This window comes from Glycine max, chromosome 12 (genome assembly GCF_000004515.6).
Source record: "Glycine max cultivar Williams 82 chromosome 12, Glycine_max_v4.0, whole genome shotgun sequence".
Classification (NCBI taxonomy): Eukaryota; Viridiplantae; Streptophyta; class Magnoliopsida; order Fabales; family Fabaceae; genus Glycine; species Glycine max.
In genome coordinates, this window is record NC_038248.2 from 21,423,696 (window position 1) to 21,495,784 (window position 72,089).

General features: G+C 33.4%; 1 protein-coding gene, 2 long non-coding RNA genes and 1 pseudogene across 3 annotated transcripts; 2 read left to right on the forward strand and 2 right to left on the reverse strand.

Moving 5' to 3' along the window:
- Positions 1-1,545: 1,545 nt before the first annotated feature.
- LOC106795374 (uncharacterized) lies at positions 1,546-2,414 on the forward strand. Its single transcript, XR_001383805.2, has 3 exons — positions 1,546-1,577; positions 1,780-1,893; positions 2,090-2,414. It is a non-coding gene; the product is annotated as an uncharacterized lncRNA (long non-coding RNA).
- Positions 2,415-23,794: 21,380 nt separating this feature from the next.
- LOC100817543 (uncharacterized) lies at positions 23,795-25,620 on the reverse strand. The gene is made up of 2 exons (XR_417169.4): positions 25,313-25,620; positions 23,795-24,044 (listed from the first exon to the last, which is right to left on the reverse strand). It is a non-coding gene; the product is annotated as an uncharacterized lncRNA (long non-coding RNA).
- Positions 25,621-37,181: 11,561 nt separating this feature from the next.
- LOC100818070 (AP2/ERF and B3 domain-containing transcription factor ARF14-like) lies at positions 37,182-37,607 on the forward strand. Its single transcript, XM_014764726.1, has one exon. It carries the CDS (start codon positions 37,182-37,184, stop codon positions 37,605-37,607), a length of 426 nt encoding a protein of 141 aa, XP_014620212.1.
- An 8,358-nt stretch (positions 37,608-45,965) lies between these two features.
- Positions 45,966-46,759, reverse strand: LOC100813269 (dirigent protein 16-like; annotated as a pseudogene).
- Between the last annotated feature and the right edge of the window lie 25,330 nt (positions 46,760-72,089).

Sequence of the window (72,089 nt, forward strand, 5' to 3'; positions counted from 1 at the left end):
CACTTCATATTAATTATAAATTGGAAAACATGTTCACCAAATAACCAACTATATGGAAGATATCTACACCATGAATTATACACTTGATTTGTATACAACTCTAATTTGAGAACATTTTTCATTTTGTAGTTTCTTATACTAATGTCTATATGCACCAACTGTGCTATTTTAGCATGGCTATATGATGAGGAGGGAAAATGGAAAATAGAGCCTGGACTTGCATCAATTTTAATCATGGAGCATGTCCTCTTGTTGACTAAGTTCGGTTTCTCTCGCTTCTTTCCTGAGGTGATTGTTTTGCTTCCCAAAAATAAGTGTATGTTTGAAAATACTTTTAAAACTCTATTGGTTGTAAGGCTGTTTCCATATTCATATTCATTTTTATATAATGTAGTTACCAAACATTCTCCATAAGCGAGTCTAGTGCGTAGTTTGTAGTTTGTTAAATGAAAGTGCCTGACTTGTTCTAAAATTTTTTACATTCAATTTTTTTTAATAAAATAACTATTATTTAATCACAAATCATAACTTATATAAATTTTTTATGATAATTAGAACTATTTTGTATTAATATTCAACCACAATTCATCAGTTATATTTTTTTCTAAAATTATACTATAGGTTATGCAATTTATACCTAGTAATTAATTGAAATCATAGACAATATGAATATTTTTGTTTATTTGACAATAATATGGATAAAATTTTATACATGTAATATAACAATTTTCAGCACAAAATATTGAATCGTGTAATATAAAATTTTAATCATGTAATATAACATATATCACAGTATAAGAATCATTGTTTATTCATGTGTGTTCCCATTATAATACTATTATTTAAGAAACTAGATCAACAACTCACCGTTGATTTGCATGGTTAGGAGTGGACAAACTAGATCAACAGCTCACCAACTAGATTTATTCAGCCTCTATTAGCTTATTTATTTATTTGTTATATAACTAAAACTTATGATATTTATATAACTTAATAATTATAAATTAATATAACATAACAGTTTTATACATACTATAATAAATTTACTATTAGCTTATTTATTTGTAATGTGTGAATTTTTTTGTTTTGTTAATTAATATAAATTAATTTTCAGATGTACCATATAACTACTATTGAGCAAATTGAGACAATGTTACACTTTTGCTTAATTTTAATAAAAAAATGTTAAGTAAATAAAATAAATATATTTTAATATTTAATATTAGGACCATGGTTGTAGCATTTATATAATTATGATGGTTTTATGATATTTTTAGAGATCTAAAGCCAATTTTTTTATTAGTGTTTGGGCCACAAGAGCAAAATCTGCGTTCTCAAGGTGGAAGCGGCAATATGGTAATTGTTGTCCTTTGCAGACATGGAATTTTGTTTGAGCATATCATAATTGTCCTTACCTAAGTGATGAGAGGCTTGCAAATTTGGGAAGAAAAAAATACTATAAAATTTATCTAGTTTGAAGCGAAAGTTTCCCTGCCCCTCTAATACCTAAATTAATTTCCTGTAATTTCATATCTTGCAGATTTTCAAGAGTGGACCATTTTTCATATCTTCCAAAGGTGTGTTTTTTCCCAGTAGTTTACATATTTTCTTCCAAGAAACAAAACATTTATGTAATTTGTAGCAGCCGGTAAGAGCAGATCTGATGTGTCTTTTCTTCTGTGTTATACATGATAGTCCTAACTCTTACCTAAATGTTTAAAGCTAAAGGTAGAGGAGAAATGAATGTTGTAGACTGATAGTTTTCTTTCCCTTTTATAGAATAAATCACTCTCTTTTGCATCTTTGCAAACCTCTCCTCCATTATGAAAACCTATAGAAATCATATAGAATTTATAAAATACACTAACTCCACAATGCAATTCCTCTTTACAGGTACCTTTCTTCTTGAACTTAACTCCTCATACCTTCAAAGTTTCATGTTTTTGTTCATTTTTTTTTTTACTCTTTTCCTTGAGATGAATTAGTTGGTATTATGAGAACTATATCATTTTTTCTAGTTTGTGAATTTTAATTAATTAAAGTGTATAATCACAAATTAGGCTAACAAAAATTTAATTGTGTGTAGCAGGTTGTTGTAACTTTTCAAAGGCCATGTTGCAGCAGATCTCTAACTTTGTGCAGCATAATAATAAGTTCATGTATATTTAATTAAAAATTATAATCAACAAAGAGTGTAATTAAGAACTAGTTTTATTATTATTATATAACATTTACCTATAGAAGACCGTAGGTACAAGTAAACTGACTTTTACCTACAGTTAGAGATTATAGGTATAAATTAATATTTTTTACCTACACATTTGAAATAGTAGGTGTTACCTATAGTGATAGTTAAATTTGACTGTAGGTAAAAATATATTCGTAGGTAAAGCCTATAGTGACAGAGTATTAGTTGTCACTGTATACCCCCTCAAAGTTGACGCAAAAAATGTCTGTAGGACAAAGTCCTTTATACATCTACCTATGGATTTTGGACTTCTAGTGATAGATTTTGACTATAGGTAAAAGTCATTTTTCTTGTAGTGATACTCATATTTTTGTATAACAAGGTTCAAATCTCTTAAATCAGTACACACTCTTTTTCATAACTTGAACTATATTAGATAACCACTCGAGATATCGTGTTGTTCTGATGAACCCTGCCTTTAGTTTCTTTCCACTTCATATTTAATTTGAGGAATCAATTGTGTGTTAAACCTCCTTGGTGGTTGTTTATAAGGCTTAATACTTGATTTGAGTGGCAATCAATGCTCTACCAACTCTCGAGATAACCCATGCATCTCATGATAACCCCACGTGAAGCAATCTCAATACTTTTTGATAAGTTCCACTAATTGCTTCCTTTGTTCCCGGTTTAACAAACCACTCACTTTTGTCATCTGAGGTTCCTTACTTGTTCCAAGATTTACTTCTATCAATGGATACTAAACTTCGAATGAAGAAATCTGTCTTTGAATCAATTGACCCACCTCATTCGTTATTTGGGTAGCATGCCCCCAAAACTTTTAGTGGGTGGACTTTGACCCTTCACCATTTCTTACTAGTCTTATTCGTTAGATGAATCTGAGTCGAACAACTTATTTCCTATATGAAACATAGCTAATCGATCTAGCAAATCCATCATTACCTCTTTTTCTAGTATCATAGATCAGAAGTACCTAAAATACACTAAAAGGGAGGTTGAATAGTACGATGGATAAAAACTTAGTCTTTCGAAAATTGTTAAAAAAATTTCTTAAACAAACATCAATAAATGAAGGGTTTCGTCCAACAGGTTTGAAATCACGTTTTGCAAAACTTGGATATAGTAGTGTAAAAGTGATTTATAAAAAATAACCAGTTATATAGAAGCAGTAAAGAAAACACACAGGTTTTATACTGGTTGAACCCAACTCTTAGGCTATGTCCAATTCTGCTTTAAACCTTGAAAGGTTCACTAATCAATTCCTTGATTACAACCAAGTATTCTCTATGCCACTTTTGGCTACAACGAGTACTCTCTAGGCCATTCTTGGCACTACCCTTAATCTCCCTTTTGATTAAGACCCACGTATTCTTTGTCTCTAAGCCACTCCTGGCTTTCACAAACAATATATGTTTGAAAGAAAATGTATTTTTATCACTCAGAGAGTGTTTACATAGTAAGTTCAAATACAACGAAACTCCCTAACTTAACAAAGCTAAGATTCACTCAAGTTTTTTTTCGTCCAATGGACTAACAACATTACAACACTTGTTCATTTTTTTCTCAAAATGTTCTCTTGTAAATTGACAACCTTAACACGAACGTCTCCAAGCTTTATATAGACTTTAGAGCTTCAATCCGTTGAGAGATCCCAACTAGTTGTTGTCTAATAGCTTTGGCACTTGACACAAGGCTGCTGCTGTGTAGAAAGAAAGAAAAGCGGGGTCCACAAATGATTTCTACAACATATCTTTAGAGAAGTACAGTTTTCCATTGTCGCATGGTACTCAGAGCTAACTTTCATCATATGAATTGAAGGAAACATTAACAACATAAGACAAAAAGAATTAAGAATGTCAAGACAAGATAATTTAAATCTTCCTTTTTGTGCATTATGGTGCGAGTTTCTTACTGAGTCTATGGACATTACTTTCTCGTGAATGTTTCTAGTACTTGAGGATTGAGTAACTATTCCATTGTTTTAGTATTGTAAGCCAAGTGCTAAAGCACTTGTCTTCTTAGGGCTGGACGCTAAAGCAGTATCGTCCAATGACTAATAAAGATATATATGAACTTGTAGCTTAAGCATGAAAGGTTAATACATAAAATTTATACTTTGTTAACATCAAAACCTTAGGGATTTAGTTGTTTGGTATAGTCCAATGTGACTTGGGCACAACCAGACCTAAACAAGATCAAAGATTGTTAAAGCCACGAGATCGGCCAATGTTTTGATCTCAAAGCCTATTGTAGTTAAGTTGCATACCTTTCATTATCCTTCTTCTTATGATTCAAGCACTTGTATTGGTTTCATATAAGGGGAATAATAAATAGCTTCAACCATATGTACCCCAGCTTCAAATGGACTTTTATCAACATGCATCATCTCTACCTAATCTTCATCCAAAAACATCTAGAAATGATGAAGAGTTGATGGGACACACATACTCCCACGGATGCAATTGTGTCGTAACAAGTATACATTGGTTTAGCATCCACCACAAATAATATTGTCTTCTTGGTTTTGGTTCCAACTGTTATATCTATTACTAACACACCCAAAGCATGAGTGTCACCGGCAGTGAAGTTAATCATTTTCATGTTTGTTGTTGTTAAATTCTCCATTCCTTTGCCAATTTTCTTTAGAGTATTAGTTGGCATTGCATTTAACACATCTCCACCATCTACAATCACCTGACTTAATGTTTTGTTGTTAATGTGAGCTCTGATATAAAATGGCTTTAGATGTCTCCCCATTTCTTCTATAGGCTTCTCAAATATCATTGCTTTCCTTTGTTAATTTGGGTTCACAATCAACAATGCCTATTTTGCTTCTTCAGCAAACACATCACCATCCAATTAATCTAGCTGCTTTGCATAAGCTCATAATTCACATGGTATAAGGCTAACTATATCAACTTCAACTGATAGAAATTTAGCCTCTTCTCCCAACATGGAATCTAATAGCGAATCTTCAAACTACTAGTCTAAAACTGGATCAATCAATTGTGACAAACTATCTATTGGATGAACCATCTTATCTGTCAAATCGACACACAATTCTTCTTCCTTATCTTTTTGATAAACCTTATTGAGTTCTCCTTCTTCCTCTATATGTTGCTCTTTATTAAAAGAAGCCACTAGACTACCTTCTTCCAAACTGAAAGCCTTTTGTAAAGCCTTTATTACCTCAGAAGATGATACATCATTAGAACCTTTACCTTTTACTTCACCAATTAAGGACAAGGCTTGCTTCATCTTATTGCTTGGCTTCTTCCTTTTGAATCTCCTTTTTTGCATCTTGGTAAAAGTTCTAGTTGGTATCAGTCTTTCTTTTTCTCGATTAACTATCCATTCCCCTTCTTGAAAACTAGCAAAAGGCTTGAAAATTTGACCACTTGGATAATCACTATTTTTCACGTTAATCTCCAAAATTCTTATGCCGTTTTCCACTTTAAATTTTGTCATCTGCTTACCTCCATCAAGAATAGGTTCATCATCAATGATAGACATCCTCACACCAGGATTAAGCACCTTTTTATGTCATCCATGATTATGTTGTCGGCATGTGGTCATTATCGGCCTCATCTCAAAAGTTTTAAGGAATGTCAACTGTTTCTTATTCATTGTAGCAACCAAACCTAATTGACACAAGCATTTGGATGAATTATGCCCTTTAACCATCTCATGAGGTGTCCAAGCTGGCCGTGGGATTAAGGATTTTAGCCTCCCAACCGCTCAAACACACTGGTCCTAGGTTGGCCAATTGATCCTTGTGTCTATTGTTGTTTCAGCTGCCAAATAGGTCATTCTTTTTTCTTATTGGGGCTGCATGAAACCATGTTGATATCAATGCTTGGGAAAAGATCGGTATCGACATTCATCTAAACAATGCACTTGCTAGTCAGCTTAAATCTTCCTTCCTTGAGATCTCTCTGAATAGCCTATTGAAATACCAAACAATTGGCAGTATTGTGACTATATGAATTATGCCATTTGCAATATTTCTTATCTTTTATCTCATTGGCTGAAGGAATTTTGTGTCCATCCATCAACCGAATTTGATGATCTTTGAGAAGGTAATCAAAGATTTGCTTTGCTTTCGAAATATCAAATGCATATTTGAATTTACCACTAACAGTAGTAGATTTTTTGGTCTTGGCAACCTTTAACACCGAACTATAGTAAGGTTTGCCCTTAACGATTTCATTTGCCATAATCTCAGCTTTTTTTGGGATTGTAATGGCATCATACTCATCAGTATCAACAAATGGCACCAGATGCAGACCTTGTCCTTTACTTGCCCATTTTTGTTCCTTACCTCTATTAAAATGCTTCATTCCGATAGCTCTTGAAGCTAGTTGATTCATATAACTACATTCTTGTGCCACCAGCTTCTTCCTCAACTACAAATGCATATTACTCATGGCAATAACCATATATTCAGCTTCAGGAAATTGTACAAAATATTTGCTAACCAAGGTTCTAAACCTCTCTAAGAATTCCACTATCGATTCATTGACCTATTGTTTCAAACCCATCAAATCAGTGATATTGACATTTGGCTAAGGTTTATAAAATCAATTGTGAAAGCATCTGTCCATATAAGCTAATTCTTCACTAAATTTAGTGGCAGTGCCAAATACTAAGTAAATGCAATCCTTATAAAAGACAGAGGAAACAACTGGATCTTATGACATTCATTCTAGCTTGCCCCTTCACACTTGACTGTGAATCATGCAACATGTTCTAAGGTAGATTTATCATCTTCTCCTGAAAAAAGTAGTGAAATCGAGCGTCTTGTATCCTTTGGGCAAAGGAACCTTTTTGTCAACCCATTCAAGGTATGGTTTCCTATATACAAGACCCTCCATTGGTTTCAGTTGTATCCCAAAGTACTTCCTCATGGTTTCAGCTATTACACCAGGATCAATCAACTAGGGTCCTCCTATCGGCTAACTAGACATGTGCAACCCTCCATTAGGAGTTCCTGCCAATAGATGGTTCTAGGTCGTATCACCATTTGTCACCATATTGGTAGCCAACACACCTGGTTGCCTTAATGGTGGCAAGCCGATTTGGCCTATGGCACTAAGCGATTTCCTCGCCAAGTTAACTTGTACATCATTCGACTAGTTTGATGAAACTAACCTTGTCGAAGGCATGGCCATTTGGATGTTGGACATAGGTGCCATATTCAGTTGACCTGTTGTTATCAACGAATCTTGAATTTTCCCACCTTGTCCCAAAAGAGATGGTACTGCTTGAATTGGACTGGCTTGATTTCCAGCTAGGGTCCTCCTATTTTGAAATTCGACTGTACCATACCTATAGAACAAAAGGACCTACTCCACTTATCTACATCATCCCTGTCATCAGACTCTATTGAGCATCCCCATTCTATCTTGTTCCTATGTTTGGATGAATGCTCCATCCTTGCATGAAAGAGCTAGCAAAACTCTAGACAAACATTGGTTTGACTCCTTTGCAATATGATATTTGTTGTGTACCATGGGTTTGATAATATCAACAAGCTATTTGGAGACTTGGTAATTAAAATTAATCAAATTATAGGTTAATAATTAAAATGTGATTAGAAATAAAAATGCTAAAATAAAATATTATAAACATTCAAAAGTTGAAAATGAAAATTCCAATATTTTTGGAATTCATTATGAGTTAAAAAAATTATTTTATTAAATCAAAGTGTAAAAATAATGCAAGGCCCATTATGGCACACAAATGAGAAAGGGAGACAAATTGACTGATTTGTATTACAAGTTCACGTGATCCAAGCTCAACTTCTACCTATTACTATTCACTTTAAAAGTCTTGCAAGACCCATTATTTCCGATTTAAATTAAAAATAAACTCAAATAATTTTATTAAATCAAAGTGCAAAAATCTTGCAATGCCCATTATCACACTCAAAGGAGGAAGGGAGATAAATTGACTGATTTGCACAACAAGTTAACGAGGCCCAAGCTCAACTTCCACCTCTTACTGTTCACTTTAAAAGTCTTAATCACAAGATGCTATATTTTTTTTTATTTTTTCTATATTTGAAGAGAAAACAAACAACACTAGCTTCTTAGGAACACAATTCCCAAAGAATCTTCTAGCAACACAGTACTTAAAACTAGTGGAGCTTCATGCAGAACAACCAAATTAGCTCTCCTATAGCCCCCAATTTCGCAAGTGCATCAACACATTGATTTCCTTCTTGGACCACGTGCTTCAAACTACATTACTAATTATCTATCTCTTAATCTCTAGCAACTCATTCCCATACCTATGATAAAAAGGTATGTCTCGTTGAAGCAAATATGTTAATGTCTTAGAGTCAGAATAACATATTAACTTGCAGCAACCTTGATTCCAACAAACTTCCAACCCATGCAAAATAGAAGCATGTCCCATATTGCCATAAAAGCCAAACAAAAAGTTACCAACTGAGTCTCACCCAAGACCACCAAACCCCAATCTTGAAGGGTCCCCCAAGACCCTACCATCCACATTCATAGCCACTAAATCCTGAGAAGGAAGTAACCAACTCACTAGAGTAGCCTCACAAACCATATTGTGATCCATCTTCTAAAAGACTGCTACAGTTTGATTCATCAAAACATGAACCCTAGCTAAAATCATGTCATTCGACGTGTCTTCATTCTAAGAAATTACCTTGTTCCTTGCACCCCATATACTCCTAAGAGTGATGGTAAAAATTATACCATGTTGCTTGCTCTAATCCCTCACCTAGGTGCTAAAACTATCATTACCTGGTCCTACATAAGCACTCCCAGGAAGAGACTTATCCCAAACCTCCTTCATAAACAGACAAGCGTAATCCTTCTTGCGTTATTTAAAAGATTACTTTTCCAACTCAAAAGCTTTCCATTCAACCTTTCAATCAGACTTGAAAAATTTCCACGAGACTCTTGAAAAATTTTAAAGCCCACATATCTATCCAGCTTAGAAGTAAACTGAATATTTGTTGCTCTAACAATAGCCTCCTTCGGCCTATTGCTCACACCCTCCGACGCCAAGGCTCTAGATTTTTACACACTCACCTTCATCCCTGGGATGGCACAAAAGTTAGCAGGAACCTTACCAATCAAATTAGCTTGGGCTACCTTTATTTTTGGAAATAGAAGAACATCATCTGCAAAAAAAAAAAAAAAAAAAAACAAATGAGACAACTTAGGCCTCTTTTTAGTCCATAGATTCTCCATACACAAAACAAACAGGTAGGGGAAAAGAGGATTCCTTTGCCTGAACCCTCATAAAGGAGTGAAGTTATCCATCTGATTCCTATTTCAAAGGAGAGAAATACTAGTGGAAGTAATACAATGCATAATCAACAAAATAATTACGTCAGGAAAACCAAATAGCCTAACCTTGTGATTGGATTAGGAATTTTAAAATTTCAGGAAATTTGAAATGCTTGAAATTTGAATTGCTTTGATTTTAATTTCCTTCATTTTTCAAATGCTTTGTTTGGATAAATCAATTCAAATTTCTTCAATTTTAAATTCTTTGTTTGGATAAGGAAATCCAATTTTCTCCATATGCAAAATTTCAATTTTATATTTTAAATAGATGAAATTTCAATATTAAACTTTATAGAAAACAAACACGGTCTAATTTTAAAATATTAATTAAAAAATATTTTTCAATTTTTAATAATTTAAAAATACAAAATATTGATAATTTTAACTAGGGTTATTTTTCTTGACCACAACTAGTGAAGTTTTTCAACCGATATCAACCAAGGCTATTTTTTGGTTGACATTAAATAGGGTTTATTTTGTCAAAGTATGTCGGGAATATTTGTCAGCTAACGTCAGTTGGGGCTATTTTCGATATAGCATTGGTTGAGTCTATTTTTCTGTCGATGTTGGCTAGGTTTTTTACCAACGTCACCTAGGGTTTGTTTCGCCGACACCGGCTAAGGCCTTTTCGAACGACATTAACCAAGGCTATTTTTAGCCAACGTCGGCTTGGGATTTTTTGGTCGATGTCTTTTGCGGATTTTTCAGTCGATAAATAGCACTTACTAACCAACATCGGCCTTAAAAACCCTAGCAAGCATTGACAAAAAAACTCTACCCAGCATCGACTAAAAAATAGTTTGGTTGATGTCGACCAATAGAACCTACCCGACCTAGACTGAAAAATATCATTAGTCAACGTTGTTCGAAAAATCCCTAGTCTAAGTTGGCTAAAAAATAACCCTAATCAATGTGGGACAAAAAACCCTAGCCAACATCGGCTATAAAATAGCCTTGGTTGATGTTGACTAAAAAAAAGCTCTGACCGATGTCGATCGAAAAAACTCTAGTGGATATCGGCTGAAAGAACTTAGTCGATGTCGACTAAAAATAGTCATGCCTGATGTCGGTCAAAAATACCTAGCTGGTGTTAGCAGAAAAAACCCTAGCCAACACCAACCAAAAAACCCTAGCTAATGTGGTTAAGAAATAACTCTGACTGATGTTAGTAGAAAACCCTAGTCGATGTTAGCAAAAAAATCGTAACCGATGTCGGCTATGAAAATTTTGTTGACATCAGCCAAAACACCCTAGCTAACATGAGCTAAAAAATAACCCTAGCTGATGTTGGCTAAAAAATAGTTTTGGTTGATGTTGGCTGGAAAAACCTAGCTGATGTTGACTGAAAAATCCTAACAGGTGTCTACTCAAAAGTTAGTCATGATCGATGTCAGTAGAAAAAATCTAGCCGATGTCGGGCAAAAAAATCATTGGTCAACATCAACTGAAAAACCCTAGACGACAACGGCCAAAAAATATCTTGGGCCAACGTTAGCAAAAAATTCCCATGACTGATGTTAGTGATAAAATAACCCTAACCAACATCATCTAAAAAAATCCAAGCCGATATCGGCAAAAAATAGCTTTGGTTGACATCATACAAAAAGTTCTGACCGAAAAAACCTCGGCCAACGTCAGTGAAAAACAACTTATGTCAATTTCGGCCGTAAAAACTTTGGTCACCCGTAGTTGTGAGTGTTGAGTAAGAAAGATTCGCGAGCAAGAACGTGAGTTAGAGTGAGCATCTCCAAAAAAAGAATTTCAAATTATTTATTTTTTGAGAGAATTTGAAATCCCACTGTTTTAGTCAATCAAAATGATTCATAAAAATACCAAAAATTAAATCTCCTTTCAAATATTCTATCCAAACAAGTTATTTTATCTTGAATCATTTTAAATTTCTTGAAAAAATGAATTCCCCCGCTAAATTGCTCCATCCAAGCACACTATTAGAGTATGCTTTATAAAATTCCAATACACTCTATCATAGGCTTTTTCTAAATCAAGTCTAAAAACCATATCACCTTTCTTACTCTTAGACTTCTTCATATGGTGGACCACCTCTTACAGAACAATGGCATTATCTTTGTACTCCTTGTGGAAGCAATGTCTTCCAAGGTTATTTTGATGATGCCAAAGAATCAAGAGTCAAGCAAAATCTAAAGATTCAAGAATAATCAAGATCAAGATTCAAGACTTAAGATTCAAGAATCAAGAGAAGACTCAATCAAGATAAATACTAAAAAAGTTTTTCAAAATATTGAGTAGCACAAGAAGTTTTGACAAAATCATTACCAAAGAGTTTTTACTCTCTGGTAATCGATTACCAGAAGGTAGTAATCGATTACTAGTGTTTTAAAATATTAAGATTTCAAATTTCAAGAGTTATAATTTATGTTTAAACAGTTTTAAAGTGTTTTAAACTTGTGTAATTGATTACACAATACTTGTAATCAATTACCAGAGCTTCTAAACGTTTTAATTTTCAAAATTCAAAATGAAAAGTCACATCTGTTGATGTGTAATCGATTACACCTTAATGGTAATCGATTACCAGTGACTGATTTCGAAAAATACATTTCCAAAAGTCATAATTCTTCAAGTGATTTGTTTCTGAAGATTTTTTCAAAAGTCACAACTTTTTTTAAGTGACTAGTTTTAAAGAAATTGCCAAGAGTCACAAGCTTTGACTTGAGTCATCAAGAGATTATAAATGTGTGACCATGGCATGAGTTTGATCAATCAATAATCATAATCAATCATCATAATTATCATCATCACCAATCATCTATCTTTCAATCTTTTTCAACATCATCTCTCAAACATCTTTCAATATCTTTCTACAGAATTTTCTGATTCATTTCTCTTCATCTTTCTAAAAGTTTTTTATCAACACTTTCTCTTCCAAGAAAATTTCTTTGTTCAAAAACTTGTGCTATTCATCTTTTTCATTCTCTTCTCCCTTTGTCAAAAGAACGAAGGACTAACTGCCTGAATTCTTTTGTGTCTTTCTTCTCCCTTACAAAAGATTCAAAGGACTAACCGCCTGAGAATTCATTTGATTCTTCCCTTCCCCTTAAGCAAAAGATTTCAAAGGACTAACCGCCTGAGATATCTTTTGTTTCCCCTTTACAAAGATTCAAAGGACTAACCGCCTGAGAATTCTTTGTCCCAACACATTGGAGGGTACATCCTTTATGGTACAAGTAAAGGGTACATCTACTTGGGGATTGTTATACTGAGAACAAGAGAGGGTACATCTCTTGTGGATCAGTTCAAGTGGAGGGTACATCCACTTGGTTTTTCAAAGAGAACAAGGGAGGGTACATCCCTTGTGGATCTTTGGCTTGTAAAGGATTTTACAAGGTTGAAAAAAATCTCAAGAATCGCAAGTTGTTTCGGGACTGGATGTAGGCACGGTTTGTGGCCGAACCAGTATAAATCTTGTGTTTGTCTTCTTCTTCCCTACACTCTTTACTTTTCCGCTGTGTACTTTTATTTTCGCTTTTACTTTTGGCTAAGTTTCTATTTCTGGTCTTTACTTTCTTAACTTAGTAGTAAAAGCCTAGTTGAATCTAATAACGTTAAGAAGGTTAAATTTTTTAATTAGTCAAGTCACATTAATAATTAATTCAACCCCCCCCCCTTCTTAATTATTTCGAGGCCACTTGATCCAACACTCCTCCCCGGGATAAAATTACTTTGCCAAGGGCTAATCAATCCACCCATAAAGGCTCTCAGTCTATCAAAAGAACCTTTGAAATAAGCTTATACACCATGTTACATAAGCTTATAGGATGAAAGTCTTTGAAACATCCCCTTTAGGAATAAGCGCCAACAAAGTCTCTATCACTGTAGCATCAAATGTACCCGTAGCAAAAGCCTTAGCCCCGAAATGGCAAACTTCATCACCAACCTCGTCCTAAAACATTTTGAAAAAGATTGGTTGGTACCCATCTAGTCCTGGCGCTTTATAAGATTTCATAATCATCAAAGCACAAAACACCTCTTTAGTAACTAGATTAACCAAAGCCACCTTTGCCTCATAGGGGAGAGCATTCATATTCCTTTCCATAGAATCATTTCCTCTCTTTTGTGCAAAAGAGCTCCTTGAAATAATCCAACACCTCATCTTGAAAAACCTATTCATTTGTGCACCAAACTCCAGAATAACAAAAGAGACCATACACCTTATTTCTCTTTTGTCTGATCATTATCTGAGCGTGAAATAACATAGTATTTTTACTCCCATACGAATCCATTTCTCTCTAGAATACTAAAACCAATTTGTCTCCTCCTATAAGAGAATGGCTTCATACTCCGACAACATTTCTTTCTGGCATAATCAATATTCTCAAGAGCTCGTTGAATACTCTTAAGACACGTCTCAATCTCCTTTTTTTTCTAAATATATTCCTGACAACATCCCTGTTAAAGATAATAGAATCATCCCTTAAATTCTTTAAGGCCTTCACAACATCACATTTCTCCTTCCTCCAAGCTTGTTGAACCACTGGGGGATACTCCTGATGTGTGCATCAGGCCGCTTGAAATCTAAAGGATTTCTCGTTCTTGTAAGTGATAGAACGCTTGCACCTAACCAGAAGTTGATTGTGTTTTGATTGCCTTCTTATCAAATACTCCACAATCGCTTTATGAAAAGCCAATTGCCAAGCATGATCACACAGTCCTCTATCCAACCTCTTAGAAACCAGCACTCCCCCCCCCCAATTCCAATCTCCCCCTAATCTCCTCTAGATACCTCTACATGGTTTTTCTAACTGCAAAATTAGGATTTGCATACACCGATGAGCAGTACCAAGTGTTCCTCCCATAAGATATGTGCAAGGTCTAATAGAGACATTAGACCTCTTGTCTATCAGACACCAAATACCCCCCAAGTGCCCTTGTGCCTCTTCTACATTCACCATCACGTGCATATCCTTGCCTCTCCCAAAAACTCCTCAACCCTATGAAAGGCATGTGAGTTTCATTCAAGAAAATCAAGGTGGGATGATAACAATCAATGATATCCCTCATATGACTTTGGTCTTAATTGTTGGCAAAACCACATGATATTATATAAACTAGTGAAGTAAAATTATTCTAGACAGTATAAGACTTTACATTTTAAAATATCCTTCAAAAATACATCTGTTAATAAGATGATTTTGTAGAAGCAAAGCTTCATGATGAATCAAGATTGATTCAAAGATGTTTTGATGATAACAAAGGTGATGACAAAAAGCTCAAAGGTGTCAATTCATGATAATCAAAGCATAAGTTCAAGATGTTCAAGATGTTTAAGATGTTCAAGATGTTCAAGAATGAATCAAGAACACTTCAAGGTTCAAGAAGAAATTTGATTTCAAGAATCAAGAACCAAGATTCAAGGTTCAAGCTTCCAAGAATCAAGATCAAGATTCAAGAATCAAGAGAAGACTTAATCAAGATAAGTATGAAAAGGTTTTTTCAAAAACTGAGTACCACATGGATTTTTCTCAAAACATATTTACCAAAGACTTTTTACTCTCTGGTAATCAATTACCAGATTATTGTAATCGATTACCAGTAGCAAAATGGATTTGAAAAAGTTTTCAAATGAATTTACAACGTTCCAATTGATTTCAAAAAAGCTGTAATCGATTACAATGTTTTGGTAATCGATTACCAGTGCCTTTGAACGTTGAAATTCAAATTCAAATGCGAAGAGTCACATCCTTTCACATAAAAGATTTGTGTAATTGATTACATTGATTTGGTAATCGATTACCAGTGATTGTTTCTGAATAAACTAAAAGATGTAACTCTTCAAATGGTTTTTGACTTTTTCAAATTGGTTTTAAGTTTGTCTAAAATTCATAACTCTTCTAAATGGTTCTCTTGACCAGACATGAAGAGTTTATAAAAGCAAGGCTTTGTTTTGCATTTTACAACAACACATCTATCCAAATTCAATCTATCTTTCTATCAATTCAATGCAATCCTTTACAAGTCTTGAATCTCTTTGAACTTCTTCTTCTTCTTTGTGCCAAAATTTTTCCAAAGTTTTCTGGTTTTCTAAACCTTGAAAACTTGTGCTATTCATTATTTTCATCTCTTCTCCCTTTGCCAAAAAGAATTCGCCTAGGACTAACCGCCTGAATTCTTTTTGTGTCTCTCTTCTCCCTTTTCCAAAAGAACAAAGGACTAACCGCCTGAATTCTTTTGTGTCTCCCTTCTTCCTTGTCAAAGAATTCAAAACGACACAGTCTGAGAATTCTTTTGATTCTTCCCTTTCCCTTATACAAAATTTTTCAAAGGACTAACCGTTTGAGAATTCTTTTGTATCCCCATTCACAAAGTATCAAAGGTTTAATCCCCTGAGATCTTTGTCTTAACACATTGGAGGGTACATCCTTTGTGGTACAAGTAGAGGGTACATCTACTTGGGTTTGACTGAGAACAAGAGAGGATACATCTCTTGTGGATCAGTTCTAGTGGAGGGTACATCCACTAGGTTCAAAGAGAACAAGGGAGGGTACATCCCTTGTGGATCTTTGCTTGTAAAAGGATTTTTACAAGATTGAAAGAAATTTCAAGGACCGCAGGTCGCTTGGGGACTGGATGTAGGCACGAGTTGTTGCCGAACCAGTATAAAAACTCTTGTGTGTTTGTCTCCTTCTTCCCTACTCTTTTAATTTTTGCAATGCATTTTAATTTCCACTTTTACTTTCTGTTAAGTTTCTCTTCTACTCCTTATTCTCTTAACAACTTAGTAAAAGCCTTTAGAAGAGTAATTTTTAATTGGTAAAGGTTTAGGAATAATTAATTTAACTCCCCCTTCTTAATTATTCTGAGGCCACTTGATCCAACAAGTGGTATCACAGCAGGTATCTTATAGAAAGTCTAACCACTTCAAGATTCATCGCATCTTTAAATCCTTTGTTTCCTGAAGGAAATTCAATTCACAGACCACCCATTTTCAATGGTGAGGGTTACCATTATTGGAAAACCCGTATGCAGATATTCATTGAAGCCATAGATCTAAATATTTGGGAAGCAATAGAAATAGGACCACACATACCCATTATAGTAAATTTAAGCACAAGCACTACAACCCAAAAACCCAGAGATAAGTGGACAAAAGAAGATAAGAGAAGAATCCAGTATGATCTCAAAGCCAAAAACATCATTACTTCAGCCCTAGCAATAGATGAGTACTTTAGAGTGTCAAATTGTACAAATGCCAAGGAGATGTGGGATACTCTCCAATTAACACATGAAGGAACCACTGATGTAAAAAGGTCTAGAATCAATACCCTTACCCATGAATATGAATTATTTAGGATGAACCCTAATGAAAATATCCATAGTTTGCAGAAAAGATTTACACATATAGTAAACCACCTTGCCTCTCTAGGAAAAATCTTTCCTAATGAAGATTTGGTTAATAAAGTTTTAAGATGTTTCAGTAGGAAATGGCAGCCCAAGGTAACTGCTATTTCTGAAAGTAAAGACCTATCTTCCATGTCTTTTGCTACTTTATTTGATAAATTGCAGGAACACGAGATGGAACTTCAACGCCTTAATCAAAATGAATAAAATGACAAAAAGAAGAGAAGTATATCCCTTAAAGCCTCATCATCAATACAAGAAGAAAACGAAGAAGAAGATTCAGATGATGAATAAGATTTTTCTTTCTTAAGAAATTTCAGAAATTCATCAAGAAAAAAAGAATTGACAGGCGTCAGAATTTCAATAATGGAAGAAAATCACAAGATGATTCTCAAGTCCTTAGGTGTTACAAATGCAACCAAATTGGTCACATCAAGGCCAAATGTCCTTCAATGAAGAATGGCCTGAGAAAAGTGAAAAGAAAAGATTTGATGAAAGAAGAACAAAGAAAGCCTACATTGCATGGGATGACAATGATTCATCTGATGGTTCAGAAAAGGAGATTAATCTTCTAACCAAAGATTATGAAAGTGATGAGAACATCTCTCAAGAATGAAAAACAAGGACAAAAAGCATGATCCTCATCTTTGAAGATCTAGACACTTTAATCTTGAAAAAGGTAATATCAAAACTATTATCTTATTAAAATTTCTCTTAAGTTGAAATTTTTATTCAAACAATTTGATTATGATGACTAACAATTCTTTATTTGTTTGTTTTTTATTGTTTGAAATCATGAGTATGTGTTCTTGATTGATTTCATCTTATTTGCATAAAATATTCATTCATATATTTGAATAAAATCAATATTCTTCATACTTGGGTTTTGATTGTTTTTGATAAAATTGTTTATCTACATGTTTTAATGTTTTTGCATGATATGATATGTGAATTACATGATTGAGAATTATTCATAAAGTATTTTTAGTATATTTTTCTTTAAAAAGTATTTTTGATAATCACTCAAAATTTCTTTTCTCCTAGAAAGTCTTTTGGTTTTTGTTTTCTGGCTAAAATAACCTCTGGTAATCGATTACCATAATAGTGTAATCGATTACAAGCAGTTATTTCTGGCAATATTGCTCTCTGGTAATTGATTACCATATTTGTGTAATCGATTACAACGCGTCCCTACACCTATATATTCAGATTTCAAATTCTGAAACCTGCAACTCTTCTTTCTCTCGAAAACCCTAGTCCCCAAATTTTCTTCCAGCCATATCTCACTCAATTCTTGTCCAAATCACTCCTCACAAAGCCCAAACTTCATCTTTTTTCACTCTCTTTCATTTGAACCGATTGAAATCTCGAAAAATCTCTTCAAATGGTGGAACCATTGAAGAAACAAAAGGGCACTTCGAGTCGGAGTCAACGACATTTCGGGTCACAGGAAACACCAATTCCTTCCTCCATTCCCTCTGGATCATTGTTTTCATCAGAGGAACAGCGTATACGATACATAAACCTCTTTTCCTCTCGTTCCATTATAGACCCAAAATTCATAGATATGGATTTCTTCTCAAATGAGAGTTTTGAATGCTTTCAAGCATTTGAAAACTCCAATCTTATTCCATTCATGTCTCTGAAACTACATGTTTATTCTGATCTAGTCAAAGCCTTTTATTCTAATTTAGAAACCCATGAAGGCACCCTAACGTTTGAGGTTTATGGGATTAAGATGGTCGTTGACTAGTCCCTATTCTATGATTTAACCCAATTGCCAAGCGAAGGTGTACCATTTGAAGGTGCACTGATTGATGATTGGAAGTTTGATTTCTCTGTACATGATGCTCGCCGGTTGGTTTGCACCAACCAAGCAAATATGACCGGAAGGTTTCTTGCCGGTTCATTGGCTTTTGAAAGCCGCATCCTCCATTACCTAATTGTTCGCATTTTGCTTCCGAGATCTTCAAACCTTGCTCAGGTTTCTGAAGAAGATCTCATTGTTATGTGGGCCTTTCATAAAGGTCTACAAATTGATTGGGCGCATCTTGTTAGATATCGCATGCGCAAGGCATTGCGATTGAATGCTCCATTACCTTATCCTCATCTTGTTACCCTTTTCCTTCAACACTTCAACATCCCTCTTGATTCTGAACCCTATGTTCCAATCAAGAGATCCTTCCTTATAGGCGCTTCAGACATAGCATCCTTTGGTTATCAAAAAGAGCATGATGGCTCTTGGGTGAAGAAGGGTGCTCGACATGTTGAAGAAGGACATGATGGAGAAGATTCATCTCTCCTTTCAAAGATTTTGGACAGGTTTGATGTTCTTCAAACCTTTGTTGGTGAAAGGTTTGACACTTTGGAATTACAAGTGGATATGCGCTTCAATGAAATGGAGTCAAGAATCACAAAGGTTGAAGAAGATGTGTCTTACATTCGTTCCAGCTTTGATCTTCCACCACCGCCGCCACCATCATCTTAGATTTCTATTTTAATATTATTAGTACTTTGATTTTCAGCCTTGTATTTTGGCTATATTATTATGATATTTGAACAATTTACTATTTCCTTATTTGCATGGTATGTTTGAACAAATATTAAGTATGTTATTTGACTATGTGGATTTTATAATTAATCTATTCATGATTGTTGCTTCATGGTTCTTGCTTCATGATTTGGTTGATATTTTTCCATGGATGTTGTATGGATGCTTAGTTATATTTGTATGCTTCAAATTTGTTACGCACTTTGGCTTTTTGTTGATGCCAGAGGGGGAGAGAAATAGGGATTAAATCAAGAACTCACATGAGTAATCAACTTAATTTTAAGAGAAGCATAAATTCAAAAACAAAGGGGGAGAATGGAAATTTATGTGAGTGATCGACTAGGAAAAAGTGTGTGTGTGTGTTTTTTGATTTCAGAAGTTGTCATCATCAAAAAGGGAGAGATTCTAGAAGCAAAGCTTCATGATGAATCAAGATTGATTCAAAGATGTTTTGATAATAACAAAGGTGATGACAAAAAGCTCAAAGGTGTCAATTCATGATAATCAAAGAATGAGTTCATGATGTTCAAGATGTTTAAGATGTTCAAGAATGAATCAAGAACACTTCAAGGTTCAAGAAGAAATTTGATTTCAAGAATCAAGAATCAAGATTCAAGGTTCAAGCATTCAAGAATCAAGATCAAGATTCAAGACTCAAGATTAAAGAATCAAGAGAAGACTTAATCAAGATAAGTATGAAAAGGTTTTTTCAAAAACTGAGTACCACATGGATTTTTCTCAAAACATGTTTACCAAAGAGATTTTACTTTCTAGTAATCAATTATCATATTATTGTAATCGATTACCAGTAGCAAAATGGATTTGAAAAAGTTTTCAAATGAATTTACAACGTTCCAATTGATTTCAAAAAAGCTATAATCGATTACAATGTTTTGGTAATCGATTATCAGTGTCTTTAAACGTTGAAATTCAAATTCAAATGTGAAGAATCACATACTTTCACATAAAAGCTTTGTGTAATCGATTACATTGATTTGGTAATCGATTAGCAATAATAGTTTCTGAACAAATCAAAAGATGTAACTCTTCAAATGGTTTTTGACTTTTTCAAATTGGTTTTAAGTTTTTCTAAAAGTCACAACTCTTCTAAATGGTTCTTTTGACCAGACATGAAGAGTCTATAAAAGCAAGGCTTTGTTTTACATTTTACAACAACAACACATCTATCCAAATTCAATCTATCTTTCTATCAATTCAATACAATCTTTTACAAGCCTTGAATCTCTTTGAACTTCTTCTTCTTCTTTGTGCCAAAAGTTTTCCAAAGTTTTCTGGTTTTCAAAACCTTGAAAACTTGTGCTATTCATTCTTTTCATCTCTTCTCCCTTTGCCAAAAAGAGTTCGCCTAAGACTAACCGTCTGAATTTTTTTTGTGTCTGTTCTCCCTTTTCCAAAAGAACAAAGGACTAACCGCCTGAATTCTTTTGTGTCTCCCTTCTCCCTTGTTAAAGAATTCAAAACGATACAGTCTGAGAATTCTTTTGATTCTTCCATTTCCCTTATACAAAAGTTTTCAAAGGACTAACCGTCTGAGAATTCTTTTGTATCCCCATTCACAAAGTATCAAAGATTTAATCGCCTGAGATCTTTGTCTTAACACATTGGAGGGTACATCCTTTGTGGTACAAGTAGAGGGTACAACTACTTGGGTTTGACTGAGAACAAGGGAGGATACATCTCTTGTGGATCAGTTCTAGTAGAGGGTACATCCACTAGGTTCAAAGAGAACAAGGGAGGGTACATCCCTTGTGGATCTTTGCTTGTAAAAGGATTTTTACAAGGTTGAAAGAAATCTCAAGGATCGCAGGTCGCTTGGGGACTGGATGTAGGCACGGGTTGTTGCCAAACCAGTATAAAAACTCTTGTGTGTTTGTCTCCTTCTTCCTTACTATTTTAATTTCTGCAGTGCATTTTAATTTCCGCTTTTACTTTCTGTTAAGTTTCTCTTCTACTCCTTATTCTCTTAACAACTTAGTAAAAACCTTTAGAAGAGTAATTTTTAATTAGTAAAGGTTTAAGAATAATTAATTCAACCCCCCTTCTTAATTATTCTGAGGCCACTTGATCCAACAGATTTTTCAGCCTTGCAAGTGACATCCTATCCTGCTAGCTATTTCATTTAGTAGTACAAAGCATGTGCATGGTTTAAATATGATATATAGCTTTGATAATTGCTACAACACATTCTTTCTATCGAAGTAGTAATGACAGCCTACTTTATACACTACTACAATTAGTGTTTTCTAAGTCGGTCGTATTCGACCTTTTACGATGGTTTTGCACGGTCGTAAAAATGTGTGTCGTAAAATGGCAAAAAATATACAACATTGGTTTTCTAACCGTCTTAGAAAATTGTGTTTACTAAGACGATTATTGATTAGAATGGTTCGTCTTTCTAAGACGATTAGAAAATTGTGTTTACTAAGACGGTTATTCAATAACTGTCTTAGAATGATAGCAATACTAAGACGATTAATGTATAACCATTTTAGAATGTAACAGAAACTAAGACAGTTATTGGAATAACCGTCTTAGAATGTCATAGATACTAAGACGGTTATTTTAATAACTGACTTAATTTTTGTTACATTATAACCGTCTTAGATTTATTTATTTATTTTTAGATGTATTTTCTTTAATTTTTTGGTTGGTTTTTTTTTTTTTTGTGGTCTCTAGTAGCTTTAATCAACACACTGTATATTGACGGAAACCAAAAGTATGATCATCATTTTCAACAATTATAAAATCATTTAATTACATATTACAACAATTTACATAATAAATAAGATTAATGTCAAGTATGAAAAAATGAATATATATATATATATATATATATATATATATATATATATATATATATATATATATATATATATATATATATATATATATATATATATATATATCACCATATATTACAATACAATTTCTAAGCTTCATGCATGTATGTAATAAGTAATGTTTGAAACACATGCAGAGTAGTGAAGCAAGCTAGCAGCCCTAGAAAGGCCATAGTCTTACATATGTCTAACAAAAAGTGTAGAAATACTCACAAATTATAATAGAATAGAAAGGCCATAGTCTTACATATGTCTAACAAAAAGTGTAGAGATACTCAAATTATAATAGAATTGAACATAGGTTGCAAGCATTTTTTTTTTCATTTAGTAGGTAGCTTTCTGCCTTTTATCGCCAGCATAGCTAGCAACATTGCAAGCTTTTAGAATTCTTACAAGTTAAGGATGCCTACAAAAATTAATTCACATACTTTATACTTCTACGAGTTAACTATTCCATTGCATCATTTGTATGCACCTTCTAATGTTGTAAGTGGTGTGGTATTCGAAATATTTCAAAACTTTAAATTTGACGTTCTATTAAATTTGAAATCTTAAAATATTTATAAATTAATTCAGTAAGAGTTTACAAATAAGCTATAAAGAGGATTAGACTCATGTCCATATGATTGAGCCAAACTGCTCTATTTTAATGCAAATCCATGTATTTTCCCCCTTATGTGATAGTAGTATTAGACATCATTAACTTTTCTGCTTCTTTATTTTTTAAAAATCAAAAAAAAAATTAAGAAGCCTCGTATTAAAATAGATATTTTGTTAATTAAACTATCTTATTGGCTTAATCAGTTCCAATTAACTTAATCTCATTTTATATTATCATAATGTTTATCATCAGTTTATAAATGTTATTTCTATCTTCATGTTTCAATTTTAAAATTATTTAAAGTGATTTTTTTTAATAAATACATGTTTAGTTTTAATTTTTTTTCTTCTAGTTTAATACTACACCTTTATTTTATACATACATGTTTCTGCTTGACACTAACACTACTATAATAATGATCTTTTAAGTCGGTTATTTAAGACCTTTTACGATGGTTTTGAACCATCTTATAAGCCAGTGTCGTAATATCGCAATATACTTACAACGACGGTTTTTGAACCATCGTAAAAGCTAACGTTTTCTAAGACGATTATTAAATAATCATCTTAGAATGTAGTAGATACAAAGGCGGTCCACGTATTAAACCCGACATAATTTGTTGTAGTCAACATGCGAATTCTAATACGGTTCTAAAAGAACCATCGTAGTATGTCTTAGAAACTAAGACGGTTATCAAAATAACCATCTTAGAATAGTGTTTTTGCTATTGAATTTCTACGACAGTCATTTTCACGACCGCCTTAGTTTCGAAGACATACTACGAAGATTCTTTTAGAACCCTCTTAGATAGTTTTTTCTGGTAACTGCTACCCCCACCGCTTCCAGTTCTCCATTTCCACTGTAGCATTGCAGCAACAACATTTTTATACAGCAATAAATAGAACAAGTTTGTAATTTCTTTACAGGCTAATGCATGATAGGTTAACCTTCACAGATCAAATAAACCAAGAAAGGAAAACAAACATTGTATCTCCTGTACCGTGCCTCATTATTTCCCAAATGTTTCTTAATAAAAAAATCTATCAAGAAACCAGCAAGTCCATCCAAGAGCCACTCCGCAAATTGCAAAGCATTCACCGAATTTATCAGCCTAACACTTTTTAGAATAAAAAAAGATTCAATTAACCCATACACTAAATGCAGTATTTTTCAGAATGAAACATTCAAGCAGCCCAACATATCCCCAATCCCTTTATTCACAGTTAAAAACAAAAATACTACATCATACAATATTCCACCACGTCATGAACCTATGATAATCTAGTAAAAAAAAATTGCAGCCATTACCCCCCTTCTTTCTTTTAACTCTATCGATCCTTTATAAATTAAGTTCAAATTTAATTCTCGTTAACAATAACCAATTAATTTTGATGAATAATATGTTATTGTTGGTACTACCGAAAACTTTTACCAAGCCATGCATGTTACATGCTCAGACCTTTTAATGGGCTAGTCTCTCATTTTCTTAATTTAAATGAATGGAAGATGGTAATTGATTTGCACACTAGTGGGGGAAATCCAGCTTTAACTAAAAGTTATTTTGTGGGACCAATGTGAAGGTCTTTGTTAAATAGTTAATAATGCAAGGTTCAAAATAAAAGCACTTAAGCACAGCCCTTAACAAATTAACACCCCTTAAAAAACAACGTTGTTTTGGATCCCCTGTAGCATCTCTAAGGTGTAACTTAGCACTACGTGAACAAGCTGACAACATTTTGTGATTGAATTTTAACATTCATTAATTAACGTCATGGATAAAATTAAAGATTGTAGTTCTATAGATAAATAATAAAAAAAAAGTAAATGCTTACTTTTGTTTATAAAAATCAAATTACAGGAATTGTTCACTTTAGTTCTTGAGATTTGTAAAATATAAAATAAAAATGAATTTATTTTTTATGAATTGTGAATACAGTTAGTAATTATAATATCTATATAATTTTAAATTAGTTATTATAAAAGTTAATAAATTTATTTTGTATAATAATTTATTATCAAATAACACTGTCAGATTATACCGTACAAAGAATTTACTCATAAAAAAATAATAAATTACATTAGATAAAATTTTCCTTTTTTTTTGTAAAAACATCAAAACTTTAGTGTAGAGTCCGAAAAACATCAAAACCAGAAAATAGCATATGACTTTATAAAAAATAAAAAAAGAAATTAGTATAGGAAGTTTGACCAGATCGAACGACGGAAACACCCTCAAGCATGTCCACTTTCCTCACCTAATTATACACATAATAACCAAATAATAAATCGCTACACCTAATACCAAATTTATTTTCTAGTAGCAAATAATTAAGAAATTAAATAAATAAATTGAAAAAAAAAATAGAGATGAAGAGTGTTGAGTACCTTCTTCTCGCCGAGGAAATTTCTGATCTTGATGGACTTGTTGTTGCCAATGCTAGCTTTGATCGGAAAATGAGCGTACACGAATCTCATTTTGTATCGGTATCCCTTGGTGATGCCGGTGATCAAATTCTCAATGTGGCTGAGGGCGGTGCGGATGGCGGTGGAGGTTTTACGAAAACCAAACCAAGAATCTATCTTAAGCTTCCTTTTACCGCCATCGTCAGAGCTTCATTTTGCGTCTCTGTTTTACACTCCTATGACTTCTGCGTGCCTCCTCCCAAGTGCTGCAGAGACACAAAACCCTAATTCGCTTGGAGCTTATATTGAACTTCATACGTCACAAAAAACATGGATTGGGCTAGGCCCATAACTTACTCACTCGCACAAAATATTCAAATTTTTATTTTATTTTATCATAGGTTAAGTTAACTTGCAGGATCTAAATCATTCTACAATTTTTAAATATTTTCTTGAATAAAATATATATCCAATTAAGTTCAAGGATTTGAATTTGTTTTTGTTTTTTTAATTAGGTCCGCAATGCATACACCTAATTAAAAAATATATACAACTTTATAGATTTAAATAAAAAATATACAAGAAATTCATTTAAAAAAATTGAAAGACATACGTAACTAAAAATTTGATAAATTTTTAAGAACATGCATGATAGTTAAACATTTTAAAAATCACTCTAGAGCTTCAAACAAACTCTATTTGCCTTTAAAAATCCCCCCCACCACTCCAAAATATAAAAATTCATTGGCAAGCCTTTTCTCCTTAACTAATTAATTTCTAGAGCTTCAAACAAACTCTATTTGCCTTTTCTTTTTTTACCATTTTTACCAAACCTTTTACCCTTTGTTGACTTGCTCTTTATATAAGAAACCATGTTGGCCTTGTCTGCCTCTCCTTTCGAATTTGATTCATATCTTTGAGTTCTGAACACACATGAGCATTGGCCATTGAATGTTGCTTCTTGCTGCCTTTAAAATTCCTACGACCTCTTTGCAGTCTAGAGATCATGCAGCATTACAACAATAACGTGTCCAAATAAATGCTATATAGGAATAGTTGTCTAGTGCAGCTTTAACTGAAATATAATACAACCAATAAGGTAAATCAATTTCTTGGCTGTAAAAATGATTTTCAATGTAAATCTCGTCACTGCTCGTGACTTTTAATTATTATAAATTTATAATGAAACCAATTTAGATGCTTACTAAGCATGGTCCTTGTGATTGAAAAGCATAACCAACTATACAATGTAAATGTTGTTTTGATTATTGTGCAAATTTATTCTATCCAGGGAACTGGAACTCCCCCCCCCCCCCAATTCATACATTGAAAAACCAATTTACAAGGGCTGACAAAACAGAACAGTTATATTCTCTTCAGTGATAAAAAAGAGAGAGAGAGAAAAAGATTTTAGAATTCAATTATCCATTTCCATATCTATACTAGGGGTAAGAATAAGAGAGTCATGCAACAAATACCATTGATTTGAAGAAATGATTCAATTTTCAATTGCAATTGTTACATGGTAAGGAATTTGAAACACAGTAATCTTCCCTATTGTTTGGGGGTAAAAAGTAACATACAGAAGGTTAATAGGAAAACAATAATGTTACAGAAGAAGTGTAGGATTTCACCTATCATGTTGGGCACAATTAGAACCACTGATGAACAAGAACTCCACTTTGTCTAAGGGATTTGAAGAGCTGCAAGCATTGATCATATGTTTTCTCATACTTTGCACTCCTTTGCCCAGGGCAACATCTCTGCCACCTATTGTAATGGCATTCAAGGAAAATCTCATCTATCAAACATATGGCCCCAGTTTTAATCAACCTTAGAATCAGATCGAACTCAGTACCCTCCACATCCATCTTCATCACAACAAAATCGTTCTTTGAAACTGTCTTCTTCAACCAATTAGCAAAATCAAATCCCTGTATCTTCTCCACTTCGCCATCAAACTCCCCCCTCCCCGACGATTGCAAAGGCTGAATCCTACCCATCCCCCGGCCTTTAACCTCAACATGCTCCCCGGGATCGCGATGAACCTCAACATTGCTGAGTCTAGTAAATTTATTCTATTTACATTTTTAGCAAGATCTTTCAAAGCAAGTATTATCAAATTCACTGAAACTCTTTCATGATATTAATTAGTAAATCCTACACTAATTCTGCAAACTTCTCGCTAAAAATAAGCAAAACATTATCAAATTCTCTATGTCTGTAATTCAGACAAAGAGACAAAGAGATTAGATTGTTCATACTTAAATATTCTGCATAATATAAGATGTTTAGAAGAGTGAAGAAAATGACTTACAGAGAACATGAAAAGCATTCCGTGGAGGTCGTCGAACTCTTGCTCTTCGATGGCGGAATCGAATCCCGACGCCGTGAATCGCGGGACAGCGAGTGGAAGAGAACTGAAGGAACAAAATCCCCACGATCGGAGAAGATAGCTGGAGAGGATAATCGGAGTGACACGCGTGCAAAATCTTTCAATGAGATGACCCCGCACGACACAACACATTATAAATTAGGGTTTCTCAAACAAAGACGGTCCTTCAACAAGTCTTTGTTTAAGTTTTCGATAATTACAAAAATGTCATTATTAAGCATTCTAAGACGGTTATGTACGACCGTCTTAGAAATCGCAATGTAAAAACTAAAAACTTTGCTTCTAATTACAGAAATGCCACCATGCCACCTTCTAAATCGGGTCTTTATGAACCGTCGTAGATCCTGCGTCGTAAAATGAAGCTTTTGTAGTAGTGTAATACTTAGGCAACCCAAAATTCATGTAGATCAGAAAATCATATCCAAACCAAGAAATTCCATTTATTCCTATTTACTGCACAAATAATGGAATTGAGAACCCTAGCCTTTGCTTCTATGTCATTATTAAATTATGTAACAAGAAAGCTCATAATTTATGGCATTTGAAAATTAGAGACGTGTAGCTTACCAACTCCTGGTTTGGGGTTAGGTTTCTCATTAGGAGGCTTTTGGAATGGTAAATTGATAGGAACTTGCATAACCTCATACCTGACTCATATATGAAGTAGTGGCTCATCTACTTCCTGAAATTTCAGAGGTAAATAAATTTATCAATCTGTGATACCATCAACAAGGGAAGTGTCTAAAAGGAGTACTTTAAATTAAAATAGTAAAAACAAAAATCAACTATTTATGCCACTCATTTATTTCATTTCAATTCTTCAATTCTGATTTTTTCCCATGGTTGTTTTTTTTAATTTTTGAAACAAATAATAATCAAATAGTATTATTTTTAAATAAGTTTAAAGACCATATTTTATTACATATATTACTCTTAAATAGAAAAATAAAAACAATATAATATGCCTAATGTACTGATTTTGCATATTTATAAATTTTGTTATTTTAATCTTATTTTAAAAAATAGATAAAAATAATTTTAATTATATATATGTTTGGTACGGTTGATGATATATTTCAATCTTATTTATACTAATAAAATTAATGTATCAAAATTTTACACCTTTGTATGAATAAACAACTCTCATTTATTAAATATATTTAAATATAAAACAGGGTCAATAGTCTAGCTGCCTGCCTTCAACATATTATATGCTTTCTTTTAAGAAGAATTTCATAAAAAAAATGGAAAAGAGAAAGGCAAAGAAGCAGGACTCCACTAGCAGGTTTCTATCGCTGCTCTTTCATCATATTCATGTGCATAAAATTAAGTTTGAACAGTGCACCTTCCCTTCAGTGAAACCATCGAAAGGCTCAAATAACTGAATATGACACTCCTATCGCAATATTATGTTTAATGAATTAAATCATACTAATCTTTTGCAAGCACCATAGTACTAATCATTTAAACAATATTTTTTGGGTACATATTTAAACAATATTTAACTCATAATTAATACAAGAAAAATAGTTTAAGCTTTTCCAATTCATTTTTTTTTCATGGCTTACAATATAAAACCAAAACCGATCTACAATACTACTCTGGACCTCTTTGTTTGGCAAAGTTTATTTCAACACTATCTCTGCATAATATTGTTACATTTAACTATCACAATTAAACAGAGTTTAAATAAGACTATCGAGGATACAAAGCATTATTCAAATATGACCGCGGCTCTCGGGCTCTGTTAGTATAGGAAGGCAAACTCTATTTGGTACTTAATTAAAAGTAAATTTCTTTGAAAACACACTGCATTAAAACGTATCTTTTAACATTAGAAAAGCGTACGTGATGATGGAATTTGGAGACAAAAATTGATGGAAAGTGTTTTTGATTAGGATTTTTTCACATTACAAAACTTAGATGCAAATGCAATATTATCAATAGTGGTCTAATCAAAATCCACATGTCATTCCTATAAAGAAATATTGAAAGGTAAAATTAATCTTATTCCTGTATTTCAAAAAAGAAGATTTTGGCTCTAAATTCGATAAAAAAAAAATTAGCATTTTCATAATACAAGACTAAAGCCAATTTTGTCAAAAACTACAGGACCCATTTGTCACAGCTTTTTCATTAAAAAATAACTTTCTTAGAAGAATAAAAAATCACTTGTTTAAGTTTCTCATGTGTTTATTTCCAATTTTCAGAGAGAGAAAAAAAGTTTAAAATTTGATTAAAATTAAAATTTATTTTGAATAACTTCCTTCTAAAATCAGTTCCTTTTGTTAAGGAAATGATTTTTATATAACTAGACATTAAATAGCTGTTACTCTTTTTTAAAATCTTTTAAAAATAATTACTGAATTATTCAACATCAAAAATCATTTTTTTAAAATCTGTAAAACTCATTATTTTTAAAATCTGTAACAAACAGTCTCTTAACACGCATTTTAATTTTAATTGAGAATTTTGTGCTTAAACGTCAAAATAAAAAATTTCATCAACATTTTAGAAAAGATAAAAGTTTGGGAAACAAAGTTACCATACCAAGATAGTCACCAACTTGGAAACGAGACTTCTCTGCCCATTGGTTGAGTGAATCTGATTCAGAGGCTGGAACCCTCCATGCATCAGTCTTGCCTCTAAGGACCGAAACTCAATCATAACACTGCCAGTGTAACAACACACGCAACATAAAGAAGTTAAATATTTTGATTTCAAACATCCAATTTGGTTAAATACCTGTGCAATCCACAAGTTCTGTACTCCATTAACAATGGTGGCACCAGAACCAAGACAAAAGATCCCAACAGCAGATATCAAGGACCAAACAAATCTTTCCTTGGAATAGCCATAGCTGTAGAAAAAGAAGACACATTCATATATTGAGTCTAGTGCACAATTAGTGATTGGAACACTATTCACAGAAATCACATTCAAAACTCAAGCCAGCCATGCATCATTATTTGATCATTATATGCACAATAGATCCCGAATCATACATGTTCAACATTCGAGATTTAAAAATCAGCTTCACATCGAGTACATAACAAAAAATAGGGAAGCAGGGGTGAGAAACATAATCAAGACTCACGGATGAATAGCATCTGGTGCACGCCTCGAGCTAGATAAACCATAAGCAAGTAGCACCTAGAAAATAACTTATGCAGCACACATCAGTTTGTCGTTTAGGCCAAAGTTTCAGAAAAAAAGGATGAAGTAAGCTAATGATCTAAAAATGTACCTGGTTAGCAAAATTGTGTTTCACACTGAGGCTGCATTTCAACATCAGAAAGTAGATCGTTACTATGAAGAAACACTATACCTTCATCCACCATTGTCCAGTACAGAGCATTTTCAATACAAATAAGTACTAATAACAAGGTCATATTTTATATCATCAGTGGTTGTTGAAATGCTGTTTATCTTACCATATATCGTAATATTTCCTTTGGAAACAGGTTTAATTAGTTCCAGATCGTTGCTTATCTTCTCACTGAAAGTCCAACCTAAAAATATGAAGGATGAAATATTTTTCACTGGAATCGAACTACTCTGTCGGCACAAATAGCTTCTCTGTCAGAAATAAATGTTTTCATAAGTATAGGTAAAATGCCTGTAGGACGAAATGCCAAAATTGCTGTGAATTGCTCCTTGTAGGTCTTCAATATATGTTTTTTTTCCTAGGACATCCCTTCATGTCAACAAGAAGGACAATTGAAAAGAAAAAGTTATAGATTGTATACATAAGTCAAAATAGAAGTTTTCCATGGAAAAAAACATACATACCCCAAGAGCCTTAGAAATTGCAAGATATACACATTCTTTGCCAATACTGTATGCCCCAACAACCACTAAAGTTCTAGGATGAATTTTGAGGTGGTTCTTTGTGATTTTGACAACATAATTGAGCACTTCTTCCTTGGAAGGGAACCTGAAGCAGAAATTTGTCACTTAGAACCATCAACCGAGGTTGGAAAAACCAACGATTATATATTGTAACCAAATGACAAGACCTATACAAACCAGATCAGTGTCTTACCTGTATTTTGGGTTGCAATATGTGGTATCCAAATAAAGTACATTCACACGTTGATTTACAAGAAGATGGTAAGCTTGCATTAGTTTACATGCTCTAAAATCCCCAGTGTGCAAATAGCGTTGGCCATTTGGTAGGTCAAAGTAAATCAAAGCTGCACCAGGGCAGTGATTAGCTTCTAACAAAGTCACTTTGACACCATCAATTCAATGGTGGTTTATGACAATCCTCCAAGAAAAATGTTGAAAATATTGACCCTTGCTAAGCTTTTATATGCAGCAACACTCCCTTCATAATTGGAAAAATTTCAGAGGACCTCCCACTCTGTATGTACACAACACCAAAAAAAAAAAAAGAAATGAGAAAACTTGATAAGAATAGCTCACAATGAATACAAGCCTTTCATGGTTTTATATACTAGGTGGGATTAAAATCAAGTATGGCATATAATCATGCCAAATCCATATCCATATAATTCATATCACATGAAGCACATGAAGGGAAAGTACTAGAAATCATACAATTGATATCTAAAGTTTAAACAACTTATAGCATGACAAGTTTGCGAGACAGTCTAGATCAAATTACCAAGACCTGAAATCTTTTCAAGGCAATTGTAAGAATATTTGGAGCGCATTTCATAGTAAGGCGTTTCCATGCATTGACATAATCCTTGTACCTGACAAGCAGCAGGAATCCTTGTACCAAAAGCAAATGTTTGAATTCTCTCTTTATTGATAAAACTTGCTTCCTGCCAGATAAATAAGAAATCTGGTATAATCAAACCAAAAACAACTGCCCAAAAACTGTCTTAGAATTTCATTTTTCTTAAACAAATTATTTTCTTTATATTTTAAAAACAAGAAATAAAATAAAAATATGAAAGAAAAAAAGGTAGTTAAGCTATGAAAGGAAAGCTAAATGAAAGGCACAACACAATGACATTGACCATGACAATCAGATATAAATTATCCTCCTATTCTCAATATAGAGGTTTCTAATTGTTCTTGTAGCACGTTCATTCAAGGGATAAAGATGAGTGCAATATAAACAATAAACCAAACAGATAGTAATATAGTAAAACTAATTAGAAATTGATTAATATGGTGCATGATAACCAATATATGCAAAACATGAAAAGGTACACTTCTACTTAATTAACGTTGATTTGATTAATAGATACATTTTTTTCTATTATTTCTCAACTTTTCTATTTGAAAAAGAAACTCTACCAAATGCATCGGGTTGTATTTCCCCCCTAATTTCCTTATCTATATTAATCTTCATTTATAAATAAATAAATACAAATAATAAATCATGTCTACTATTTGCATCCAAACTCTAAAGTTTATATCACATAATAAATTTTATTTTTAATGTTGCAGTCATTTTGGCAACTTTGACATTATTTTAGCCATATGAAGTTGATAAAGTTTGGTGTTTTATGGTAATTCAAGGTAGAAATCAAAAGTATCCAAACCCAAATATGTTCATTACACTCATCCTAACTAACCATTAGATATATGTAGAACAGAAAGATAAAGCTATACCAAATTAAAAACACATGCATGGGGTTACCTGATGCTGGTGGTAGAGGCAATGACATAGGTCGTAGTGGCACCATATAAGCTCACATGCACCACCACTTCACACACCTTTTGCCCCGTGTCTCCTAATTTGTCATATAATAATATTTCCTATTGATAAATTAAAAGTGGAAATAAACAACAAATTAACCAATGCAAGCATCGCATATATAATAGTGTTTGATCACTAACCTAGGTAGACCTTAACAACATCGATATAAGAGGGGCACCTAATGTTGCCAATTACTATATTCATCTTTAACTTTTATAACTTGGACATAAAATTTATGATTGAAAAAATGTAACATGGTAATTAAGAATATTGATATAAACTACTTCATGAAAAGTTCGAGAAGTTTTTTATTAGTTTTATTAAATATTTTTAATTAGTTATACATTTTTTTAAATAATACTAATAACTTAAATTTCTTAACAAACACCACACTGTAAAGATAAAGGTGCTACCAACTTCCATTCACACACTAGTTAGTCCAACAAATATCTCACTATGGCTATTCAAATTCAATACCATCTAGCTGTAGAGAAAAGCAATGGCAGAACTTCCAAGGTGGAAGAAGAAAAGTAATTTCTTTACATATACAAAGGCACTCTAATGGGAGAAATAAATAAAGCTTTCATATTATAAATGACTAAAAATAGATGTTACCACTTACCAGTTCTCCTAAATGGCACGTCTAGGGAAGGAAAACCTTGAATCAATGAAAAATCCTCTATTTCTTCCTCACTCATTTTTGTATCCCTTCAAGCTTGATTGATTTGATTCTCATAAATCACACGCACAGGGTACAAGAGTTATGATGAAAATAATTAAAAAAATCAGCAAAGGTACTAACAATTAAGATAGTCAGAGAGTAACGTAAAAATGATTAAGAGAGGGTAAAAAGGGTAGTGCATTAAAATAGTAAAACGAAGCTACTAAATCTCATGTGAAAAATATCCATGCCACTAAATCCATAATACATTCTTTTTACATAAAGAAAGGGTTGTCTGTAAGGCATTCATGAAGATAATTAAGTACCAACAAAAACTTGACATTTTGTTTGTTACATTAATTCACTAAGAGAGGATGGTGAATTAGCGATAACTGATAATATCTCTTGAAATTTCAAAATAAAGGTGAATCTAGACTTTTTATTAACATCAAATCAACATTATACAGTTACTCACCTACCACCATTGTTGAAAGTTTCAATCCTAGTTTCTTGCTTTGAATGAGAACAAAAAACGATACTATAAGGAAAAATTGGAACAAAAAGGAAAATTATCAAGTGGATTTAACTTACAAGGAGTGACGCACTATAGAGAAAAAGTTGTTGTTAGAGATAGGGGGAGCAACATGAAGACTTAGCCTTGAAGTTTGAAGAAGTTTTTGTCTTTTACATGTCCAACTCTCTTGAGTGGCATTTATGTTGATTGTTGTATTGTGTGTTGCATCTTAGTCTCTATCATTTCATATGTGCATCATGCATGTTCATGTAGGAGTAAGGAGAAAATGTCTAAAGTTAGAAAATTTCTTCTGAAGTTAAAACTCTTTGTTTTAATTGATTATAGTCGTACAATAATTGATTACACAAGTTGTTTTAAGCTTGCAGAGAAGTGTTTCATATCGGTTTAATCAATTACAAGTTTATCATAATCGATTACACAATTGTTTTTAAGACAATAATTGATTTTGGCAGGAGTCTCTGCTTTAATCGATTACCATGTGATATATTTGATTACTTGTCTTTTAAAAAGTGTTTCAGAAGTGATCAAGAACACTTTAATCGATTACATTGAGGATCTAATTAATTATATTGTTCTTGAAAGTTTTCCAATTTTTCGGAAGAACACTTTAATCGATTGAAATGATAATATAATCGATTACTTCGTTGAAATAATCAATTACATTGTATATTTAATCGATTATGGGCGGTTATAACTATTTTCTCTATAAATAGCCACCTTGTGTTCTCACTTCTGTGTACAAGTTCATTAAGTGTGAAATTGTATGAGTTGAAATAAGTGAAAGAAGAGAAGAAAAGTGGTTAGAAACAATGACTCACAACTTCTAATCTTTGATTGCGAAGATCATATTGTGAAAAGTGAGTTATGATACTTTCTTGAGTTCAAAAAGACACTTATTCATTCTAGCAAGGTTCTTGTGAAAGGATTGATCAGGTTGTGTCTATGTTTGACTCTACTTTTTCATTTGTTTTACACATTACTTGTTTGTGCATGAATTTCTAAAGGCATGCTAGAATAGGTTTTTCTAGTTTGGGCTATGGGTAGGTTTCTCTTATAGGCTCTTATTCATAGAGGACCCTAGTTTGGGTACCTTAGTCTCTTTTCCGAGATAGAAACTGAGATTGCTTATGATTGTTTGTAAGAATTCTATATGCATAGTGAAAATCTAATTCGGATTTGGATTATATAACTGGATTAGTTTCTCTAGAGATAAAGAATGAACCAGTATAAAAATTGGTGTACTTCTTCTCTTGATCTTATCTTTCTTTCTCATTTTGTTCTTAATCAATTTACTAAAGGTTAAAGAAAATATCTTTAACAAAAGATTTTGGGTTAAGGGTGATTGATTAAGTATTGGTTTATCAAAGTTTGTGACACGATTCGCACAAAAAAAGTTTTTTTTTTACTCTGGTTTTAAAAGTCTGATTTGTTTTAGAAACCAATTCACCCCCCATGGTTTATGAGTTCCATCATCTTTTTCAACTGCTGCTTCAACCGTAGAAGTTTTCAACCTTTTATGGTATCCCCAGGATATAAAACTGCATAAATCTACAAATACAAATTTTAATATAGAACAACTTCCCAAAATTTTTTGCTTGATTCTTTTTTACAGGGTACAAGGACAAGGGGAGGGGATTATGGGGGTTGGGAACATAACTAAATTCAACATGAATTGTTTTAAGATAATATAATGGCAAATACTTGCTTATCAATGTAAGTAGTTCATTCTTATTACTGTAACATGATCTTTGCAGGTAGAAAAAAAAACTATTAATCTATTATAAATACTACAGTCACAGACAATAGGCATTGAAGCAGCATCATGTTGCCCATCATTAAATAAAAATAAATTGAAATCCTCAACAGTTGCTTTTTCCTCCCAAAGACAAAGATTGATGGTGTTCTTAGTTTGGTAACCTAGAATTGGCACATCACAAGCCAGTGATTGCAACACCTCTCCTCCAACCCATTTTCGATTGGTATAAACATTAAACTATAAGTACTTTCATATCATTTAAAGGAAAAAGAATTATTTTTTCCACCATCATAGATAGTCATAAATAAACAACCTAAAACTGATTTTATAAAGTAACTCAGTGTATTTACACTTACCTTCCATCAGGATTAACCTTAACATGACCAAAGAATCTAATGGGGTACAAAATGTCATGCCTGACAACTTCCTAGGGGCTAAACTTTTGCTTAGTTTTCATTTGGTTTTACACATTAGTATCCCATGATATATGTGAAATAACATTATAGATTTAAAATAAGGGAGACAAATCAAACCTCAAGCTAGTCCACTACTACTTCCTCTTGACCTTCCCTGGTGATTCTCTGCTCAAACAGCTTGTATCTATACCTCAAACCATACCCACAAGAAGGCAAATTAAGTGTTGCCATGGAATCCAGAAAGCAGGAAGCAAGCCTACCAAGACCATTATTTCCTAGTGTTGTATTCTTCTCTTGTAAAGTTGCACCCTTCGCCGTGAGAGAGTCATAAGACAACAGACCTGAGGGCAGAGCACCATCGCAGTGGCGACATGTAGCTAGTGAATATTTCTCTGTCGCGGCCCAGCAATGTCAGCAACGGCGCAGGCACCATCGTCGACCCCGACAGTTGTTTCATTTCTAGCGAGGCCGAGTCCCAGAAACTCGTCATCGAAATACAAAGGTGTGGTGCCACAATCGAATGGTCATTCGGGAGCTCAGATTTACAAGAAGCACCAGCGTGTGTGGGTCGGCACTTTCAACGAGGAAGACAAAGCCGCCAGAGCCTACAACATCGTTGCACAACACTTTCGAGGCCGCGACGCCGTCACCAACTTAAAGCCTTTTGCTGCCATCGCCGAGTCCGAGTTCCTCAACTCACATTCCAAGTTTGAGATCCTCCTTCACAAGCACACCTATGACAACAAGCTTCAGCACAACACACGCGGTGGCAGGCGCCGTCACAATGCCGACACCGCGTTGAGCGGCGTGTGTGACACAAAAGCGCGTGAGTAGCTATTCAAGAAAACGGCTACCCCGAGCGATGGCTTCCCAGCCGAGAGAGAGCGAGAGAGAGAGAGAGAGAGAGAGAGAGAGAGAGAGATGGATGGAGCAGAGGAGTTTCTTTTCCATGCTATGAGAAAGAAGGAAAAGAATGAAAGAAAGATATCGCGTGTAGTGTAGCTAGCAAAATGTGAACAGACCACAACAGTTGACGTGCGAAAATGTTGTTGAACGTAATCAATGACGACGGTTTTGTTAAAATTGGCTTCATTTTTTTCATTTTAATTACAATTTTGACACCGTATTTTCTTCGACGCTGATTTTCTAGGAACCGTCGTCGGTGGAGTGTCTTGGAATATTATTATTTTAGTAGTGCATTGCCCTTCTTTCAGTGAATCCTCCTACGATGGTATTAATGACATGTCTTGGATGGTCAAGAGATTTTTCCTCCCTTTCTCTAGACTAGCTTTGGCTTCTATGTCTTTTCATCTTAGAGTGATGATCTTGGTCTCTCTCCCTTCCCTTCCCTTGCCCTGATTCTGCCTATAGTTGTTGTGAGTCGATAAGACTAAGGCTTATGGGTAAAATCCTTCAGGTGTCCCAGTTTGATGAGGTCCTCAATCTTGTCTTTCAAGACAATTCACTCTTCAATTTAGTGTCCTTGGTTGTGTGATATCGACAGCGTTTGCAGAAATCAGCCTTAGGTGGAGTGTTGGCCCTCTTTGGCGTGGCTAGAATTTTGGTGGTCAAGGCTTAATCTAGGATGTGAGATGTGCTTGCACTGAGGGGGTATAATGAGTGTAACAAGGTTCTCGGGATGGTCAATCCCTTCACCCGTCATCCCTCATCTTATTGAAGTTAGGCTTGTCGACCTCCTTCTTGGTTGATGTAGCCTTAGCCCACACTTAGTTCCTGTACTCGGCTAGTTCCTCCATCTACATGTACTTGGTTGCCTTCCACTGCAGTTCATCCATGTTGGATGCAGGTTTTTTGCACAAGCTATTCACAAAGGGTCTCGACCTAAGTATCATTATTAGGTGGTGCACGGTGACTGTTAAGTCTAGGTTTTGAATATTCAAAGCTATCTTTCTGAAATGTTGCATAAAATTCCGAAGCAGTTCTTTCTTCTCCTATTGTATGTTGGCCAACACCACTGATGTTAGATGATGATGTTGGCTCATTGCAAACTATGTTTTGAATTGAGCCACCAATGTATCAAATTAGTCTACAATGTTGGGGGAGGGAGGTGGGTGAACTAATGGAGGATCTACCCCTTCAAAGATGTAGGGAACACCTGGCATAAGACAACATTATCCATAGTGTACAGGCTGACTTGGGTGATATAAACGTCAAGGTGCTCATATGGGTTAGTGGTACCATAGTACTTCTCGATGGTGAGGTTCTTCTAGTTGGGAAGGAGGGTGGCTTCCATGACACCGAGGAAAAAGGTGTTCTTGAACTACTGTAGTTGCTTCCCTAACATATTTATGAACTGAGGGTGTGTATCCTGCCAAACACTAACATTGGTGGCTTTTGGCATCTCAAAATTGGTTGACTCTACCTCCGCTCCAACAGGTGTTTCATTTTCGGGTTTCTAGGAACGGTTACCCTCTTGTAGTTGTGCATTTTCTTGTCAAAGGGTAATGACCTCTTCGACATGATGTTGACGCATATCTAATACTTGTGCTTGTAGCCTCCTCACCATTAAGGATAAGTCAATCTAGCCCTCTACATGGACTTCTTCAGGCTAATGATTCCCAAGTTGGTTTTTGCTGCTATGTTGGTTCTTGTGCGTGTGATTGCCATAATTCTTAGGGTCAAGGACTATCTTACTTTGGGGTGCCAAAATATTCCTACCAAATAATGGTCGGACACTGTCCCTCTAATAGAAGGGTCCTGCCTTTGGACTTTGTCTTCTTCACGTGCCAAATAAGATGACCCAAGGGGGGGATACTTGCAAAAGATACTCAAACGCTTAAGTCAGAGTTCAATTGTGAGTAGTAAGCAAGGCAATAAAATGCACATCAAACGAACAATGGTCATTACTTAGGGTTTTCCCCCTATTTATACAAACATTTGTGGGCCTTGAACCATGGACCTTTGTGCTTGGATTACCGTCTAGGTAATTCTTCCATAATTGGGGTTTAAGTGGCCTAAACTTCTCTTTTCCCTTAATCAATTCACTTTTTTTATTATGGGTTTAATCACCTGTTTGTGGGGGCCAATTGGGGGTAAGACTGGATACCTATTTAGTAGGGATGGTTATGGGGTTCTTGAACCAACTGAATACCTATCCATTATAAAAAATAACAACAAAAATTAAATACTTACATTTACTTAAATAGGTTGACATGTTAGACTTAAAATTTTTTTTAAATGATCTAAAGTCTAGTCTTTAAAATTAAATAAACTTTAGTCTTGACCTAGTTTATTTGCACAAATCTAATACTTTGTCTTTACACACAATTAATAAAAAAACAAATCAAAAAAATGTCAGGCTATCAAATAAGATAAAAAAAATAATAATAAAAATAAATTAACACTAAAATAAAAATGAAAAACCATAATTTTTCCCTCCATCTACATGTTACCGTCAAATGTATTTTGAAAGTAGAAATGTGCAATATTTTCTTTAGAAATGTATATATGGTTTTTTAAGAGAGAAATGTATACGTGATAAAAAAAAGTATGAAATGTATATATCTCTTTATTAGTTTATTTTTAAAGAAGCATTCTTCCTTCACTCGATCTTTAATTGAATTATTGATAGAACGTTGTTCAAGATTAGTATTTACTAGTCACTAATATTTTTAGGATTTTTGTTTTTAGTTATTGAACTCTTTTTTTTTATTGATCAACATTCTTTAACTTTTTATCCTTATTTTTAGTTCCTTAACTTTTTTTTTTTTACATTTTTCCTTTAATTACTTTTTAATCCTAAAGACATCATGGTCTCCGTTTTTGAAATTTTATGTACTAAAAAAGATAAGTTTATCACTCTATAATTTTAAATCATTTTATGAATTTTTTTATTACTTTACTTGCCTTTTTAACAAAAAAATAAATTAATATTAAATTAGTAAAAGTTTGGTTCAAAATAAATTTTGATAATTAAATAAGTTAAGTATTATATATATATATATATAACATTTAACTATATCAAGTTTAAGTTTTACAATTACCTCGTTTAAGTAAATCAACAATTTTTTGTTATTAATACAATATTTTTCTTACATCAAATACTTATAGCAAATAATAGAAAAAAAAAATAGGGGGCGGCGGGGGGGGGGGGGGCGCGAAACTCATGTGATAACTTCTCCTGCGGCCAGATACGGAGGTGCGAGGCCCCCCTAACTTTTTTTTTTAGTTTTATTTTTTAATATACATAATATTTTAAAATTTAGATAATTATTTTTTAAAAGTTTAATTATAAAAATAATTATATTAAAATGTTATTTTTATTTTTTTAATAAAATAATCAATTATCCTTTATAGTTTTGCATAACTATAATGACATTTTTATTTTTTTTAAAACAATTATTCTATTTCTTTTTAGTAGATTTTATTGTAAAAATTTTACATTTTGTCTTTTTAAAAAAATTTAAGTCTCATTTATTTTTTTCATAAATTTTATTTTTATAATTTTTTATACTATTTTAAAGGTTATAAATTATTGCATTTGTGATTAAAAGACATTATTATTCTTCCTTTATATTGATTTGATTATAATTTATTTGAGAAGTTAAAATTATTTAGTAATCTTTGTCTATGGGACAAGCTTAATTATGAACATTATATAAAATATTATCTTGATTTTATTGTCATTGTGATGCTCCTACATGCTTTTAACATTGAGTGCATGGTCTAGGCACACTATTGACTAGATTTTGGAAAAACAAAGTAAATATTAGAAACTAAATCATGGTAGCATGTCAAATGACATTTGTAATAGATTTTTTAAATGTTTAATTTGTCTTTTATGTGAATATATTTCTATTATATGTCATTGAATTTTTTTTGGAAAAAACATATTAGCAGTAGTTTGTTTAAAATTAATACTCATACATTTTTTAATTAGATAAATTTTAATTTCAAAATTGGCCCCCTAATGTTTATTTCTGCCTCTGTCCCTGCCTGTGGCATAAATAAAGAGAATAAAATCTCTTTTCATTTTTTAATTTTTATTCTTAAAAAGTTAAATAAATTTCTTTATAACATAAAAAATTAAAATTAATATTTAATAGTTTCATGTTAGAAAAATAATAATAGATTAAAAAGTTTAATGCTTTTGGTAAAATTTAACTTTTATGTATATATAAGAATTACAATTTATATTTTTTTCGTACAAAACTAAATCTTAAAAAGGAGATAACTATAGAGTTAAAATAAATAATTAACCTAAAATTATTTTATACTATTTATTTTTCTTTCTAATCATTTAATTAAACAAAAGAATCTTATATTATTTCTTTCTGACTTATTTTATTTTTCAAATAATATAAATATTTTATGCTATGTTATAAGTATGAATTAGTATCTCTAATCTCAACTTTAAACAAACATGTTGATTTATTGGTTTGTGTGGAGAATTGTGTTTGATCCCTTGACAAAGGTTTTGGTTCAAGTCTCATCAATGAAAACAAAAATGTAATTAAAATGAGAGACTTTATTATAGATAGTTTAGTTAGGTTTCTTAAAAAATATTAGTCATCAATAAAGTATGTAAATATTTTGTATCAATGTTATGGCAAAATAAAAAATACAAAATACCTGTCATATTTGCCAATAATTAACTTTTGTACAATAACCTGCTTCAACATCTTTATATTCTAGTTGGCTACAATAAAAAAATTTTGTTTTTGTTTTTTTTCTTTTTTGAATGCACTAATAATGTCCTTAACCGATAGTCGAAGACTATTTTTTGCCTTAAATATGTCTTTCTTACTTGTAATTGTAATGATTTGTCATGGTTATATACCACTAAGAACTACTCAAGCGGAAGACTTTATTTTAATTCTTTTAAAACCCTTCTATTAATTTAATTGTGAAAATACTTATAAATTTTTCACGCTTTCCAAGCTAAAAAGCCAAAACACATGATAAGATAAGAAGACATCATATGATATGTATATACAATTGAAAAACTATGTGCCTTATGGCCATACTCGCTTTTTTCAAATTATTTTTCATTATTAAGAAAGGTAACGAAGATAAAATACAAGTTTGTTTTATAGCAATTGTTATTAATCTTTGTTGTTTTAAGGTCAATCTTATAATCGTTAGTTCATCAAGCATTACATAAAGATTCAATCATCATACATCAAAGCATTTCCATAACTCATATAGTAACATGTCATTCTTCTTTATTCATAAAGGTAAATGCACATGTCTATGTATTATGATATGACATGTTGACACTTTACTCCAAGGAGATTTTACTTTTTGAGCGATTAACCTAGTACATCCCTTAACATAGTCACACCTTGACCACTCAGGGAGACTCCAATTAACCCTATGAAGGAAGTGTGGTTGTATCTAAAATTGATGAGTATGGATAATGGCTTGCCTCGATAAGGCTTGCAAACACCTTAACCTATACAAGGATTCACCCACCTATTCATTCTATAGCCACCATGTCAACCTCCAACACTAGGTTGAGGGCCTTCTAAGTAGTCTCAACTTACGTGCCAACTCATATGCAATGTCATTCATAGATGCATGTATATTATAATCATTTCAAACAATGTCATATCTCATCATTAATACATTCATATATCATCATTAATATAATTCATTTCATCATTGAATTAATCACTACAAAAAAAGCGTCGATTTTCGGCGAAATATAATTGACAGATCTAAATTTATCATAAACATTAAAATTAACGATAGAGTGTTCCGACGAATATATGTCCATAAAAATGTTGTTAGTTCCAATGGAAATTTCTGACGGATTATAGTATGTAGGAAATATGAATTTTTTCTGATGAATTTTTAAATTATTTATTTGTGATGGAACTTTTTCGATGGATAAATATTTGTCAGAAAAGTTAGCATTATCGACAGAGCTTTCCGACAAATGTTTTGTCGGTAATATAATTCATCGATAATAAACAAAATCGGTCAAAAAAAGAAACAAGACCCATTGAATGTTATTAAACACGTGAGATAATAAAAAATGACTCATTAAATAGTTAAACACATAAGGAAATTTTAATGGTTAACGTTGTTAAATATAATGATATATATATATATTAAATTGTTATACTTATTATTGATTAAAAGATTTTTTAGATATATTTAAAAGTGAAAATTTAAATATGTATTAATATAATATATCATTATATAAATTGTCTATCAATGAACATGATTTAGACGGGGAAATGAAAGAACCCTTACCCAATGATCGCCCTATGATTATACCCAGGGGTGGAGGGTAAGAGTAAATTAGAATTCAAAACTTTTTCAATATATATTATAACTCATTCATTGTCTTTTAATTTTGTGTACCCTTCTTTTGTATTTAGGTTTGAACCAAGCAGGATTGCGTCACAAGCTATCTCAACGACCATCAAGCAATAGTTTCTTCATCCATGGCCTACATACGGAGCAATGAAAGACCATGAAAAGGATGCCTTCTTCCAACTCTTTAAGGTAAGTTAATGATTATCCCATGCATATTATATTTCTAGTATTTCTACCACTACTTAAAAAAAGGAGCTTCAACGACACACCTTCGACGACGGTCGCAAGCCAACCGTCTTAGTAAGGAACACGATGGCATTTACGTAAATAAATGTCAACTCAATAAAGACGGTGTTCGAAAACTCGTCTTTAATGTAGTATACAACAACGGTTGATTTCAAGACCGTCTTAGTACGGTATTTAGTGGCATTTTTTAGATTAGCTACAAGTTATTTAAGACGGTCTTTTGGTAAAACCCGTCTTTGATTCAATGACATACAAAGATGGTGTTATTAAAACACTATCGTTAATTTCAATTATATAATCAAATTTTCGACTGGCCCTGTGTCGCGCTCAATCGAAAGCTTGGAGATCAAAAGACGGTATTTGAGATTAGCTGCAACTTATTGTCCACTTTGTTGGAGATTGAAAGCTTCCACTGTGCTCAATCGAATCCCTTTCCACTGAACAAACCCATTTCGCACCATGTACCCTCGGTCACTATTTTTGAACGAACCCTTAATGACTGTTTTCCAGGAAAGGAGCCCCTGTCGCACCACCCTCAGCTGAGCCTCGTGTTGTGGCCTCAGTGTGACGTGCTTCCTAGCTAAGCTGAAGTTACTGTTGTTGGGTATTGCGAGCTGCTCCACCTCGATCTTCAAGGCAAGAATATGCTGCTCCACCTCAATCTCTTTTTTTGACTTATGTTGCTTTGTTGTTTCTATGTACATGGTTTTCCTACAGCATATAGTGCGTATAGTGATACATCTTCAATAGAATAGGTTATATAGATACTTCCACTCTAGTTGTTACTCTGTGTGTTTTTTTTTTACTTCTTCCCAAAATAGAAGAAAACAAACTTTACAAGGTGAATGGTTTTTTGTGGATCCATATAGGTTTTGAATGCTTAGTTTGATAGTATCTAGGATGATTTGGGACATGGAATGTTATCTGACCAAAGGCATTGTTGTAAATTATGAGATGCAGAAAACTAATACATCATTTTTTTATTGTCAATAATGTTGTATTGTTTTAGATTCTCTGTTATTGCATATTTCATCTTTAGTTCTATTAGAGTGTGGGAAGTTTTGAGAGTGAAATTCAATTCCCATGTTAACATAAGGTTATAAACTATTTTTATTGATTAATTTATGTAAGTTATTTTAACTCTCAAGTGATAGATGGTAAATTTTCTAGGGGAATGTGATTTTATCCCCAAATTCCAGACACTATGATTTTATCCCCAAATTCAATTCCACTGTGCAATAAACCTTGTCTCTTTGTTGGTCTGTGTTTTTCCTAATTATTTTCCATGATACCTTGTTTTGCTTTATGGCTTATGTCGACATCACAGCTTGGGCTTTCAGCACTCATGATATTGATAGCTTATGACTGATTTGCTTATTTCTTATTTAAGTTTTACTTGTAACCTTTCATTGTCTAAGTCCGTGGTATTTATTGCTTCTGCAGTTTTGCTTGTATTCAAAAATCAAAATCCAAACTCCAAGTGACATATTTCATTTAAAAATAAAAAAGAAATCAACATTAGGTTTCTTGGGATTACAACTAAGATTTCAAATACATTCTGTAAACAAAGTATCAAATTGACAATAATATACAAGACCAACATCATACTCATCCGTAAAAGAACAACACCCAGATGCTTTTACATTTCCACACTATGTTTTAGTGTTTCAAATAGATAGTGATCCTTAGCAGTGTCTCTGCACCATCAGTGGCAATCTGTCCTGGTGGGATAAGAGCAATCAGTTCGACAAACCCCCTTGCATTGTTGAACTTCCCTGTGCCCCCATCACAAATATTTATGACATAGTGCTCCCTATCTTGTACAAGCCATAAAAGTTCAAGCTATCACCATATTCCCCTCCTTCAAACAGGGCAGTAAAAGCCATCATCTGTCTAGTCCCATCTACTGAACTTGCCATATATACACCTTGAGCCTTCCTAACTATTTGAGACCCCAACTCAGGTTGAGAGGTCAATATATCATCAATAACAATGATTGTACCAAAGCTTAGTCTCAGTCCATGAGGTCCTAACTGCAGCGGGGCATTGTTTTGGTTGTTGTTGTTGCTTGAGTTTGGTGCAAATGAAGTACCTGCCAATCCAGTTCCTAGTGGGATGCCAAAAACTCCATTAACAGTGGGGTTAGCACCATTGGCATTAGGGATGGTTGTCCCTTGGGTGTTGAATCCTATTGGCATTGCAAAGGGTACTTGACCATCGTATATGCTTCCCAACAAGCCAGTCATCGATCGAGCTATCGGGTTGCTGCCCCCTAGAATGTCATGCATGTAGAGCTCAATAACATGTTCTTTCCTAGTGGCTGCAGTGGGGTCAACTGTTGCCATAGTTGTTGCCAAATTTGCAAAGGCAACCAACATTGCCAAGGAAGCTGCAGTTAATGATCCCATTCCCATAGCCATCTTGTTTCCAAGTGTTTCAGATGTAGAGGCCATTTATTCTATATGATAATGAATCTAGAGAGGATGTGGAATGAAATGCATGTCTTGGTATTAAATAAGAGGGAACACATAGTGTGTTGGAGTGGTTGTGAGGCATAGGTGATAATGAAGTTGTTGAAATTAAGAGGAAAGTAGATTAGTTGTGCCTTAAGTTCTACCAAAATAAATTAGTCAACATTTGTGTTCAATGGCATTATGGCTATGTAGTGAGAGAAAGTAGTTGTGCTACGAGGTTCATTGTGTAGAAATCCATGGGAGAAAGTAATAATTTGTTGTCACTCACAACCACTTCTTTTCAAATGCTTTCATTATGAAAGATTTTGTATAAGATACAGCCACAGGGCCATGGAAGGAAGGTAAGAAATTTGAGAGGTGCAAGTACAACTAAATAAAAATCTCAATGAGGTTCAAGTGCAAGTACAACTATATTTGGACCCAATTCTTGTGTTATTCGTTGATTAGGGCTAAGCTTGCATTGAAAATATGTAGTTAGGTTACCTGTCCTAAATCCCCAATCATGAAGATAACTCTTTATGAGGAAAATTTATCAATGTTCAAAATTGAGCTTTTTTTCTTTATTTATAGTAGCTACCTGAAGAATAAGGGTCTCCCATTTGATATAGTAGTCCATTTCCTCCTGCAGCTTTTCCTTAAAAGGCTTTAGCCTCTCTTCCAACATATTACAACAAAGCCTAAGTGCTTTGCATCTTGACTCTGATGTAGTGCTCCCTGCAGTTAAGCCTCTTTGAGTCAAGCTCACCGTATCAGATTACACAACCCATACTTTGTCCAAAAGACTTTCAGTTCCATCACATTGAATAGCACCGAGAGCATATGCAGCCATCTGTTTCACCTTTGTTCAAAGACCATGACCCACTTCAATTCCTCCAACTTCAACAACGACAGACACGTCTAAGAAAATACTTGCTTGTCCAGGAGTTGGTCTTAGACTCAGTTCAATCACAGCTAGTACTCGAGAAATTCCTCTATTCTTCCAGGTGTTAATCTTGTTGAACTCTTGCACCAATTTATTTTTCCCAGGTGCTCATTCCTTTGGACTTGTGTAAGCCTAAGCTTATAGCTCCCACACCAGTTGTGGCCAAGGCTCCTAAAGCTGATAAGGAGAACTGTTCAACACAAGATCAGGATCAGGCTCAGCCAGCCAAGGATAGCTCTAGTGCAACAAGTTTTGATCAGCCAACAGCTACAATGTCATTTTGATTTTTGAACAACATCCATTTCCAATTTTCTGCCATGTTTTGTTGCTCACTTTGAATACTAAATACTAAAATGTACTTTGAAATGTGATGAAATCTTTGAACTAAATTTCAAATTTTGATATGTTGAAGTTATGATTCTTATTCAATCCATCCTCATTATTCATGTATGTATTTATTTTTTGGATCACAAATCAAAGAAAAATATTAGGTTAAGTGGTTAAACTTAATACATGTTAGAAAATAGTGAAAGGTAGCAACAAATAAAAAATATCATAAATCATTTACCTCTAGCTGACCATTTGTGTATGCTTTAACACTTTGTTTTAGTTCTACCACTACTTTGTTTGGAGGAATAGAATTACCTTCATCTATAATATTATACCCAATGGATGTTGTTTGCAATAATACTGCAATGTAGTTAAGCATGTTGAATGTGGTTTTATATTTTATATATTATGGAGTAATGAGAATAATGTTGATGCTAATTTAGTGATATTCAGCCATATTTGACTTGTTACTACTTCAATATGTGTGCAAGGTACTACAGTGTTCTCTACAAAAGGAGCAATTTTGTCGTGTGTACTGCACTGTGTCGTCTGCTTCCCATTAAAGACTGAAAGTGACATACTCCTTGTATTTAGTGACTATCTTTCGAGGTATGTTGTTGTATGTCCCAGACTCCAAAATTATTACATGGTTAGCTTGTTGTTGAAGAATGTATTGTTTTATATAACCACTTATGTGCATTGCGAGTGAACCTTAGTTTCCCATTGAGATTCAATACATTGATTAATATGGACAATTTGCATTAATCAATGTGTTGAATCTTGAATTGTCCGTTTGGACAGTTTGGGAGGGCTCTTTATTTATAGTACATTGATACATATGGGTTAACTATTTATTTGTTATATTGGTCAAAATTTCAATATACTCCATTTCACTTTGTTCTCTGGGTGCATACTTGAAAGTGGTGGATTCTTAGATTTCATCGCTTTCATGTCGTGTATTTGGAGACCAATGCGAAATGCTGCCGAAATTTAGGCATAATTAACAAATAATCTAGCGTACCGATGCGTATGAATGTACTTTAAACTGGGTCTTTCTAAACGGGTTAGGGCCACACCTTTAAGGAAAAAAAGTGAGGTTTTCATGCATGTTAGATAACTTAGTCAACTTTCACAATAAAGGGGAAACATGGATCGAATTTGGATGAAAGCATCACGTAACTGAAGATTATGAGAATGGTATTGAAGAGTTTCTGCAGTTTGCTCAATCTAATGTGCCATCTCTGTGGGGGAAATATTTTTGTCCATGTGTCAGCTGTGCAAATGGGAGACGTCAAACAGTAAATGACATAAGATCTCATCTTATTTGTGATGGGATAGTTTTGACTTACACAAAATAGATATGGCATGGGGAATCACCGGACATGGCAACAGTCTCACAGGCTAAGCTAGTAAATCAAGACATTGGATATCATATAGAAGATATGATTCGTAATCTTGGGCAAGAGGGTTTTCAACAGGCACATGCACCCTTCTATGAGAAAATAGAAATTGATTCAAACAAGGCTTTGTATTCGGGGTGCACATCTTTCGCAAGGTTGTCTATGGTGTTAGCTTTGGTTAACTTGAAGATAACATGTTGCCAAAGAATCACTACGAGGCAAAGAAGATTTTATGTCTAGTGGGAATGGAGTACCAAAAAATTCATGCATGCCATAATGATTGCATTTTGTACAGAAATGACTTTGCAGAAATGCATTGTTGCCCCACCTGTGGGGTATCATGGTACAGAGTGAACGACGGGGAATGTAGTGTTGATGCAATCGCAAACAACCAACATCCAGCAAAGGTGTGTTGGTATCTTCCAATAATACCAAGGTTTAAGCGACTGTTTGCTAATGGCAATGATGCAAAAAACCTTTTCATGACATGCTGATAGCAGAAAATCTGATGGATTCCTCTGACATCCGGCTGATAGTCCACAATGGAAGGCAATCGACCATTTGTATCCTGATTTTGGGGACGAGCCAAGAAATATAAGGCTGGGTCTAGCTTCGGACGGAATGAACCCTTTTGGAAACTTAAGCACTAACCATAGTTTTTGGCCGATTTTGTTGTTCATTTATAACCTTCCTCCTTGGTTGTGCATGAAGCGAAAGTACATAAGGTTGAGTATGATGATAGCATGTCCAAGACAGCTAGGGAATGATATTTATGTGTATCTCAGTCCGTTAATTGAAGACTTAAGGAAATTATAGGAAGAGGGGGTTGATGTGTGGGATGGAAATCTGCATAATACTTTCAAGTTGCGTGCAATGGTATTTTGTACCATTAATGACTTTCCAACCTACGGGAACTTAAGTGGATATAGTGTCAAAGGACATCATGCATGTCTATATGTGATAAAAATACTAGTTTCATCCAACTAAAACATGGAAAGAAGACTGTATATACCAGGCACCGAAGATTTCTCAAACATTATCATCCATATCGACGATTGAAAAAAGCGTTCGATGGAAGTCGGGAAAATGAAACTACACCGAGTCCATTACCTGGCAAAGAAGTTTATGATCAGGTAAAAGATATCATAAATATGTTTGGGAAGACACAAAAAAAACATCATCTGATGCAAACAAATGGAAAAAAAATCAATATTCTTTGATCTTCCATGCTGGTTCGATCTTGATGTTAGACATTGTATAGATGTGATGCATGTGGAGAAAAATGTTTGTGATTCTTTAATTGGTACCCTCCTTAACATTAAAGGCAAGACAAAGGATGGTTTGAAGTGTCGTCAAGACTTGGTTGACATGGGTAAACGTCACCAGTTACATCCAATCTCAAAAGGTTCGCGAACGTATCTGACCCCAGCATGTTACACAATGTCAACTACCGAAAAGAGAAGTTTTTGTCAATGTCTACGTAGTCTTAAAGTCCCACAAGGATACTCTTCAAATATCAAGAGCTTTGTGTCCCTCAATGATCTCAAATTGGTTGGCTTGAAATCCCATGATTGTCATGTGTTAATGCAACAACTATTGCCTGTGGCAATTCGCAGTAGCTTGCCTGACAAGGTCCGGGTTGCAATAAGTCATTTGTGCTTCCTTTTTAATGCTATATGTAGGAAATTCATTGACCCTCAAAAATTGGATGAATTGGAAAATGAGGTTGTCGTTGTCCTTTGTCAAATGGAGATGTATTTTCCTCAATCTTTTTTTGACATAATGGTACACTTATTTGTTCATCTCGTCAGGGAAATACGATTGTGTGGTCCTGTGTTTTACAGTGGATGTATCCAGTTGAGCGGTACATGCAAGTGTTAAAGGGTTTTACCAAGAACCAACACCGGCCAGAAGCCTCAATTGTGGAAAGGTACATTGCTAAAGAATGTATTGAGTTTTGCTCGCAGTACATTGCACCATTTAAATCTGTGGGTCTTCCTGAAACTCGGCATGACCAGTCACGAGCAGGTAAGGGTACACATGGATACAATGTTGTCACAATGACTCGACATGAGGTGTCACAAGCACATTTGTATATATTAAACAACACAACAGAGGTGTTACCGTACATAGAGGCTCACAAAAAACATGTCATAGTTACTCACCCAAAAATGAACATGATAAGGGTGTTGCAAGAGCACAATAGAACTTTCATCAATTGGTTTAGACAAACAATACTTGTTGATGACAATGCTTCTAGAAGACTAAGATTGTTAGCTATTGGGCCAAATCTAAATGTCCCTACTTGGAAGGGATATGACATCAACAATTATTCCTTCTACACAAAGTCATAGGATGATAAAAGTTCCATGCAAAACAGTGGGGTTAGTGTTGATGCTGATTCGGATCACTTTTGCAGTGCATCTGACACAACCCGATTCGAGCATCCATGGCTTACTTTGGCGTCATTAAAGAAATATGGGAGGTTGATTATAGTAAATTTAGAGTGCTTATTTTTAAGTGTAAGTGGGTTAATGGGAATACCAGTGTGCATGAAGATCCATTGGGATTTACTTTAGTATACCTTAGCAAGGTGGCTTACATGGATGAACCATTCATTATGGTAGAACAAGCCAGACAAATTTTTTACGTCGAAGATTCATGTGATTAAAGATTTTCGATGGTTCTACAAGGAAGACCAACTGGAATCAATTACCATAATGATAATTCAACCCTTGACATTTGTGAGACGTTTGGTTTTTCCCAAAGAATGCCTTCTATGAATGAAGCTCATGACGTCGATGATGGACATGCAAATCGCATAGATCATGATGAAGGTTTATGGGAGAACATTCCTACATAACAAACTTGCATTGTTTCAAAGTAATGTATTGTTTTTTTTGTCAATTTATAAATTGTTTTGTATTCAGTATTTGTGTAATCGTTGGACATTAATAATTATTAATTTTATTATGACAGGATCATGGGCACATCTCTGAGGTCTCCTCCGTATTCCGATGGTCAATCAAAGGCCACTTCGTATTCAGTATTTGCGTAATCGTTGGACATTAATAATTATTAATTTTATTATGACAGGATCATGGGCACATCTCTGAGGTCTCCTCCGTATTCCGATGGTCAGTCAAAGGTCACTTCCAAGAGGAGTAGACAATCGACATGGCTTAGAAGCTTGACTTTAAGAACCATGGATCAGCCGAGACCAATGGTTAATGTCGATCCTGATACTGGGAGAGGATCAGGCCCTCACAAGGAAAAGTTCCACAACTATCTAAGGGTAGTTGCTCGAGAAAAGATTCCTATTGTACATAGCAACCGGAAAGATGTACCTGAATCACTAAAGGACCTAGTGTGGGATGACATTTTGGCAAGTCCACTAATACATGTTGTGTTTATTTTTAAGTTATATTTTAAAACTAGATGTTTACATTGACTAAAAGTAACATAACATCTATATATATGCAGGCTAAATTTGATATCCCAGAAGCACCAAATGCGAAGCAAAAGGTCATGTCAACGGTGGCCACAAGATGGAGGCAATTTAAGTCCACCCTGACTAGCAAATTTGTGTTTGCTAACACTGATGGGCAATAGACGCAGGATGTTGTCACAAAATATGGTCTAGATTCCGAAACATGGAAAGAATTTTCTGCAACCTGCCAGACACCTAACTGGGAGGTTAGTTGTGCATGTGTATAACTTCATATATTACTTGTTGAATTTCATCACTTTCATTTCAATAAAATTGATGGAAATTATATATGTGACATTATAGGGTATTAGGAAATGGGCACAAGAAATTCAAAAACACAACGACTGCCCTCACGTACTATCACGTGGGGGTTATGATTTGCTTGAGAAAAAGCTGTTAGATGAGAAAAGGAAAAGACTACAAGAAGAGGCAATGCTGACTGAAAATACAACAATTATTTATGACCCCCATCTCCAATTAAAAGACATGTTAAGTGGAAGATGACCCGCACGAAGCGTTATAGCCATATGACATCTCAGTCAACACAAGAAATATCCGATAAAATAGTGAGTTAACTAATATTGTTGATTTTGAATGTTTTTTTAATTTAATAATAAGAATGACCGCACATTGTTGTTTGTATGTGATGTGCTTTGTGTAGGACTCCTTAGAAGAGCAGACTACGTAGGGTAGATTTGTTCCCCATGGTCGTGACGACATACTTAACACTGCCATTGGAGACCTGACCATGGGTGTCGTGTGCGTGCAGCAAGGTCTGGTGTAACGATTAGTCAGTACTATGGAAGGGCATCACGTGCCTCCAGCAACTCCTCCACATCCATCAGCCAACAACAGTTGGCTGAGATAATTGGAAGCCTTAAGGAACAGTGGAGAAATAAGATTATCGGAAACCTTAAGGAAGAAATGAGGAGTTAGATTGAAGAAGAAAACAGAAGGAGCTCGGAAAAAATGAAAGAGGCCTTAAAAATAGAGTTCTCACAAAGCCTTTTGCAGTACTCACCCCCAAATGAGGGGTGTTCTACCATACACAGTGTGGCTTATGCAAATGATGTGGTAAGGGTCAGTGTTAAAAAAGTAATCGATCCTGACACTGAAGTCCCGTACCCCATTTCAGAAATATAGTATGTTAGGCAAGCCCTTGACACATTCATTGCATGGCCCACACAACTTGTGAAAGTCGTATCACATGAGGTAACACGTTTATTTTGTTGTACATGAATTAACACAATCGTATATTAGACATGAATTAGTGACCCACATTCACTAACCATGCAGGATGCCCAAATGACTCCAAACAAAGTGGCTGCACATGTCCAACGTTGTTTGATGTGGAGGCAGATGATCCCTTGTGTGGGCTGATAAGGACCCTTTGTGATATTTACGACAAGCCTGTAGAATGTGTTTAATGTAAATTTGGGATTGTAGATGGAGCTACATCTATCTTCCTAACATATTCTAATGTTAGTGAAATAATATTAGGTGACAAAAGTTTGAACATATTTGTACTACAATTATGGATGATGTAAGTAAATTCCTTATTTCTTCACTATTAACGAATATTCATTATGATATACATGATTATCTTTTTTTAATTTCAAATGTCATTAATAGGTTTATGGATGAATGGAGTTCAAGCTTGAGTCATGGTTCCGTGTATGCATTCCTTGAGCCACAGTCCTTGCACAATGCAAAGGATAAACGTGGTGAATGCCGACAATACATTGAAACATGGCTTAAGGAATCCCAATGAGAGGTGTACCTCGGAGCTTACTTGCATTAGTAAGAGATGTTTAAGAATAATATTGTAAACAATGTTTGTGTTATATGTATGTAATGTGCATGAAATGCAGGGCCAAATGACAATTGGTTGTTTTATGTCCTATGCAAGATCTTGTCATTTGGTTCTGTTCGTTGCATAAGAAACTTGATATTCATATCAAAGCCACAATTATCAGGTTAAGTGATAACATATAACTTAAACTGAGGTCTTATTAAATGTTCATGCATAACTATGTTGTCCTTCTATATACGTTGATGTTATTTTTTGTAACCAGTGCAATGAACAATTAAAGATGACTTTGCATGGTGATACTAAGCAAGCTAGACCTAAGTGGATTGAAGTTAAGGTTAGTGATATCATGCATGAGTTATTCTGTACTGCTGATGTTTCCTTTCCTTTGTAATTTATAGCATATTGAATAATTTTTCATATGTAGAGTCACCTTCAAACCGGAGGTTACGAATATGGATATTACGTGATGCATTGGATGTGGAACATAGTAAGTGGAGAGTTGAAGAATGATTGGACCATGGTATATATATAGTTAAATTCGTTATTTGTTGACTATCAGTTGTACTCAATTTTTTTATCTGCATCACTAACTTTTATATATTATAACTTGTAGTGGTTTGGTGATGGCATGCCATTGGACAAGGACACCATGACAACAATTCGCAAGAAATGGACAACTTATTTTTTAAAGCATAAAGAGATGCGGTGTAAAAAGGCTTAATCATCAGTTAGGAATAACAATTTTGGTGTATTCGATAGAATTCGTAAAATTGTTATCAGCATTTGTAGCATTGTTGATGATTATGTGACAATAAATATATTACATTGTTGTGAGGTGCTTTCATTCACTGTGAATGTTTAAAATTTATGGTTACATTGGTATCCATCAATTATGAAATAGTGATTACTTTGTGACCAGTCATTTCTGTAACTGGCTGAAGCAGATTAATTTGATCCTATTGTTAAGCTTGTTATTGGCCTATGTGTATCAGTAGTGGTGTTTGCTATGTATGTCATATCTAGCTTCGTGTAAGTATTATTGTTGTTGGAGTAGCCTATGGATTTCTTCTAGGAATGATTGGCAACCTTAGTAGATGTACAAGTTGGAAAAGTGAGAAATTTATCCACAGGCAAGTGTTGTTATGTGTACGTTCATTAGTTTCTACTTCACTTTGTTACCTTCTCCTACTTGGTTTGTTTTATGATTTTGGACAAACATTTCTAGCAGGATTTTCAACAAAAGAGTCTTAAAAGGCAATTCGTCCTTGTCATATGGGGAGGGTTCTAATCATAGGTATTGTTTAATATTGGTTGATCTGCTTTATTACTTTCCTTTGTCAGAGATGTTGCTGCATATTATTTGATCTGTTTGCTATTGGAACAAAGTGCCATGTGGATATCTGAAATTTGTGTCAATTACTTACTTTTTTGCAGTCACATTTATATTTGTTCTAAGCAACACTTCGGCATCAAGGTGGATCTCTAAAACATTTATAACTTGCTACCATTTTCCTTCCACTTTTAGTAGGTCATTAATTAAATTTTTGTTGCTTTCTATGCTGCGGACAAATGAACTTGACATTGGTACTTGTTGTTGGTTTCTGCTTGTTATCACCATGGGTTACAAAATTAAAAAAAATGGTGAGTGGTGTTATGAGTCCTTATAATTTTGTACCTTCTTTTATCCATAAAGTTGACTAGTAGTTAATAATATTGTCTGCTAGACTGCAATGTCATATGCATGTTACCATGGTTGCTGTCACTTTTGAGATGTCCCTCAATGGCTAGGATTATGGCTACAACAATCCCTTAAGCTAGCTTTTTGGAGTGAGTTAGGTCCAATCTATTCTAATAAATGTATTGGCAGTATTTATATATTTAAAATTTTAAGTGCTTACCCTAATTTGTTAATAAAAAAATTCCATTTTTTGCACTCATAAGAAAAGCATGTAAAGGCTACATCAAGTGTTGATTAGATTTGATCATATTTTTTTGGTACTGGGATTTGGCAGTTGGTTCTATAATGTTGGCTCTGGCTGACCTGTGCACTTTTTATTTTCCAACAACTTTTATGGACATTACGTTGAGATAAAATAATTTGAGTGGACTGGTTTTGGTACTACTTTAAGGCCTTTCATGTTTGAAAGGAACTTTTGAACAGTAGTAACTAGTAAGTTATTGTGTTATTTTCCTCTATTGTTCCCCTCTTAAGAATTATGTATGACCTTTTATTTTAGGGTGCCCCTGAAGTTATACAAGATAGGCTCATTGATATACCGCCATCATATGTTGAGACCTATAAAAAATACACACGTCAAGGGTCTCGTGTTGTTGCTCTGACTTACAAGTCTCTCGATGACATGACAGTAACAATATTATGGGTTTTACATTGTTTCATGAACCCTTCTCCACTGTATATTCAGTTATGCACAGGATAACAAGAATAATTGTTTTAAGTTTCTTGCCTTGTCATTTTACATATTTGAAGTGGGTAAACTTGGTTGATTGGAAATCATGTTGAATGTGTGTCTATTTTGGCTTTAATTCTAATGACACCTATTTTTGTATAGTTTCAAGTTAATTTTCCCTTTTCTATTTTTATGACAAATTTGGATCCTAATTTTTAAGTGTAATTGAGAGACTGACAAGAATGCTTGGTTTCCTTCATCATTTTTGCTTCATTAATTACTTTCAACATTTGTTTGTTTGCATTATTGCTTATTATTTGTTTTGCTTAAAGGTTAGTGAAGCTATAAGCTTGGATAGGGATATAGTGGAGAATGGACTTACTTTTGCGGGTTTTGTGGTAATCAATTGACTTCCTCGTATAATCTTTGAGTTAATTCTAGAATTCTTTATCTTCATTGATGCTAAATGTTGGTATGATGCTATTTTCAGGTATTTAATTGTCCCATAAGGAAATTCTAATGACTTCCTTATTGTAATTTTTTTTTGTTAGATCTAATGAAAACATCAACCTTTGTGATTTATGAGGAAATGAACATTGTATAGCTTCTTCTATTCTACTTTAGGAGCTAAATGTCCTATAGTGTTTTTGTGTGTGTGTGTATTGGTAGAAAATTTGCTTCTTTTTTTCACCATGTTTTAATTAATATCAAATATTTATGTTCAAGCACTTTGGAGCTGAGCATAATGGAATTGTAGAATCCATGTGTCAGCTTTCTTAGTGGGAATAAGGCTTGGTAAGCAAGAATGAAACATAAATGTCATCAAAATGAGTATACCATAATACATGGGCATTTAGGATGGATGAGAATAATACGATTAGGCATTTAAGATCATTAGTGGGAAGGTTGGGGTCAAGATGATCACAATTGTGTTAGACCATGGGATCATATGCTTCTGTAATTTGTGCTTGCTGCTTCTAATGTTTTTAATTCCCCCTCTCGATCTTGGTTAGGATCTCAATGCTGACTACCTTGGTTGGATTGGAGTAGCTCCTAGAAAGGAAAAATAATGAAAACCAATTTATAGACAATTCGAAATGCAAGTCTGTTTCAACACAGGTCTCTGTATGATTTGAAATTATAGATGATGCTCCTTTACTAAGGGTGAGAAGGAATAATGATATGGTATTAATAAGGATTTGGCACATGAGATTTCCCATTCTTAAGTGGGAAGAAGTCTTGGTTAGTTTTGCTTTTGTCGTTCAAGCATGATTTAGTAATATCTGACTCGTTCATACATATTGGCTTTATCCTTAGTAACATGTGGAATTGAAGATGATGTGTCCTTAATGTGGGGTAGAGGGAGACCAATAAAGGCATGGTGAAAGGCTCTTCATAAGGATTTAGCATACATGGGGGTTCATGAATTGTATCCTACCTTTTAGTGACATTGAGTCTTCATTAGTGTTGCACTTGTTCAAGTACCCTGGATCAATTTAACCCTATTCAGGTTTTTTCAATTTGATCCATTGGGGAGCAGTAGTAATTTGATCTTCTAGTTGTCATTATCAAGTTTTATCATTAGAGTTCATTAATTTTATTTGAGAATATTTGGCTTCACAATGATTTTTGTACTCATCAATTCAATTTATTTGGGATATCTTTGGGTTAGTGTACTTGCTTTTGAGACTGAAGGCTTGGTATGCAATTTGTAAGCTTTTTGTATTCTTTTGATTCATGTAAATTGTTAATGAACCTGCTTACCCTCCTCCTTTGGGGTGGATGTGGGGGGGGGGGGGGTGGGATGTAGTGTTTTGGGATCCTTAAATTAGCAAGAAGTAACTGATTAGCATCTTTCACTTAATATAGGTGATGATTATCGATGACCAAGCTTTGACAGCTTACCATGTTGCTAGCGAAGTTCATATTATATCAAAACCTACATTAATCCTTGGCCTGAGACGAAATGGTGAGGGATATAATTGGGTGTCCCTTGATGAGACTAAAAACATTCACTACAGGTAGTTTTCTAGTTGCACTATCTTATGTATGCAATTAATTCTTATTGCTTTTAGCTTTAGACAAGTATTTTTTGAATGTAAGAATTCTTCGAATGCATCGCCACATCATGTTGAAGACTAAACAACATCATTAATTTTTAAAGAGCATGATTATTGTGACATTTGAACATGATTTTCTTGTGATAGTTTCCTTTCCTTGCTTATAGCTTGTTTCATTGTTCTATGTTCAACTTCAATATACTTCCTATTTACTTTATATGCAGTACTGCCACTGAACCTTGCATAGTGGCTATATTTAACAACCAATAGCTTATTTCTTATATGGAAAGTCTTATCTTCTAATTTATTATTTACAGGAAGTTATTTTTCATTTTTAAGGGAGGATTTTCGTAAAGAATTTCAAGACTTGTTACACTACTAAATTACAGAATTAAAGGAAGTGCAGAAATAGTAAAGGGCAAGGAAAATAGGTAAGGAATTTTCTCATATCCTCATTCATACTTTAGTACAATATTTATACTGAAAGCTTGAACATATAGAGCTACTGCATGATGGAAAAACTGAATAACAAACTGAGTGGTATACATTTCTGTTATAACAAATTATGTTATTAATGGTGTTCATGGTTATGCACTTTGCTTGTTGCTTGTCTTACCCACGTGACTAAATGTAGTCACTAAGATGGGTTGGTTTCCATATGCACCTTTTGGGCCTGCTAGTAGATGTTGTACTGGTGTTGCTAACATCACCCTCTCCAGGAAAACTAACCATTACTTTTATTGGAAATCTTGTTCCTTAAGATTTGTCTTGTACTTACTTTCATCCAACAAAATTAAGTAGTCTATTTGACTACATCTCATAATAATTCGCTGCTTGAGTTGTTTGTTGGGTTACATTGCCCTGACAATTATTTTGAATTGTTGGGTTACAAACATGTAACTAGTAAGAGCGAGCAAGTAGAAGGGATTACATTCATTTAGTGGGCTATTTTGAATTAATTAGGTTTTTATATGTAACTTTTTAGAAATGAGGGTGCACCCCCTTAGGTAAGTGTGGCTTAATGAAATGGATTTAGTCAGGTTTTGTGTGGCTTCACCTGCTAGTGTATTTTGTGTTCATGAAATGATTACTTTTGTAATTCAAATTTACCGTCTTGAAATGGATTCACTCAGCTTTAGGTATATTGCAATTGTAATCCTTAGGTATATTTCCCTGTAGCTTTTTTTATGTGATGACTTAATTGATATGCAATGGATGGTAGAATAAATTCTTAGTTCCATGGTTAATACATTTTTACTATGACAGGGGAATACATGTGTCTTAATTACTTAATTGATATGCATTTTTGTATAACATATTGTCTTATTATAAGGAACGCATTCAAAGACGATTATTAGCGAATAACCGTCGTTGAATGATATAATTTTTACAACGGTGTATACTTAAAAACCATCTTAGAATGGTCTCATTCAAAGATGGTTTTTACCTAAACACCTTCGTAGAAATTATACCATTTAAAGTCGGGTTTTAAGACAAAAACCATCATTGAATGGTACTATATAAAGATGGTGTTTATCTTAAAACCGACTTAGAATGGTCAACGAACAAAGACGGTGTTCATCAAAAAACCGTCGTAGAAATGATACCAATCAAAGTCGGTTTTATGAGAAACATCGTCATTGAATGGTACCGTATTACGATGGTGTTTACCACAAAACCGATGTACAATGATCAACAAACAAAGACGGATGTTTTACGATCGTCGTAGAAAATCTTTGCTTTCAACGACGATGGCTTCGAAGATGATGTAGAAGCGATGTAGAATGTCGTTAATAATCGATGTAGAATGTCTTTTTTGCAGTAGTGTACAAGCTTTATATTGCATAGTGTCCAATGCATGCAATTACTATACTGTTTTTTTTCTTTGTTGTGAAAGTGTCTGATGTATGCAATTACTATTCTCAAAAGAATTATTGGTTTAGTTGACGTTTCCACTAGGTGGTGATGTGCTTGCTAGTGTCTGGGTTTATGGTTTTGATCATGGTTATTATTACCTATACTATTTATTTTGTCAGTGGTGTGTTAACAGTTGCTAGGATTGGTGATTTGTCAATAACACAAACTACAGGTTATATTAGCAAACAACATACAACTTAAATATAATATAATATATAACACTAATAGTAAGGCTTGGCTAGGGGTAGTAAATAATCATAGCCCTAAAAGGTATAGATATTTGAATGCATATTTTTGAATGAGGTTTGACTTTGCTATCAAGGGACAATGACTTATCTGTGGGGTATATTCATAATTTCTATATATACCATCTTTAAAACTATAGCATTCGATTATGGGTAAATTGTAAGGCTTTAGATGATGAAAATTGGAGATGTTGATTGGGAGTTCAATGAAACCAAATATTAAGTCCAGTGGCATGTTCCTTGATGAGGTGTGCATGACAAGTGAAAAATGCTCCAGACATTTTTTCAATTAATAGGAGGAAATCTTGATAAAATATTTTATTGCATGGCAAAGTATTGATGGTAAATATGGTGTAATAAGTTATATAAATTTGAATTGATGGTATGAAGAGGTTAACATTGTGTAGTTTATTTTGAAACCACAAAGGAGCTTTTGGTCCCATAATGGGATAAGTAAGTTTCTAAATGTGTATGCCTTTGTTTGATAAAAGACTTATGTTGCATAGTTGTTGTTTATTGTTTTTTGGTTCATATTTTCTAAGACTGACAATAGGTAGTGAGCATAATATAGATAACAATAGCATCATGAGAAATGTCAATTGTTCCATCTCATCTCTGACTTGAAATATATTCAATGTTTCCTATACCAACATTTTTTTTCTCTTCATATAGAGGATGGTGATGTGGAAACCTAAGCTTGAGGATAGAATTAGTAGAAATTTTCACACTAAAGTCTCTCATGGATTGTCTGATAAGTTTTGGCGATGCTCAAAAGACTTGTTAGAAGCCAAGATGGCTTGGAGATGGCGTGTGGAACCATCTGTTAGCACATTGGAATACATAAGCTTACCACACAAAATCTGCACAAGCCATAATAAATCAAGCTTCTGAAAAGGGTGGAACCCTTCATACAGGTGGCTCCATTAGCATGCATGATCATGCCATGTGCATGGTGAATACATTAAACTTGCTTGATATTTCTTTATAACTTAATAATTTTAAGATTACATGTTTATTTATTTACCATAAATTCGTTCTTTTTGCAGGCAACAAAATTTGGTCGTTCTATACATATTGATGAGGTCTTTCAACAGACCCATATAAGAAAGGATACTGGTGAATTTGTTGATGAAAGATCAATGGGAACAAATGTCAGTTTTTTTTCTTCATTTATTCACATTACTTGATGAAAGTTGTCTTTGCTTGAATAACAAGAAGAATTTCAAAGAATATATTCTCTAGCTAGGTTTGAGGTTGCATCATCTGTTAGCAAATCAGAGATTAGCCCTCTTGACTCTACTTTGGAGGTAAGTATTAGGTCTTGGTGTTGGGCTGAAGCTGTTAGTGGAAAAACCAAGGGATGACTCTATGGGGCTAGAGACCTTGCTCGTGATTATCAAGGTGGAGATAGTAGCCTCACATAAAAAAGGAAGGCATCAAGTAATTGTTCACCTAATTCAAAAGAGATTATCCAGCTAAGACAACGACTTTCACAACATGGGGAGGAGATTCGTCGAACGAGGGAGGAAAATGAGCGGTTGAGTCGTCAATTTCAACAACAATTGCAACAATTTCAGCAATTTTAATCAATTGTCATGCAATTCTTACCACTTGACGCACAAAATATCTTTGAAAAAAACCTACAACAACCACACTTCTAGATTATGATAATTAGTAGATAATTTGGTTGCTAATAATGTGTAAAATAATCAAGGCATTTGTTGTTTGTTTCCGATGGATAATATGTTGGTAATAGTATCGATGAATATTCCATTGGAAAACATAGTTACACCATTGCATCATTATCTTCGAACAATCCATCGAAAACAAAAAGCACCATCACCAACGGATTATCCATTGGAAACAACATACATCATTATCGATGGATAATTCGTTGAAAATGTCCAACGGATAACTTTGGTGGATAGTCCGTCAGAAATTACCGATGAAACTCCAACAAAAGTTTTTTCTGATGCCAACTTTTCCGACAAATTTTAGTCCATCGAAAATCCATTAGAAATGTATATTTACAGATGGATTTGTAACCTTAATGACAAATTTTGTCTCTTAAAAATCGAAGTCTTTCTTGTCTGTCAAACATTGGCATAAGCACAACAAACTATCATCTCATAATTAATTAATTAATTATAGATACTTAAATTTAATTTAATTACTCTTGCAATCTAATTAAAACACTAAATCAAATATCATAGAAATCACAGTGTTACAGTAATATTACTTATTTTAATTTTACTACCTAAACTTCACTTCTTCTTTTTTTTACTTTATTACCAGAAATATTTTTATGTTTAATTTTAATACCTACCATCAATCAAGATCCATTAAGTGATGACATGATAATCCATTAGCCTGCCACATCATGAATTAACCAATTGTGTGGCACTCTATTAACCTGTCACATCATCCCTTAATAGATCTTGGCTGACAGCAGGTATTAGAATAAAACATAAAAATATGGGTTAAATACATTATTTATCCATGTAAATTAGTGTTTTTCCATTGTTGGTCTTTGTGAGTTCATTTGTTTTTTTAATTTTTATCCTATAAGTTTGTGTTTTTTCAATTTTGGTCCCTTTAAGATATTTTGCTCATTTTTAGTTCCTATAAATTTGTGTTTATCCAATTTTGGTTCATATAAGGGAAAACTTATGGGGATTATAAATGAAAAATTATAATCGGGACTAAAATTAAAAAAACATAAACTTATAAGAACTAAAAATGAATAAAAAAAACTTATAGGAACCAAAATTAGAAAAATGCAAATTTATTGGACTAAAATTAGAAAAATAAACTTACAGAGACCAAAAATATATTTAAACCTGAAAATATTTTAGGTAGTAAAATAAATAAAAAAATAAAATTTAAGTAGTAATATCAAAATAAACTATATTACAAGCCCTTGTATGAAAAAGATATTTAAATCTTTTTTCTTAAATGTTGAGATTATGAAAATAAATTATAGTTATTTCAGTAAAAAAATTCATTCACATCAGAAATCGAATCCATAAAAATATAGATAAAGAATCCAATCATCTACATTGTGTTGAATTTTGTTCCTAATACAAAGTTATTGCTATTAACTTGAACATAACATAGTCTTAATTTTCACACATTACAATTCAACTCCACCCGTTTAAAGTTTAAACATATGTTAGAATCTATTGTTTTTCTTTTTAATTCTCATTGAAAAATTAATTTGAAAGTTAAAACAGAAGGAAAGAAGTTGTTGATTGCCCTGGGGTCCATCTGTGACTGTGAATCTTGTTTTTGCTACTTTTATGCTCTCTTGTCTTGTTCATATACGTTTTGAAAGGGATATCTCTGAAGATGATAGAAGATGGCCCCGAAAGCAAGAGCTACTTGAGACTGAAATTAAGGTGGAACCGAAAAATTGACTAGTCTGTCACAATCATTCCTCATCTTCATCTTAAAGGGAAATGAAATGACATTCTTAAATTAACATTTACTCTTATTTTTTATGAATAAATTTTATTCTTTATGGTGAATTTTACTAATTTTTATTTTCAATTTAATTTTCATAGTAACAAATAATTCTAAAATAAAAATAAATAACCTCGTAATTATTCTGTTTTTCTATAATCATCGTAATTAAAACATTTTTCTCTCATTTTCTCCGTTAAATGTACAAATTATTATATAATTTATTAGACACTTAACATTTTTCGTTTCTATAAAACTTTGAGATATTTTCTCAAACAGTCAAACTTCAATATTTTTAGACTTATAGGACTAATCTGAAATCAGAAATTTAGCCACATAAAATTATGTTATAACAATAATTATAAGTTATCACTCAATTTTTATTTTTCTTTAATTGTGGGGGGGCGTTATAACTCAATTTCTAAGTGTTTCTTGTGTGTGGATACGATATGAGAGTTTGTTTTAATTAAGATAAAATTTTGATTTTTAATTTATACTTTTATTAAATTTATAAGTAATTGTGAACAAATTATTCAGAAATTTTTTGAAATTGATACATATAAGTTAAATTTAATTACTAAAAAAATTTAGTTGTTTTTATTTTTCTTTTTAAAAATAAATATTTAGAAATTTATTCAAAATATATTTAACACCATTTTTTATCTGACCTACAAACCTAATTTTTTTGGTGTGATATTCATAAAAAAAACCTAATGTATCTGATATTTTGATTAATAAGTATTTCTTTATGATAAAATTGGTTATCACAATATAAAATAGTTTTATACTAATATTTAATGAAAATTATAATCTATGATAAATTTGTTAATTTTTACAATATTTTTTTAAAAGGTCATGTCAACAATAATTTTAATTAGTTGATAGTGTAAAATGGTTTGTTATGACTATTAATCTCTTGTTTTATCTTCTCTTTTTGTGTAAAATATTATTAAATATTCAGTAGAAACTTTTTTTTATTTGATAATGTGCTCCATTTTATAAGTGCTCGTTTGGATATCCGACGACGTTTCAAAAAAATGAATATTGCGTAGAGTCTAGGACATCAATATGTGTTGTGTGCGTATTTTTTCATAATTTTTAAAGAGAAATTAAATTTATGACAATTATAAAAATTTTAAGAATAAATTTATAATAATATTGAAAAATGTATTATTTTATCTAAGTAAAATTAGTTATTTAAATTTATTTTTAAAATATTTGTTCCTAATTACATTTAATGTTTTAAAATTAATTATTTTAGATCCATTTCTTCTTAATATATTTTTTCAAAATTAATTCTATTGAAATTTAAAGTTAAACCATACAAATCCTAAATAAATGCACTTATGGATTGTTTTTGAAAAAAAAAGGTTCGTGTATACTAAATTAAAATTTTCATATAAAAAATTGATAATAAAAATATATGTAGGTGTAAATATTAATTGAAAAAGAATTTAAGTTGTAGGAATAAAAAATTTAATTCAGCCCAATGATATTTAACCATGGAATTATGTCATTGCATGCATCCTGTAAAAAAAAAAAAAGCCATTGCATACATTTTTTTTTTGCTGAACTATGTATATAAATATTTACATACAGAAAGAATAAATTGTGTACAACTACTTAGTACGTCAATTAATTGACAAAAAAATATTTCAGTTAACTAATAATCTCGAGTTTAGTTTAGATTCTGAATATACAATATTACATTTAATACGAATGAAAATATTGTTATTCGCAGTGATCTCGCTCAGACTTTTGATGAAATTACTTCCCGGAAATGAGAGAAGAAGAAAAGAGAGGAAAAGGTAAGGCTGAGCATTGGTTTGGTACGAAGGAAGAGGAAGGATTTTTTTAAAAGAAACATGGATTCCACCGCATAAAATTTATTCTCTAAAGTGATCAGATTTGCTAAGAGATAAGCACGATTCATCTTCTTTCCACTTTAGCCCTAGGTGTACTTCTGGTCTTGGGTGTTGTTTCAAATGCAAGAATAAAATATTATTTTAATAAATTACTAATTTCTTTACTTTTATTTTTGGATAAATAGTCAAAACCGTCCTTAAAAATATGATTTGGTAACAAATTGTTCCTTAAAAGATGAAAAATACAAATTTACTCTCATAATGTATAAAAAGTGTAACAAAATTGTCTTCGAGCTAAATTTATGAGACCATTTTGTCATTAAGTTGTAGTGTTTAAACCAATTTTATAATAAGTTATATTTTTAAGGACGAAATTGACATTAAGTTGTAAAACTTAGGAACCAATTTGTCATTAAATTGTCTTTAGGATCCATTTGTTGCACTTTTTGTACATTTAGAGACTAAATTTACATTTTTCTTCTTTCAGGAATCAATTTGTCAGTGTCTCACACTTTTAAGGACGAATTTGGTTATTTACCCTTTATTTTTTTACTTACCAACTCACTTTAATTTAAATATTTATCTTTTGTTCCACTCCATTTCACCTCAATCAAATAACTTTAATTTTCACTCTATTTCTCTTCTCATTTATTCTCTTCCATTCCCTCCTTTTCTCTCTTCACAACCAAACACACCCATAAAGAATATATGTAAACTCATACAAAAAAAATGTATATAATGTTATCATGCATTTTCATTTTTAAAATATCTAATGATATGTTATATTCATACAAACAAAAATCTCTAATATAATTCTTTACACTTCTTCATTCCCAGGGATGGCAAAAAATCCCTATTTGATACTTTTTTTCATACTCACACAGCTAGCAGCTCTCCCTCACTCTACACTACACCCCACACTTTGACTCAATGATGCTCTCCCTCGCTCACCCTCACTCAACATTGGTAGCCCCGCATCGTACCGACATGGCAGCACAACACCCTCATCATCACCAACGCTTTCCCTCACAACACCAAATTGGATTTTGATTGCCTTTTCAAGTGCAGTTATAGGCCTATAGTGTAAATTTATGATACAATTTGTTTCCAGAACTCATGATTTATGCTTAATTTTGTTAGACAGATGCTCAAGGAGTATGTGAATAGAAAGGACCCAAAACTAGCCAAAATCTGATAAAGTTTGACTCTCGCCATTCATCACGGGCTTGATCAACCATCAGGGATGTGATCAACTTCAGCACTATCAAGGTTGTGTTAATTTCATTAGGGTCAGTGTTGGAAATTCATCAAGTTCATGATCATTCATTAAGGCCTTGATGCATTGATCACGACTCAACCTAGATCTGCATCCAAAAAATCGTCACAAACCCTAATCAATTCATCAGGCCCGTGATCAAAATGAGTTGGCAGTCAGTTATTCTGAGGCTATAAATAGACTCTTTTAGACTTTAATTTTTCTAGTTTTTATTTTCTTTTGCGCATTTTTGAGTTGTGAGAAAGAAAGTGCATTGTGTAAGAGTCTTTAGCCCAGTGAAGTGTGGAGGTATGCTTGTACTTCCTTTTAGGAATTCTAGCATATTAACAATCATGCACTAGTTTCCCTAGTTTGATATTATGATGTAACCTACCTTGAACCCATTTCTTGATTTTAATGAGATTCTTGATGTTATTCATTTAATTTATTCTCTTCCTTGCTTTTAATTTCTATTTGGAAACGACATTTCTAACACATAATCAATTGCATAGTAGTGATCATTTGCATGTAATTGATAGAATTAGGAAGAAGGTGTTTTATACCAAACTGCATGGCCAAACTGGTTGGATAATCTTCGATAGGCTAATAAGGAAATTGATTAATCACCCTAGTCATCAATCTTAACCCTTTGAATTAAATTAATATGTCAACCGTCAATTTAGTATTGTTTAAGGCAAACAACATTATTGAACCACTTTCAATGGATAGTAATTGAATTTGAAAAATCAGCAATTGACAATCGTAAGAATCTTGTTAGAATTAGGATTGGGGGAATTGGTTAGTGTGAAATCATAATCCTTGGATATTCATTTCATCTTATCTTTCACATTATCTTGCTTGTTTAGATTCAATTTTGGATTAGATAATTCCTCATCAATCACATCTTAGTTTCAAAATCTTTCTTCAACTACTTAATTTTGGGAACACAATTAGTCCTTTCGGTTTGATATCTAGGGTACACTTGCCCTTGTGCAATCACTATTTTGTGTATTAAGTTTCTGGCATCGTTGCCAAGAGACTAATTGTGGAGTTCCTAGGTAATTAATTTTGTTAACATAGTAATTTTGTTTATAGTGATTATTTAATTCTTTCTATTGCTCGTTACACTTGATCCCTTCTGCTTGTCTTGACAGTGCGTGCAAACCAGTTCCCAAAAGCCTGAGTTGTTAGAAGAACCTAAAATAGAAAGGCTTGCTTGTAGACTAAGAAAACATAATGGCTAAGGAAAAAGATGTTACACAAAACCTTATGGAATACCTCACCCTTCACTTGAGGGAAACCAACAACATTCAGTTGCCAGCCTGCCTCAGGGGTTTACTTTTGAATTCAAGCATGGGTTTCTCAGAAGATTGAAAGCAGCATGTTTAACGGAGCTTCCCATAAGAACCCCATGATGCATTTGAGGAGGTTCTTGAGGTTGTGTGACATGGTCAACCAACCCAACATCAACAAGGAGTACATATGCTTGGCTACTTGTTCCTTTTTACTAAATGAGAAAGCATGGGAGAGGCTTGGAGCACTTTCAGAAAACATCACGAATTGGACTAAATGCTCTAACACCAACATAAAAAATGCTTCTTTATGATAAAGACCGATAGGCTTCAGAGGGACATTGGCAACTTCACTCAAACTGAATAAGAAAACTTGCTAGAAGCCTGGGAAAGATGTTGGATCAAGTGGCCTCGAAATAATTAAGAAGGGGGGGGGGGTGTTGAATTAATTATTAATGTGTCTTGACTAATTAAGAAATTATCCTTCTTAATGTTACTAGATTCAACTAGCCTTTTACTACTAAGTTAAGAAAGTAAAGAAAAAAACAATAACTTAATCAAAAGTAAAAGCGGCAATTAAAAGTACACAACGGAAATTAAAGAGTGTAGGGAAGAAGAAGACAAACACAAGATTTATACTGGTTAGGCAACAACCCGTGCCTACATCCAGTCCCCAAGCAACCAACGGTTCTTGAGATTTCTTTCTACCTTGTAAAATCCTTTACAAGCCAAAGATCCACAAGGGATGTACCCTCCCTTGTTCTCTTTGAACAACCAAGTGGATGTACCCTCTACTTGAACTAATCCACAAGAGATGTACCCTCTCTTGTTCTCAGTATAACAACCGAAGTAGATGTACCTTCTACTTGTACCACAAAGGATGTACCCTCTAATGTGTTAGGACAAAGAATTTTTAGGCGGTTAGTTCCTTGAATTCTCTGTGAGGGGGATACAAAAGATATCTCAGGCGGTCAGTTTTTTGAAATCTTTTGTATAAAGGGAAAGGAAAAAAGATATCTTAGGAGGTTAGTCCTTTGAAATCTTTTGTAAGAAACAGAAGATATCTCAGCCAGTTAGTCCTTTGAAATCTTTTGTCAAGAAGGAGAAGGGAAGAAACAAAAGAATTCTCAAGCGGTTAGTCCTTTGAATCTTTTGGCAAGAGAAAGAAGTGAATGAAGAAGAAGAGTAGCACAAGTTTTTGAACAATGAACTTTTCTTGGAAGAGAAAGTATTGAACAAAAACTCTATGAAAGAAATCAATCTTAGTTATTTGAAATTCGTGTCATGGTCACATATTTATAATCATTTGATGACTCAAGTTAAAGTTTGTGACTCTTGGCAATTTCTTTAAAACTAGTCACCTTTTAAAAATTGTGACTCTTTTGAAAACTAGTCACTTTAAAAGTTGTGACTCTTTTGAAAACTAGTCACTTAAAGGTTGTGACTTTTGAAAAACTCTTCAGAAACAAGTCACTTTAAGAATTGTGACTTTTGGTAATTTATTTTTCGAAATCAGTCACTGGTAATCAATTACCATCAAGGTGTAATCGATTACACATCAACAGATGTGACTCTTCATGTTTAAATTTGAAAATCAAAACGTCTAGAAACACTGGTAATCAATTACAAGTATTGTGTAATCGATTACACAAGTTAAAAATGATTTGAAAATGTTTTATCACTAGTTGTGACTCTTGAAATTTGAAATCTAACATTTTAAAACATTGGTAAACGATTACATGCTCATGGTAATCGATTACAACTTTGTAAATCAATTTTGAAAACAATGCTGGCTACTGGTAATCGATTACTACCTTCTGGTAATCGATTACCAGAGAGTAAAACTCTTTGGTAAAAGATTTTGTGAAAAATTCTTGTGTTACTCAATGTTTTGAAAAACTTTTTTAGTACTTATCTTGATTGAGTCTTCACTTGATTCTTGATCTTGATTGTTCTTGAAACTTGATTGAATCTTGAAACTTGATTATTCTTGAATCTTGATTCTTTGAAATTTGATTCTTGAAGCTTTTTGACTCTTGATTCTTTGAAACTTGCTTAACTCTTGATTCTTTGGCATCATCAAAATAATCTTGGAAGTCATTGCTTCCACAAAAGATTCTAGGAGTTGATCAGGAGTTGCGCACATCATGGGTTCAATCAACAAAGCATAATGCATATATTTTATGGTGAATTGTCTTCTCACAACAGGACAAGCCTTGATGTTGCATGTCAAGGTAACTTAACGATGAGGCCAACTGATTTCATCAAGATCATAGAGGACATGCGCTTTAATCCCTACAACAATTCTAGGGATAAGAGAATCATGAAGAGGGCAATAAACCAGATGGAGAATGAAGCAACTACTTCTAGACTTAGACAACAGATTCAAGCTTTATCCAAGCAAATTGAGACTCTAATGAAGGCTTAATCCCAGTCTTAGGTTCCTAACTCCACACCTTCATACTATACTTGTGATAAGTGTGGATGTGTCCATGATCCAGGACAATGCATAGTGGAAGGTGAGTTGGCTCAAGCCATGGATGACCTAGTAATTCTCCAACAATAACAACTTCCATCAAGGATAGATCTATAGACAAGGACAAAATCAAAACTTGTATAAGCCTCCCTGCATGCAAAATCAAAGGCCTAGACAAGAAGAGAGAAGACCCACTGTGCAAGAAGTGTTGATGCAATACATCTCCCAAAATGATCAGCACATGAAGCTTATGGAAATCCAACTTTCTTCCATACACTTTTTTTGTCACAAAGGGCTCTTGGAACACTTTCTTCTCAAACTCAAACTAATCCAAAGATGTAAGATGCCAAGGCTATCATGACAAGAAGCAACAA

Excerpts from the sequence above, each read along its gene's own strand:
- LOC100818070 (XM_014764726.1), top strand. The coding sequence starts at position 37,182 with ATGTCAGCAACGGCGCAGGCACCATCGTCGACCCCGACAGTTGTTTCA.